This window comes from Ambystoma mexicanum, chromosome 2p, assembly GCF_040938575.1.
Source record: "Ambystoma mexicanum isolate Mex_15411 chromosome 2p, UKY_AmexF1_1, whole genome shotgun sequence".
Classification (NCBI taxonomy): domain Eukaryota; kingdom Metazoa; phylum Chordata; class Amphibia; order Caudata; family Ambystomatidae; genus Ambystoma; species Ambystoma mexicanum.
Genome location: NC_090923.1, coordinates 1399488404 through 1399560492, shown reverse-complemented (window position 1 = coordinate 1399560492; position 72089 = coordinate 1399488404). Strand labels below are relative to the sequence as shown.

The 72089-nt window shown below is 46.4% G+C and overlaps 1 long non-coding RNA gene across 1 annotated transcript; it reads left to right on the top strand.

The window, feature by feature from the left end:
• The first annotated feature begins 13406 nt into the window (after positions 1–13406).
• On the top strand, positions 13407–66532 carry LOC138567546 (uncharacterized). The gene is made up of 4 exons (XR_011302249.1): positions 13407–13884; positions 57104–58191; positions 58296–58386; positions 63923–66532. It is a non-coding gene; the product is annotated as an uncharacterized lncRNA (long non-coding RNA).
• Positions 66533–72089: the final 5557 nt, after the last annotated feature.

Genomic DNA, 72089 nt, shown 5'->3' with positions numbered 1-72089 from the left:
GTCCACCCCCAGGAACTGGATCCAAAAGCGATGGCCATGTCCTAGCCACCTGGATGACAGATCCCGGGGACTAGCGGGTGAAACACCTTCAGGTTTCTCCCACATCCCATTAATGAGGGTTTGTTCAAGCTCTGTCTGTCAACCTTTCTTGCAATGTCTCTTGGCTCTTGGCAATGCTTATTCCCAGTTTCCCCCAACTGACATCTCGTATCAGGAGAAGTGTACCATATATGCCCTTTGGTTATTTCTATAATGTCTTTGCTTGTGGCAATGCTGGCTACAGGTTCCCCCCAATCAATATCTCATAGCAGGAGAATTGTACCGTATTTGCCTTCTCTTTTCAGTTCTATTTGATCGGTATTCAAAAATGCATCCCAAGTACTCTTTAACGTGTTTGCACGTCCCAGGGCCCATTACTCGTCTAGGTTGACCCACTGGTTCACTGTGCGGCTGCTGTAAGGGGATTTTACTGGGCATGCTTCCCCTTCTTGGCAGAGTGTCATTTGTTTCCCCTGCGTCGGCTCCTGGGTCCTTCATCCAACAGAACCAGCGCAGTTCTGCAGGACTGCGTCTCCCCCAGTTAATTTCACTGGAGTTCCTCTTCTCCGATCCCAAACGCAGCCAGCCTGCTACCAGACAACGTTCATTGCTCTCTAAATGGCTCTTCTCGATGAGTATGCCTCTGCCTCCAGACTCACTTCCTGCTCCGTGCACTCTGCAGCCTTTCTGCTCTCTCCTTCGCCGCTCGCAGCTGCAGGTAATTTTCAGGTTTAAATGTCCCACACAGCTGACTAGGATCTTCACAATTAGACTGCAGGTTACACTTGATGTCATATTTCCTCCACATGGACTCCTTGCTCCTCTTCCTCGTCTCAGTACCCAAGGCTTTACGGCACTTGGAGTCCCAGGAAGTTTGAACTGATTCTAATATACATTGTTGAACAGTTGCATTTAATCACCATAAACATCAAAGGTTGGCTATATTCTAGGTTCACCATTAACACATGAAGACTGAATAGGGTTTTTGTTTCAACAAAGTAGTTTTCAGAGTTTTATAATTAGATGGTTCTGAATAATGACAACATGCCATTAAAAACTCTCGAATTAAGAGATCTTCCTAGCAAGAAAGAGAAGAATATCAGTTCCCTCCTGTTGGAGTCATCACTCTCCACTGACAGTCATCTCCTCCCATATGGTCCACCCTCAGAATACCACTCCCACAATCAGGATCAGGTAGCGGCTGCCTTCACCTAGCCACATGGGAGGAGACTTTAGGTTGTGGATCAGTCAGGACTCTGCATGATTCATCACACAGGTGAAATGCTGTAGTCACGGGAGGACTCTCCTTTTGATGTTACCATTCCTCCCACTCCAATTCATTTCTAAGTCACTTCTCATCACTGATCTCCTCTGACTATCACTTGCCTCCTCCCATCACTACTAGACTCCTCCGCCCACTATGACTACAGTCCTCCTCCCCGTATTAAGTGGCTTTATCAAAGTAAATTACTCTGTGGTAATTTACTTTGACAATATCACTTTGATTTTTGTTTTTTTTTTAATGGGGGGTCCTCACATACCTCTTCTACTACACTACCACCCCCAACCCCACCCCCACCCCCACCAACCCCAAAACTTCTTACCCCTAAAAATACATGCATTATTTACTCCCCCATAAAAATGATTTTGTCACATTAAATTACTAGAGTAATTTACCTCGATTAACTACGTAATATGGGAAGAGGACTGTAGTAGTAGTGGGAGGAGTCCAATAGTAGTGGGAGGAGGAAAGCGATAGTGGGAGGTGAGTAGTGACAATAATGGGAGCAAATGTGAATTGGAGTGGTAAAAATGGTAACATCAAAGGGTAGATATGATAGCTAAAAGGAGTGAAACTTCCAAGGAACGGTGGAGTGGTGGGAGGAGTAAGTGGAGGTGTCTGTTAGTGAGAATAGAAAAGAAGAGGTGGGCGCAATTGAACTCGCCTGACAGAGTAAGTGCAAGGTAGAATCCAAACGTGAGGAAGTAGAAGCCAGCTTATTAGGGAGACATCTCTAGTGTAAGACAAATTCACAGACAGTAGGAATTACCATTCGGTGGAACTAACCTGGGGTTATGGATCCCTGTGTTAGGGTGAGATTCCAAACGAGACTAGGGAAAAAAGGGAGCCCAGAGCACTCACATAGTAATAATAAAAACCCTTGAACCGTCCTTGGGTCTCAGCGTGATTTGGGTGCCATTTATGTCACTGGGGAGAAAGGCCACCAGGGTTAGGGAGGATTGTGTCGTTTTAGATGAGAGAGAGGGACGGCCCTAAAGCCCTAAAATGCCACTGAATAAAAACCCTTCAACCATCTCTGGGACTTGGAGTATTCTTTGAAGCATCTGTGACCCCCCCCCAGTCCAAATGTGGCGTCAGGTGCACCCAGCAAGAGCAACCAATCCCAACGCTATTCCAATTACCAAACACAGGTGTAGTTACTCACTAAGAGTCCAGTTCAGCTAGAGCACTATAAAAATCAGTGAGACCAATCAACCAGGATGGATTGGAGGGAGAGAAGGCTTGAGTTTGGTGGTGCCTGGAGATTGGATAGAGTTAGAGAAAGCAGCGGCTGCAGAGATGGAGAAGGCTGGAGAGGTTTGTGACAAACCAGAAGGTGTCTCACATGCTGATCTCCAGGGATTTGTCATCCATGTGGCTAGGAAATGGTCATCGCTGTTGAATTCAGTTCCTGGGGGTGGACCAGTGTGGGAGGATCAAATGGCTGAGGGATCCTCAGGGAGTAGGATAGGGGCACCCAATGTCGAGACGCGGTATCCCCTTTCCTTTATGACCTCTTACACATCCTACTATAAAGGATTTACTGTCTTCCCAACTCCCACCTTTTTCCCTCAAACACTGAGACAAGGAGGAGAGGGATTGGGAGTATGCAGATTACTGATGAAAAACATGCTCAGATACAGAAGAAAGACTCCTTCATATTGATAACAGACTACCCCAGTAATGAAGCCAGGCAAAGGCAGGCTTCCCTTTAAAACCATGAACACCTGAATGCCCAGGAAGTATAAAAGGCGGAGCAGGAGAGTACACTTTGAGCGAGTTGGAGATGCTGGAACATGCCGGAAAGCAGGAGAAGAACCTATCGAACTGCAGAGACCCTGGGAGACCTGGTGGAGAAGAAAACCGCCCAAACACTGGCCCTGCTACTTGAGAGACTACAGTGTAGAGGAGGGAGTAGTACTTCGAGAAGGAAGGACCAGGGGCAGCTGGGGTTGCCTAGCTGGACCATCAGCAAAACTCCTCCCCTGGGGCAAGCAGGCAAACTCAGGTCTTTGATGGGCAGAGGGAGAGACCCTGACCTCCAACAAACATCCCCTTTTAACTACTTCAGCTGCCAATGCCCAAAAATGCCATTTCCGGGAGCTGTGACGTGGGAGCAAAATTAGCCCAGTGCATTCTGGGACTAGAAATCCCAAAACCTTTTCTTGCTAATTGTGGATTTTGAAAGGAGGCTGCGTGGCATGAGGGAAAGCTTGGACCCGGATGAAGGAAGCTTTCATTTGTGAACTTTGGGAGCAAGGACAAAAGCATGAGGAAGCGGCTATCCTGAGACAGCAGTTTCAACCGAAGAGAAAGGCGGCGAAATCTGAGAGGACGACAAGGAGGGGATTACCCTTACCCTTTACAGCCCGAAAAAACAACTTTTTAAGAAGCCTCAAGGAAAAGAAACATAAGACAGGGAATTGCAACTGACAAACGGTGTAGCGTGTGTACACAGGGCCCTCCCACACTGATAGGCATGGCAGGCAGAAACGATTGTCACTGTGGTACCATACGTGACTCCGTCAACAAAACCACACAAACGAGTTCAGTATCGCCGGTGAGTTGGAGAAAATTGATAGCAGTTACAAGCGGCAACATTGTGTGAAGTAATAGAGCTTGAATATAATTGAACTTTATGAAACAAAGAATAGTACCAGATACAGAGTGGTCCAGCACTGCATGGGTGCTCACTCGAAGGTCTCAGTTTGGTACCCCCCCCCACCCCTGTTTGAGCAGGTGACAATTGTTGAACTGTAAAATTGAAGTGGTCCGGCAGCAGGTTGCGTGGAATCCTGCGCACACTTGAACGTCTTCGATTGTTTGTAAAGAGAAATTGGTCTGAGCCTGGAAGAGGGCGACTCATTGTAAAGATGGTCTGAGCCCGGCTGAGGGGGACTAATTGTAAAGAGAAGTGGGTTATTCTACCTCTAGTTGTGAACCCCCCAACGTTTTGCTGTTGTCTGACCATCCTAGCCTGACTTTTATCAGTAGAGCCCAGCCTTCTGCTACACTCCGCTGGGCTTTTTCTCATTTTGTTATGGGGAAACTGACATGCCCTTCAGACTGTCAGTACTGAGACTTTGTTTCCCTTTGTCTTTGACTTTGTTGTTATTCTTAGCAGCATTTTATCAATGGACAATGTACCTTCCAGTACAGTGCACTGGGGTCTCTTTTTCATTTTTAAGGCCGTAGACATCTTCGACGGATTCCTGGTGAAAGTACAAGTGTGCCCAGGACGGAGTTGGTGGCAGCAGTTAATTTTAAAGCATTTTGACTCTTTTCATTGGTCCAAAACGCATTTACTGCAGTTGGCCCAGGACAGTGGCCAGTGCGTAAAATGGCCATGCCACAAAATCCTTTGTTGCCTTCCCCAGGTCGAGCAGACCTGCGAAATCCTTATTTGTTGGTCATGCAGACCCCCGCGCTAACCGAAGCTTTCGCAGGCTTCTGCATGCCTTGTGTGTGTGCGCCCAGGATGTGGGCTGAAGCTGTCTAGTTCCAATACACATCATAGGTGCCAGGATGTCTGGTGTGCTGGGAGTGACTGGGACCACCGTGGTCCGTGATTGGTCCACGTCTGGGATGGTTGAATGTGAGCAGATCTCCTATTGGGTTCTCTTCGTTTTGGCGCAATGGAGATTCTGGATAAGAGAAGGCACTCTGAACCTATTCCAGGTCGATCTTCTAAGTTCACACCGAACTTAGTAAGGTAGGCAAGTATCCTGAACCATAGAAGCAGATCCGTGGAACCGCTGGTGACCCGCTAGAAGGTTTGGCATTCTGACCCCGCTGCTGTCCCGTCGGAGCACCTGTTTCTCATTGATCATAGAAAGCCTGCAAGGGTGCTTCCACCGTTTGGAGTAGTGGGACTAACTACTCTGGGAACCTCCTGCTTAACCTGCAAAGGAGCCTGCTCGGAAGTGTTCCTGGACCACCCAGTGAACTGAGCAGCTTGTATGGGACCGTTGCCCTGGAACGGCCGCGTCTCGAGTTTCGACTTGAGTCTTTCAGAACCGTAAGCTCTTGGTAGAATGCACTCTCCCGCCAAGGTTCGAACACCTAGCATTCCTAGGTCTGGAATTAGGAGAGTCCGCCTGAACACGAACATACGTGGTTCTCGTGTGACCCCACTGTGGTGATGAACTTCGTGGGTGGCTTGCTGCTGTGCCCCCCTGTGCCCTAAAACGAGCTGCAGTGGAGCTATCCCGATCCCTTCACCAGAAGCGGAGAAATCGCCATTGTCCCGCCACGGACTGAGGTCCCGGAACGCAGCCCCTGAAAGCTGGAGAGATGCGCAACTGCTGGATTCGAACCTGCAAATGAACTGGACTTGACTGGCGAGGTTTGGTCCAGAGTGCGCCACGGGTCGGTAAGTACTTGCAACTCTTCCCGCTGGACCCTGGCGCATCCATAGACTTTTATGCACAAGTGTCCCCCAAGGGCCACTCTCCTTTGTTAAGGTAGCCTGTGCTACCAAGCAATTCCTGATTCTTGGAAATCGCTCTGCCCTCTTGTGGAGACCCTCCTTGAATAGTGGGACTTTATTCTTCAGCACCTCAGCCACCTTCCTGAGCCACTACAGCCCCCTGAAGAAGACCTGTTTTGAACTTAACTGCATGATTGTGTGCTCCAGCACTGAATGAAATTTTGAGCGCAAGGCGCCACACTTCTTAGGGACTGGGCTGCCTATTAGTTAGGGTTTGAGTTGTTGAAGGTCTGCCTAAAGTATATTTGCTCTGTATAACCCCTTTCTGTTGCAGATAGTGGATCTATACTTGTCAAATATTACTTTAGGCCAATAGTTACTGTATATATGTTTCATGGATAGTGTTGTGTTCGTTTTGTTAATGTTGCTGTGGTTTCACTTTAATAAATGTATATGAATTTTTAATACATACACCTGACTGAGAGTAATTTGTGATTTTGTTTACTGTGTGTGCTCATTGTGGGCTTTGGATCACCCTCTCCCCTCCTGAGCCCTAGTATTGACCGTCGCCAATGCTACCTTGATTGGTCTGGCTTGTCCAGAAGGTTACCCTGTTCCAAGAAACTAGGCTGGCCTTCTGAACCTCTGCACACTAGGTCAGAGTTCATAAATCCATCATGACACTAATTGTAAAGAGAAGTTGGTCTGAGCCCGGAAGAGGGGGACTAATTGTAAAGAAAGTGTCTGAGCCCGGAAGAGGGGGATCTGGGGTGAACAACACCGAGAAGATTGTGGTAGCAAATGTGAACCTGACTGAGGGATGCCTGCGAACTAGGGTAAGGGAATAGTTTCTTACCTGTTACTCCATTTCTCCAGCATTGGTATCCTTCATGGATTCACATGCTTAGAATATTCCCCGTCGTCAGACTGGGACCCTCGGTACACATATATAGCCTTTTCCTATAGGAAAACTTCCGACACTTTTGTGTCCTATCTGCGTCCTTTTAGGACCCGCCTACGCATGCTCCGTAGGCCGTCCCAGTATAAGAGGCCCGCCCCCGCGGCTCCCCTTCAGATTTCGGCCCCTCCAAAGTAGGAAGGGTTAAACTTATCAAGCAAATACATTGCATTCCGGGGAGGCTGGCGGGCGCATGTGAATCCATGAAAGATACCAATGCTGGAGAAATGGAGTTACAGGTAAGAAACTATTCCCTTCTCCAGCATTGGATCTTTCATGGATTCACATGCTTAGAATAGATTGTATAGCAGTAACATCTGAAATGGCGGTGAGAATGTAATGTAATATACCCTCACCATAATACACAATGCATATATACAGAGGAATAAGTTAAGTCATATAACCATACCCACATAAAGTATACTGTCATCAAAAGGTAGAAAATCGACTCTCCACAGCGTGGAGCTTACCTTACTGAAACAGATGGCGCAGGACAGCTCTTCCCATCTGCACCTCGTCCGCATGCTGCCTGGCAAGGCAGTAGTGGCGGGTAAACGTGTGGGGCACTGACCATGCCCCAGCCTGGCATATGTCTGCCAGCGGAATTCCTGCCCATAATGCTGCTGAGGAGGACGTTGATCTTGTAGAATGGGCTCTAGGATGCCCTTGCAGCGGCCTTCCGGCCTTGGAGTGGCAAAACGCAATCGTCGATGAGACCCATCGAGCCAATCCTTGTTTAGAGATTGCTTTTCCCCTCGTCGACGGACCATATGCGATGAAGAGTTGACGAGTAGACCTGAGTTCCTGTGTACGCTCTAGGTAAAATTTCAGAGCCCTCTTAACGTCCAGGGTATGAAGAGCTTTTTCTGCCGCCGATGATGCGGTCGCGAAGAAAGTAGGGAGAACAATGGACGAGTGTTTGTGATACACTGTCGGAACTTTTGGGACAAACGTAGGATTAGTTGCCAGGACCACCTTGTCCTTAAAGAATCTCAAGTATGGCAGGTCTACGACCAGCGCTTGCAGTTCCGAGATTCTCCTAGCTGACGTGATGGCAATTAAGAATGCCAACTTCCACGATATGAATTTCATGTCCGACGTGGCCATGGGCTCAAAGGGTGGTTTCATTAAGCCTGCCAACACTGTGTTGAGACTCCAAGTTGGAGGGAAACGTTTCACCGAGGGAAAAGTTCGAAATAAACCCCTCATGAAGTGTTTCACCAGTCTGTCGCTGAATAGAGGAGACGACTGTCTCTTCCTCATGAACCTCGCGATTGCCGGCAGGTGCACCTTTATCGATGTGAAGGATAAACCACTTTCCGCCAAGAGAAGCAGGTAAGGTAGCACTTGTTCCGGCGTCACCGTCAACGGTTGTAGGCCTTGCTGTCCTCGACACCATTCACAGAACCTCCTCCACTTATAGGTGTAAGATTTGTTGGTAGAAGGGGCTCGAGCCGCTTGCAGAATTTTTTGGCAATCTTCCGAAACGTCTGAAGCACCGAACTCCAAAAAGTCAGGAGCCAGGCTGCAAGGTTGAGACTGTCCAGGCCGTGATGCCACACCGTGCCTTTGTCCCGGGATAGTAGGTTCGGGACTCTCGGAAACGCTATTGGATGTTCCAGCGACAGGTGAAGCAGGTCGGAGAACCACGGTTGCCACGGCCAATACGGTGCCACTAGAATTACCGGGCAACTGTATCTGCGTATCCACTGTACTGTCCTCCGTATGAGGGGGAACAGAGGAAAAGCATAAAGGAACATGTCCGTCCATGGAAAGGAGAATGCCTCCCCCATGGAACCCTCCTGAGGCCATCTGCTTGCGAATTGCTCGCATTTCTTGTTGTCCTTGGTTGCGAAAGCGTCCAGAGGGGGGTGACCCCATTTCTTGAACACTTTCATCAGCTGAACTGTGTCCATTTCCCATTCGTGTATTTGGGCCATTCTTCTGCTGAGGGAATCTGCTTGCGAATTCCTCACTCCCGGTAGATGGTGAGCCACGATGGAAATCCCGTGCTTCAATGCCCAATGCCATGTTTTCTGGGCCTCTATGGAAAGAGTTCTTGATCGCGTCCCTCCTTGTTTTCTCAAATAAAACATGGCCTTCGTATTGTCGGTCAGTACTCGTACTCGCGATCCCTTGATGTGTGGTAGGAATGCCTTCAAGGCCCATCGTACTGCTCTGAGCTCTAACACGTTTATGTGTAGGAGTGACTCCGTTGGAGACCAGCGACCTTGCGTTTGAAGAGTACCCATGTGAGCTCCCCATCCGGTTAGGGACGCATCCGTGAATATGGTTCGCTGAAACTCCGGTTCCTGTAGGGGTACACCGTTGTTCAGATTGTGGGAACTCTGCCACCACTGCAGGGTCCGAAGCAGCTTGTCGTCGTCGATGGTTATCTTGTCTGACCACGATCCTTGGGCCTGCGTCCATCGGTCCGCAAGGAATTCCTGGAGTGGCCTCATGAATAGGCGAGTTTGCCACCAGATGGATGCAGCATGCCATGGCCCCTAGGACCGAAACGTATTTCCTCACTGAGAGCCTGGTGGTTTGTCGTAGTCGGCTCGCCAGCTGATTGAGTTTTGAGGTTCTGTCGAGAGAGGACTTCACTAGCCCTAACTGGGTCTCGAACTGTGCTCCCAGGAACACCAACGTTCTCGATGGCCGCAGAGAGGATTTCTCGAAGTTTATGGCAAATCCCAGCTGTTGCAGAAGCTGCATGGTAGCTTGCAAACTTGTGTTCATCGACGCTGTTGAGGATCCCCTTACCAGCCAGTCGTCGAGGTATGGGTATACGTGGTGGCCTTGCTTCCTTAGCCATGCCGCTACTGGGGCCAGGCATTTTATGAACGTTCTGGGGGAGGTCTTGAGCCCAAAGGGAAGAACCGTGAACTGGTAGTGAGTCCGTCCTATTACAAATCTCAGGAATTTTCTGTGTTTCCGACACATTGGAAGGTGGAAGTACACGTCCTGTAAATCCAGGGACGCTAGAAAATCCCCTTCTTGAACGGCGCGGATTACTTCCTGCAGCGTGAGCATTTTGAATTTTAGGCTCTTTAAAGACTTGTTGAGATCGCGTAAGTCTAAAATGGGACGCCATTTGCCGTTCGGCTTTTTTACGACAAAGTATCTTGAGTAGACTCCTTGACCCCTGTGTGATGTTGGAACTAATTCTATCACGCCCTTTGCTAACATGAGTGTTACCTCTTGTTGCAGTATCCTCAGATGGGAATGAGCGGTGAACGCAGGTGGAATGTGCGGAGGGCTGTGCTTGAATTGTAGAGAGTGTCCGTTCCTTACAGTATCCAGTACCCATTGATCCGTCGTTATTCGTTCCCATTCGTCGACATATGCAGACACTCTTCCCCCCAGAACGGTGTGTTGACTGTCACTGTTGATCTTTATTTTGTTTGTCTCTCGGCGACGACGGATAGGATGGTCTCTTCCTGGACGTCTGGAAGTTCCGGCGTCGGTTTGCCGTTTGGGAAGCACGCCTGTATCCCTGGGAGGGGTAAGCCGACCTGCCAAAGGATCTGTCTCCAGACGCAGAGAATCTGGAATTACCTGAAGCCCCTCTAAAGGGACGAAAAGACTTGTAGCTTCGGCCGCTCTGGAGGACCCCCAATGAACGTGCCGTGTCCGAGTCCTCTTTCATTCCCTTTAGGGCCTCGTCTACCTTTTCTCCAAATAGAAGGTCTCCCTCAAAAGGCATATCTAATACTTTGTATTGTACCTCTGGTCTGAAGTAGGTACACTTGAGCCATGACTGTCGTCGTAATACGACCCCATTATTGACTTGCTTGAAGCCTGACTCAGCGAGGTCCACCGCGATGTTTATTGCGTGATTGGAAGCTTCCTCACCCTCTCGGACAAGTAACATCGCTGCCTTCCTATGCTCTTCCGGAAGATGATCCAGCAACGGCGCTAGCCTGTGCCACATTTCTCTGTCGTATCTGGCTACGATATCCAGAGAGTTTGCGGCCTTTACTGTGGTTGCTCCCACGGATAGCACTTTTTTGCCAAAGGCATCCTGGCTTCTTGCTTCGTTTTCAGGCGGAGTCGTGCACTTGTGCTGGGCCTTCGCCTTCCTCGCCGCTGCCGCCGACACCACCGATTCTGGCGTTGGTTGGGAGGATAAACACTTGGGGGTAGACTCTGGAGCCTTAAACTTTTTCTCGAGGCGTCCTTTCACTGCCGGCTCCGAAAAGGGGTGACGCATTGTCTGCAACCCCTCCTTCCACACGTGGTCTAGTATTGGTATTGAGAACACAGACCTCCTTCTCTTACCCATGTGGTCGAACAAAAAACAGTCCTTTTTCTGTTCTTCCTGGGACAAGCCAAATTCCTTACACGCCTTCTCCATCATAGAATGGAATGATGCAATGTCGTCCGGAGGGGACGGGTGAGCTGGGCTTCTTGGAGTTTCTAACTCCACCTCTGACTCCCAGGTTGGATCCCTGGAGGGGGATGATGAGATATCCGACATGGCTCCCCTGTCAGACTCCGAATCTGGCAGCTCATCTTCCTCTTGGGGTGCCAGTGCTGAGATTGGCGTGCGTAAGTGCGTCGGTGGGCGGGACGGGCCCGGCTCGTCGACGGGTGACTGAGGCAGGTTTACCTGAGGTAGTCTCTGGTCCAATGACTGTGCCAAAGACTGAAGCGTGGAAAGAATTTCCAACGACAAAACAGATTGATGATTGAGAAGAGGGGCAGATACCGGTATACCGGATCCCCTCGTCGACGACTTGTCAACCACTCGTAGCCCGAGGTCCGCCAGGCCGGCTATTCTCCCGCTCTCGTCCTCCCCCGAGGACAGCGACACAGCCTGTTCTTGCAATAAGGTATCCGGGGGGATCGGATCAAAAACCTCAGGCCTCCAGGCTTCCTGTAGAACCCCCGTTGACGAGGCCACCGTTGCAGTCGTTGTCGGTGGGACGGTGGATACCACATGCGTCAGTGGCAGGGTGGAGGCCGATGATTGGACCGCCGTCGACGACGGTGACTTAGCAGGTGGTTTAGGCGGTCCCGCCTTTTCCCCACTTGGCCTGCCTTTACTCGACTCTCGACTCGAGGTCGATCTATGGTGATCGCCCGAGGAGGATTTTGGCATTTCCTTGTCATACTTTTTTGATGAAGATGACGATTTTTTCGACGAGGATTCTTTAGCTGAATGACTCCGAGATGACTCTTTTTCCATCGGTCGAGATTTCTTCGCCGGTGGTTCCGATGAGGCAGCGCAGTGTGATGTTTTCGCCGATTGTGTGGAGCCTACCTCTGAAGGGGGGTATGCCCCCGCTCCATCATTCAGCCATGCCACCAGCCGTCGATTACGGTCTTTGAGGGTCTTTTGAGAAAACCCTTTGCATATGTCGCAGTCATCAGCCGAATGATGAGGGTGGAGGCAGTATATACAATCCATATGTCCGTCCCCCTCGTAAACTTTTTTCCTGACATGGAGGAAAAATTTCCTCGAACTCCAACTCCAGTACACAACCTTGTACAAAATAGTAAGACGACGCGAGGAGATCCCACTACTTTGGAGACGGTTGAAATCTGAAGGGGAGCCGCGGGGGCGGGCCTCTTATACTGGGACGGCCTACGGAGCATGCGTAGGCGGGTCCTAAAAGGACGCAGATAGGACACAAAAGTGTCGAATGTTTTCCTATAGGAAAAGGCTATATATGTGTACCGAGGGTCCCAGTCTGACGACGGGGAATATTCTAAGCATGTGAATCCATGAAAGATCCAATGCTGGAGAAATAGTAATACACCTGAAAAGATTGTTGTAGCAAAGGTGAACCTAACTGAGGGATGCTTACAAAGTGAAGTTGGTCTGAACCTGACGGAAGGAGGCTAACGGTGGAAGAAGGATCAGAGCCCTGCTGAGGAGGATCCTGGGTGAAGAGTAAATCACCCAAAGAAAACACTGAGAAATGAACTTTTCTTTATTTGTTTATGGGACATCAGGCCTTCTAAGTCAAGAGACTTTTGCACTAAAGAGACTTGGGCACATAAGGCCCTGCTGCTGGTGATAGGAAATGTGAACTTGTGCCGAAGGAGCTGTGGAGTGTCCAGTGCTCAAGTGTCCCGCCTTGTCCTGTCATAAAAACATGGGGAAGAGAGGCCCCGGCCTACATATCCTGACTTATCATTTTGTGAACACTTCTTTCTTTTTGTGAACATTATCTCACACTATTTTGTACCATAGCGGTAAGGATTGGCAATCGTTTTTTTAGCATAGAAACCTAAACTTTCGAATACAAATTTTGAGAATACTTTATTTCGAAAAGTCATTTTTTCGAATAGCCGTTTTTTTTAAGGATTCGATTATCATATCTAAATTAAGGTTTATGTTGAAAAAAAATCCAGGTAGGCTTGTTTATTGCTAACAAATTTCTTATTTATTTTTTAAAATGTATTTATTTTAAATGCTTAAATATAACAATTTATTAACATTTTATAAATGATTTAATATTTAATTATACATTTATTTTAATAACTAATATTTGCAATTTCTAATTTAAAGCTAAACTATTCTAAATGTAACTGTGTTCTTTTTTTTCACAGGTAGATGGCGCCATTGTGTCATTTGCGTATTATTATTGCTTTTCTGTATTTGTATGTTAAGGTAGTCCAACGAACAATGTGTACGTAATGCGTGCATGGATGCCATTTTGTAAGTTCTTTTCTTTGCGTCGGTCAGTTCTGCTGGAGCTCTCCATTTTTTGCATCTGTTTTTTTCTTCGGATCACTTTTTTTTCTTCTGGGATTGGAACTTGGATTTGTTTTTGTATTTTTTCTCATTGGATTTCGCTTTCTTTCTTGGATTTCAGATGCTGCATCGTGGATTGGATCACGTTTTTTTACTTTGCTGGTTTCTTGATTTTTTTTTCCCTCAGATTTTGGATTCTGCTTCGTGGAGTGGAGTATTTGTTTTTCATTTTGCTGGTTTGTGGATTGTTTTTTTCTTGTATTTTGGATTCCGCATCGTGGATTGGATTATGTTCTTTTAGTTTTTTTACTTGGCTGGATTTTAGTTGTTTTTCAGTGGTTGTATTCTACTTATTGGAGCGGATTCTGTATTTTGGATTCCTTGGATTGGATAATTATGGCACAACTGGACTTTTTTGGCGACTTCTTGGAGCGGATTCTGTATTCTGGTGAAACTGGACTTTTTTGGTGAGTATTTACGTTTTTTAACATTTTAGGTTATATGCCAGTGCTTCTAAATAGCTAATAGCATCCATTGGTTCAAATCTGTTTACTATAGTTAGTACACATTCCTCATAATCTCTGTACTTTTTCTTTTTTCTATGGGTATGTTCCAGTGAAATGGTTTGAGCTATTTTAAATTCTTGGGCTGATTGTTCCATCTTTAGGTGCTTTAGAAAATGCCAGAGATTTGGGTTGCTTATGTGAAATTGTTTATTTATTCTGTTGTGCCACCCATGTAGCATGTTGTTGGTTCTTGCTCTTTCTTCTTTGACTGCTAGGTAGCAGTTCCATATCGAAAATGCATATTTTGCCTTTCTCCTTGCTCCATTTCGTGTTAGTTGCCCTACCTAGGTGCTCTCGATGTAGTCCTGTAAGTCAGTAAAGTGTTCTTCATTTATTTTGTAGTAGTCTGTGTCAATTAATTTTTCGTAATATTCAATCACCTGTTCCTCCTTTACAAATGCCAATGCAAATAATTGTTTAATGCTGTGTTGGAATTCGCTGTTTTCGATGTATTTGTTTTGGAGGCCCAGTTTTTGAATTTTTCGCCAAATGGTCTCCCTAAAGTGGAAAAAACATCCTTGGATGTTTGTGTCGGCGTATATTGATTTAAATGCTTTGAGTTGTCCTTGTTCGAAGCCCATTACTACTGTTGTAGGCTTTTTATCCGGAATTGCTTCCTTGCGTTTCCCAAATATACATCTGCATAATTGTTCCATTCTATTTGGCATTAATATATATACTAGCGGTATAAGTGTCTGGTTTATGGTGCCCTGCACACTATAAAACTGTTGAAACGGGTGAGGACATGCTTTAAACGTTGCGTCGCCATGCCATACTTTGAATTTCCAAGGTGTGATAAGTTATCCTCTGTTGTATATATTAGTATCTTTTCTTTTTTTGTTTCTATTGTTGTGAAGTGAAACTGTTCACCCTTTAAAAAATTGCTGGAATTTCTATTTCCTCATATGTTCGGTTTTCTTTCAGCTGTTTTTTCTGTTTATGCTACGCTAGATTTGTTTGGTTTCCGGCATCTGCGCCGCAACATGTAATGGGATTTTTTCCAATTTTTCGGCCTGTTACCGATCCACTTGCCCCATTCGGGTTTTTATCAGCAGTTTTTAAAATTTCATTTAGAGTCTTTTTTATTAGTATAGCCGTTCTGTCATGCATATGATTATGCTCCCCGCTGCTTTTTATGTTCTCCCCTTCAGTAAATGCTCTTCCCGTACACTTTTTCTTGTGGTATTCTGTACACTTCCAGTATGTTTTTTCTTTACGTACCATTTCGCGACTGTATGTGTAGCCTCCATATATTAACTGGTTTCCTCCCATCTGCGACTTGACATACTCAATCGTGTCACTCATTTCATATCTGAAATATTGAAATTGATGGTTAATTTTCATCGCATGTACTACTTATAGGTTACGCATTTCATTTGTCATTCTTTTTTTGTCATTACTCATTACTATTACCTGTATTTTTCTGTCACGCAGTATTACTTTCTTCTTAGTAGGTGTCTTCGTTCTCCGTTTCTGTCACACACTGTCAGTTTGTTTTCAACTGTCAGCTGTGTGTCACTGTTTACATAAGGCTCTTTACTCGTGCTCTGTTGTTCGTGTTTTAACCCTTACTTGACCAGTATTTTAAGTATTATGTGGTTTTGGTAGTCTGAATATTTTGTGTGTTTGTGGAGGGGGGTTTGAGGGTTGGAGGAGTTGGTAGGGGAGTTTGGGGGGACACCACCCTCCATAATGTGCACATGTTTCGGGAAGATTAACAATCTCATTTTGTACCAAGACTAATTACTTACTATGTACAAAGCTTTTGTTTTGACGGAATCACGTTTTACATTCTTTCTATGTGTTGTCGAAGTTTTTACTTTAGATGCTTTTTTTTCAAAACTTTTGTTTGTCGACGGTTTATTTTCGATACTATCACTATAAACCCAAGGACAGTATTCTGGGACGTCCTTTAGGGGTTGCCAGGTGTCGCAATTGCGACCCCTGTGGTCTACCTTGCTACCCCTAAAAGGAATGTTGCTTCTGGAGTGGCTGGCTTTCTTGTTCAGTCGTCAACAGTTTGTTTTGAAGCGAGGTTGGCACACTGTTTCTCTGTCTAATCTTGCTGCTACGATCCTTGAGGACCGCAGTAAAGTGCTCCAGTGTACACTTGAGACTGTCTTGCAGACATTTACATCTGTGGCCGATGCTCTTGCTCCCACAAGCGCTCCCTGGTGAAGACCCATCAGTCTGAAGCTTGGTTCACTGCTGAACTAAAAGATCTCAGACTTCGCTGTAGGCAGGCGGAAAGGATATGGAGGATGGCATACCTGTTGACCAACCGTGCCTTATACCGGCTCAGTACTCTCGATTATCATAAAGCCATTATAGTTGCTAAATAGACTTACTTTAGCACTAAAATTGAACAGGCCATAAATCAACCCAGAGCTTTGTTTTTGGTTGTTCAGTCTCTATCAGTGCAGGCTAAGTTCCAGCCTGCTATTCTTCCATCTCAGGATCTCTGTGACTCCTTGTCCGTGTTCTTTGAGGAAAAGATAATTACCATCCGCAAAGCTAATGATAGGGTTCGATCCTAAGAGGAGCAACCTATAACTTCTCCTTGTCCCACCTGCCCTGTACCCGTTCTGACCGCACAGTGATCTTGTTTTCCAGTGTTTTCTTATAGGGAAGTGCTGGCAGCTCTTAACAATCTCACGTCAGCGTCACCTAGGGATTCCATCTCGCTCTCTGTGTTAAAGGATATTTCTGACGCTATTGTTCCGAGACTCACTGAGGCTGTTAATGATTCCTTCTCTTCTGGAGTCATTCCAGATAATCTTAAACATACCCTGGTTATCCCATTGCTGAAGAAGCCTGGTCTGGATCCCGCAGTTCTATCACATTTTCAGTCTATTTCCCAGCTTCCTTGCCTCATGAAGTTATTGGAATTCATGATGTCCCCTCTTCTCCGTGCTTTCTTGGAGTCATCGGGTTTCTTTGACCCATTACAGTCAGGCTTTTGCCACGGTGGGGCGGGGGGCCTGAAGTCAGTGCTTGTCTCTGTTATAGATGACCTGGCTTGTTTGGTTGGTTAGGGTGGGAGCCCTGATTTTGCTTGATTTATCAGGGGCGTTGACACCGTTGGCCACCCAACCCCGATCACCCATATGTCCTCTGCTGGTCTCTCTGGCCAATTCCTGGCCCGGTTTTCACCTTTTCTGATGGGGCGCTCCCAGACAGTGTCTCTTTTCTCTTTTATGTCTCAGACTATTTCTTTGCCCTGTGGGGTCCCTCAGGGCTCCTCACTGTCTCCGACGATATTCAATCTTTATATCCAACCGCTTTTGAGTATAATCCATGCCTTCAGCTTTTTATGTTATTCCTGTGCCGATGATAATCAAATTATTGTGCGGTTGGATTTAACCCAACCTGAGATGGCGGGTAGATTGAAGAAGTGTCTTCGGGCCATTGTGACTGGATGGCCTCCAGTTGGCTTAAGTTGAACGGAGACAAAACCGAGGTGTTGGTTGGTTGTTACAGCGCTGCCCTCTCTGTTTTAGACCCCTGATTTCTGGACTGAGAGTCTTGGCCCGTTTCCCCTGCCGGTCTCTTCCGTGAAAGATCTGGGTATAAAAATCGCTGCTTCTCTGTCTATGGCCAAGTTTCCTCAGTCTGCCAGAAAGCTTATTTCAAACCTTGGACTCTTCTGTCAACTGGTGCAGAATCAAAGGCTTAAATATCACTAACCTGGGCAGACTGCGATTCGCAACGGAGGCATCTGGCAGAGATAGAGGAATCCCCCCGTGGGAGTCCTGCTCTCTCTCTCTCCCCGGATTGAATATCAGCGAGGAGGGAGGCAGAATCCCCAGGGGAAACCCTCCTGGGGAATAAAACCCTGAGTCGCGATGGCTCTTCGGGAACGGATGGTAGCAGCTTGGACGGGTCCCTCTAGGCGAGCTGGAGCGCGAAGAGGATTGGATACCTTTCCGGGAAAACAAGATAGAACAGGTAAGTGCCAGGTAGGAAGGACTGAGAGAAAAGGAGAGTACTAAGGTTTGGAAGTGACACGTACGTGATGTTCAGAATGTGATCCTCAACGGGATGAGGACGTTCTTGGGTGTGTCTGGATGACCGAGAGTCTGATTACTAGGATTAGAACTGTGGTGCTGAGCGAACGGAAAAGTAGAGGAATAAATGTTAAATATGGCAGGATAGAGTGTGCTGGAGAGGACGCTAAGTTTAAGTGAACTTACTGACAAGGGCGGAACTCCCATCTCCAAACTAATGGTGGAGGCAGGATACGGCCTGAGAGTGCGCCTGCGGGTATGGGAGGCAGAAAGAAAGGTGGAAGTTAGATATCAGAGGAGAATGTGAGTTAGCAATATCAGAAGGAGGAAATCCTAGCGGCGAACTTACGAGCGTCGGTATGAACAGTAGCGACACGTATGCTAGCAACACTTCCTTCCTTATCAGGAGTCACGTGAACAGACGCAGGAACGTCAGATGTGCGTGGAACAACTAGACCGCGGTCATCCTTACAAAGAACCGCCGATTTGGTAGCCTGCATTATCACGTTATGTGCCATTCTTCCTAGTCTGCTGCTTTGCCACCATGACCAACGATGATAATGTGTAACATCTTCGCAAAGTTCTTCCTTGCATTCCTCTTAAAATTCATGCACCAGTGGTTTCTTCCCTGGTTATCAGCAATATTGACTATTGCAACGCTCTGTATCTTGTTCTTCCACGATATCTGCTTCAGCACCTCCAGCTATTGCAGAATGCAGCAGCCAGGACTGTTCTTCACCCTCTTTTTGACGCTCAGATGACTCCGTTTTTGCGTCAACTTCACTGGCTTCCCATGGAGCAGCATATTAAATTCAAATCGCTATGCTTAGTGCATAAGGCTGTCCACAAACTAGGAGCCGAGTTTCTTCAGGCAGAGTTCAGTATTCATAAACCTGCCAGGCCACTTCGCTCGCAAGCACTGAAGACCATCCAGCCACCGAGGGTCAGGCTTGTTCGAGTGGGCAGCCATGCTTTTTCAGTGGCGACAGCAAAAGCCTGGAATCTTCTTTCTTCGCATAATATTGAGACTCACTTGCCATTTCGTCGGTCATTGAATACCTTTCTCTACTAGTCCTCCTGGTTTTGGCTGACCTCACTTCTTAGCTTAGCGCCAAGATGCCCTCAGGCCTATGTTGCGCTCTACAAATGAGTCTAAGATAAGATTAGATCTTTAGGAACTTTCAGCAGTGACCCTAAATGAGAAAGAATAGGAATACCAAATCATTTGTGTTTCTGGAATTCTATACAATAATTGCTTGACTCATTAAAGGCTTATTTCAGGCACACTTGAGGGGGTGAGTCAGTGATTTAGTCTGTTCTTAAACACGTCAACTAAGTCTTTCATCATTCTGAGGTTGATAAATGAGTACCAACACAGGTTGGGTGGTATTGTATGCATATTTGTTCTATATAAAGTGCTTATGCATAAGTGCTATATGATAACACATCATTATCATTTGGCCATGGAGGTCTGCTTGCATTCACAGTAATTTGGTAATCGTATCCATATTTTTCATAGTGTACTCAGGAACAATGCTATGTGATTCCACTTCCTGTTTTGTCAAGGGGTGAAAGGTTGTGTTTCATCACTTTCCATGATATCACTTTGGGGTGGGGGTCAAATGTCATCACTTCTTGTGATGTCATCAGAGGTCAAAGGTTGTGTGATGTCACTTCCGCTACCCCTGGCATTTTGGTGAAATGATGTCCCTGACAGTATTATTATTATTCGATGGTCGTAACTTGCTCCCATCTTAGACTTAGGTTTAGATTAGGCGTTTACCTCACCCATTTTGCAGTTGAATAAAGACCCTTGAACTTTGATCACTTGTGTCTGTCTTACTTTAATACCATGCCCTCCTTACAGGTGGTAGCAGGGGAAGGTGAGGAGGGGTAATATCTTGAAGGAGGAGGTGGCAACAGCAAGAGAAGGTGTGGTAATCTGGGGGAATTGGAAAGATCAAAGAGCCAGGAAGAGGTGATAATATCGGGGGAAGAGAGAATTGGTACAAAAAAGGAGGAGGTGGTACCATACCACCAGGTGGTGACAGTGCAACCGAGTAGGAGGAAATAGTGACATCAGTTGGCAAAGGTGGTAGGCAACATCAAGTGGCAAAGTCAACACAGATGGAGTGAGTGGAAACCCAAACGTGATACAGTCAGGAGGAGAAGATAGTGGTTTGGAAGTAGTAAAATCGGGAAGTGTGGTGCAGAAGAGGTGGTAAAATTGAGAGACAAGACAGTTGGGATCAGCTAAGGAGATATAGAGGTTCCAGGACAGGAGTAGGTATGACCACCAGGAGGTGAAAGTTATACTCAAAGAAAGAATGAGAGCAGTCCTATATAATCAAACGGTCGATATAGAATCTGGTATGCCTGTTCAGCCCTAGGCAGCACCAGAGGTTGGGAGGAGGAATAAAAGTGGGACAGGGAGACTTCCAGAAGTTAAGAGATCAGGAACAGAGGAAGCAAGAGGGACCTTGGTTAGGGAACTAACCAAGAGACACCTCTGCAGCTCTCCCTTATGGGTATTTTCACTGACCTGGCTGCTGGCAAGACTATGAGAACAAATTAGTCTTGGGGTATGGGACTCAGGAAAACACTGACATGTACCCCTGACTGGGTATGTGTCAGAAATACACCAAGAAAGAAGGTATGTGTCATGCCTGCGCCATGGGCGCACACATTGACAACCATCATGCACTATTTGTTATTCATTTATCTTCAGAATACTCTTGGAACAACCCCTATTCACACTTTGGTCCTTAATTCCCATTTGCGTGACTTTGGTGCTTTCTTATTTAACTCAACTAACTACATGTACCACAATGCACCTTGCTACAGCTACCAATTCCTGGCCATTCCCATTCGTCAGCATTGGAACCACAATCTCCAGAAGCCCTAGGGATCAGTGCTGCTTCCACCATCTCAGGACCAGAGAGGGAGGAGGCAGATTGTATTCAGGTGTGCTGCTCCAGGTGCTGCCAATTAGCCTGCCTCAGTACAGGGCAGGGCGGTATTTAAGCAGCTGCCTGCAGGAGCTCAGTCTCTTGCATCAAGAGTCTCCCAGACCCTGTTTTGCTTTTGATCCAGTGCCCTTTCCGGGCTCCCTGCCTTGCAGCCTGCTTCCCTCCGCTGCCTACAGCCTTTGTCCTCTGGGCTCCTTGCCTTGCAGCCTGCTTCACTCCACTGCCTACAGCCCTTGTCCTCTGGGCTCCCTGCCTTGCAGCCTGCTTCCCTCCGCTGCCTACAGCCCTTGTCCTCTGGGCTCCCTGCCTTGCAGTCTGCTTCCCTCCGCTGCCTACAGCCCTTGTCCTCTGGGCTCCCTGCCTTGCAGCCTGCTTCACTTTGCTGCCTACTGCCCTTGTCCTCTGGGCTCCCTGTCTTGCAACCTGCTTCACTCCGCTGCCTACAGCCCTTGTCCTTTGGGCTCCCTACCTTGCAGCCTGCTTCACTCCGCTGCCACAGCCCTTGTCCTCTGGGCTCCCTGCTTTACAGCCTACTACACTCCTTTGCCTTTGGCCCTTGTCCTCTGGGCTCCCTGTCTTGCAGCCCTGCTCCTTTGGGCTCGATCCTTGCTGCCCTGCTCCTCTGGGCTCTGTCTGCCGCCTACTACCTCTCTCTGCCCTGTTCCTCTGGGCTCCCTGCCTTGCAGCCTATTACAGTCTTCCGCAGTCCACAACAGTTTACCTGCACCTTGTGCCATCCGTTACTACAGCCCTGCTTCCCTGTTTGCAGACCCCTGTTTCCTGGCTGCTGCTCCCTTGCTCTCTTCCTTGTTTGCTACCCCCTGTTCTAGATCCCTGTCCTTCTCTTCCTTGAGTCCTCTGTCCTTCCCTTAGGTTACCCATTTCAGTTATACTGCCTTTCTTTCATTTCCTTCTGCTAGATTGCTCATTGACTTCCTTTTCTCTGGATATTTCTGTTCTCGTCTTCTCTTGTGTTTATGTAGATCCCTTTGTACAGAGTATGACTGTTGGTTTCCGGCAGGCAACCTCTGCCCCTTCCCTTGTCTCGTTTTCAGTGTAACAGACACCCACAGCTGTTCTTCCCAGCTATGAGCATACAGCGTGGGCCTCTGTAATAGCAATCTGTGCAGAAGGCTGGAGTTTCCTAAGGTCTGTGGAACACTCTTTCCCATTTCTGCATACACCCCAAGAGGGAATCCAGTTTGTTTGTAACTTTGTATTTCGTGCTACAGTTGCCTACTCTTCTTTCTTGTTGAGCTTCCTACTGTGTGTGTGCTTATCTGTCACCTTACATCAGCACAGCCACCTAAACCCTACCTGGGGCCCTGTGCCACTCTTGACAGAGTGCTATCCCTGACAGTCTGTTGTAACAGATGTATTTAATTTAAACAATCCACGTTTCCCTAACTTCCTAAAGTTGAGGTTTTAAACTAAATAATATATCATTCATTGTGTCATGAGAGGACAAAGGCAGTGAATATTGCAAGAGAAATGTGCACAAGATCACACAGTGAATAGCTGTGAGTCAAACCGCATGCACTCAGGAACCAAGACACATGTACACTAAAACCCAGGATGTGCAAGTAGAGCGTGATAAGAATACAAATATATGAAAAGGGATGTGGGGTAAGCACGTAGAAGCTACTTATGATTACAAAGAAAGTCAGCAAGTTCCTCGCTCACAATTGCTGTTACAGGTACTGTTAGCGCTAAGCCCACATACACGACAAGCAATGACATGATTTGTGAGCTAACACCCATGTTGACATTGTATATGTTAACTTAAAGACAATACTCAGGAGGACGAGAAATACCAACTGAAATGTCAGCAAAGCCCACAAACCCTGTTGATCAAACAGGGACCCAGAAAGGCTATAATAGCAAAGGGGGATAATTTAACACATCAGACTCCTCACAAAGGACAAGTAGGAATAGTGATTACAAAATAGTGAGGAAAACATAGGAATTCTCACAAGAGCTGGGAACAACAGCACACCACACCTAACAATCAATAGGGAACAAAGGGAGAAGTGAAAGGTAAAACCTGGAACAGACACCAGGAGAAATTAAGGAACAGGAGCAGGGAAAATGAAATTAAAAGAGCAAAACCTCCCCCCTCCCCACCCAGGAAAGGAAAGGCAAACTGGGAAAAAAACACGAAATGCGGAGTAACTAATGGATCAAGGTATCACAACAGAATAGCGCAAAGTCAAAGGAATAAAGAACACAGACAAACTGGGCTGCACAGAAAAAGGAAGTGTTAGGGAGAATTCTCTGTAAAGGCTAATTTCTCAAACTTAGTGAGTCCCCCAGCAGCTTTGCTGGATTTTTGGGGTTTATTTTTTTCTCCTGCTAAGAGTGAGACTCTTTTCCTCCCACTCTTAGACATGAGTTGAGGTGTTCCTTTGACTTTGTATGTGTTTTATGGGCTATGGGGTCCTTTACCCATAGGGCTTCATGTGTTTTTGGTATGTGGGTTACACAGCACCCTCCGTGCCGTAACCCAGGGGTGTCGTAGCGACCCCCAAACATAGACTCCATACCCTGGGACTGACTACTGTCTCCCAGGGCATGTAAAGTCACCATTGGCTTTACTAGTCTCAAATTGTGAACAGAACCAGTACAAACCATCCTATTGTGGACGTACTGGTCGGGGCAATTCAATTGCCCCGCGGTCTGTTGTTCGAGGAGGCATGTCCAGTCCCCCCCGACCGAGTTTTGGCTGGTGGCAGTGGATACTACTTTTTATATTCGACCGCGAATATAGTCCTATGGGATTTTCGCATTGTTCGAGGCTACCACTTTTTAAAATAGCCTCGAACATACCGTCGGTTTATTAAATTAATATTAATTCACTGGTTGGTAATTTTTGCCGAAACTTGGTTACAAAATGGCGTTTGTGTTCGCTTCTGTGACTCCAACCCAAGTCGAGCCCTTTGTTCCACTTTTTGGCAGGCTTCCCCACAGAAGCCTCCAAAAGTGGTGCCACTCTGTCTGGGTACCACAGGAGGTGTGGGAGGGGGTTTAGGCACCCTGGACTGAGTTGATTCGGCAACTCAAGTCGCACTCTTGTGTGATTGGCCCAAGTGGTGAGCCGCCCGGCTCACCACTTAGCATGTTTGATTGACAGCTAGGCTGAATGAATGAAGGTTTTCTGCATAAAAGCAGGGCTTTGGGGACTGGAACTTCAGAAGTCGCCGCAGGACCTAAAGACTCCGTGGAGGGAGAAGCCGAGCCGACCTGCAACGACGACACCACCGGTGGAGCCCTGCGGAACCGTCTCACCACATTTCCCGACGACAGAGGAGATCTCCAGCCCGGAGAGTCTTCTTCCTTTGACTGGTGGGGATAACCAGTTTGCCCGTCTTTTCGCCTTCCTGGACCATCTCGTGGCCGCCTTGCCCGTGCCAAGCACCCCGGCAACCGGAATACCACAGATCACCACTACCGTGAAGAAAAGGGTGGTACCTTGTAACCGGGAAACTCCACGGCTGGTTTCTTCCCTGGCAGCTCAACGACCTTGTTACACTTCGGGCTTCCCCGCGGGCCTCCTTGCAGAATACGATTTCTTTACAAGCTCCTCTGTGGACCAGATACAGGTTGCCATGGCGCATGTACAAACTACGACGGACTCCAGGTCACCTGACACGTCCTGTACGTGGAAGACGTACGGCAAGACACGCCCCCTTACGGCTATAAAACAACCGTCTTTCAAGGGGCTTGTTGCGGCTAATTAGCGTTACAAGCTACAAGCGGTTACGTCCGTTACTTCTTCGTGTCTTCTCCACACGATTCCTCATCTGATTTCCTGGTTTTGACCCTTGCCTGACTACTGGATTGGCTTGCCTCCTCCTTTATTCCTGTCGTGCTCGTCTGGTTTTTTGACTCGGAACGTTATTGGATCCGACTCCCTTCTGTCTCTTGCGGTACTTCATTCCAGGTTGCCGCTTCTGCACACGTAACCAAAGCAGAGGACTTGCTGTCAACTATCCGGAACTTTTCTACACCTACTCTGGATGCATGTGTGCTCAGGTACATACTTAATTGGCAAATCCCGTCTCTGCTACTATTCTCTCTCCACGACTTTGTTTGGATATTTGTCTTCTGTTGGATTCTGGGACATTGAGTGACTATATTGTGAATTTGTCTTCAAGTGCATATAAACGCTCTGCTGAAACTGCACCAACCCGGCACTAGTGCGACCCTCGTGCCGTTCGGGGCTACTTCCCTATACTAAAATTCCTGTTTGTTATTTTCTCCTTTCGTTGTCTTCTGTTTCCTGGATTCCTTTCCTCAAAATATCCTTATTCAGGTTAGTTGTTACCAGTTAGATATATAAGTTGGGACTGATACTTTCAAAGGCTCTTTATAATATTCCCACTCATTGTGTTATATTTCTTGTAGATCCACCCCAGGGAAGCTCCACTCCAATACTTACCTAGGTAGTTTCCCATTAAATTCAACTGTTCTGATTACTTGCTTTAACTTCAACACTGTCTAATATCTTTGTATTCCTTTGCAGCATTGGTATTGGCGGTGTGTGTTCTCCCTGCTCTTTTATTCAATTGACACCTCTGTCTGTCCCAACTGAAACAGCAGAGAGGTACATTGTAGAAAAGAGCCCCTCTTTGAGGAAGCCTGAGTCTTGTACTCAGGGGAGCTGGGATGTAAGGCTGAATATCGATTTTTGTACCACCATCATCTCCAAGGTCACGCCTCCACATCTTCGGCCTCTTTCGGAGTGGTGAGTAACAGACCTTCAGCTTTCCTCCACGTCGAGACCTCCTCTTCCTCTGGATGAAACACCGACTTGCACCCGCTGCCAGGAACAACTGCCCCCGCTGGAGCATTCTTCCCACTTTCAGGTACTGTGTCCCGCCTGGCTTCCCTTGCGACAGATCGTTCGGGGTGACAGTAAATCCTCGACTTTCTAACCTGGGCTAGCCTGGTTTTCCTGACTTAATCTCAATCTTTTGTGAACTTTCTACAAAGAATCTTTGGGCATAGCCCCACTGTGTGATCCTGGACACATTTCGATTGCTCTCTCTAAGAGTGGGCCTGGCATTTGAACTTCCTTGCTCCCCAGTAGACTTTGCCTAAGCTGCCTCACTGTGGTTCTTTGAAAAGTATTGAAATGTGTGTGCTTTCATAACTCCGCCTTTTTCCCTCCCTTTTTAATAACTTATTAGAGTGCCATCTTATGTTAAGCGCTCACCTCTGTCTGAAAATAAGTGGTGTTTCTCATTAAGACTTGTCTAATATGTAATTAGGGTTGTATATATATAATAGTGACTGTGTGTTGAATTTATTTACCTCTCTTTGTGCTAGTGTAATTTACAAGTGTGTCTTTAAATAAATAATTATATACTTTTACACCAAAGTTCTGGTCAGTGTTTGCTTGTGCTACTGTGTCTCTGTACCTATTGTGTATACTCTATATACTGCCTAACTCATCTTGAGAGAAGTCTGACTGCTCAGCCACAGCTACCAGGTAAACCTGGGTGGTACAGACTGCTACCAATTGGGTTTACTGCTAACCCCCTGTAGTCCTAAATCTTTTGCAGTGGTCCCTAAGGGAACTGCACAGGTTTCTGCGTAACAGGAAGGCACTGGGAAGTGCTGACTGCAAAACAGAGGAAGACAGAAAGGGAATCCAGGAAGCAGAAAATACTAAAAAGCACACTAAATTCAAAATAAAATTCAGGGAAAGGGAACAAGAAAATAGAAACTAGGAACTAGAAACTAAGCTAAGAACCAGGAACAAGGGACCAGCCACAAACAGGAACACTGCATCAATGACCAGCGCTGGACAGAAGCAAACAGAGGCTTATAAAGATGGCTAACGAGCACACGCCTCAGGTGTGCTGATTGCTGCACCTGCCAGTCGCAGGTGCTGCTTATCCTCCATCCAACCTTGTCCTGAAAGGGTGGAGATGAAGCAGTGGGCCAGGCATTCTGGGAAGCATAGTCTTTAGATTAAAGCGGCATACAGGCTGCCAAAAACCTGGAATGGATCCGGAAGGGAAGTAACATGGGAAATAAGGATTTAGCGCTCCCAATTCACCACAGTGCTGTCGCATGAGGTCCGGAAGGGAAGTCCAGTAGGGAATAAACCCCAAATCAGGCCCCCAACAGGCAGGAACGGGAGCAAGTGGAGCGAATCATGACACATAAGCTTCGCCTTACTCAGGAAGTGTATTCTTATAAGTGGTTGTACTCAAGGCAACACTTGTTCAACAACATCAAAGGTGACAAAGTCTCTGCCCCGACCATACAACCATTTCAGCCTGATAAACCTAGCATAATCACTGCCGATGATAGAGCATCATATGGCAAGGGAGCCACTGTGATGCAGAAAACCAGATATTGGGGCTCATTACGACCCAGGCGGTAAGGGGTTAACGGCGCCGTAAAAGGTGGTGGCGCCGTTAACCCCTTACCGCCTAATTGCGAGGTCCCTTTGCGGGTCCCCACCTTAACGGCTGGTTTTACCAGCCGTGAAGGAAGGAACCCGCAAAGGGACTTTCAAGGTAATTACAGTACCGCAATTTGCGGTACCGTAATTACCGCCTTCCCCATTCCCATTGAGCCCTATGGGGGCAAATATGGGAATGGGAAAGGGCCAATGGTGTATGGGGAATCACCACCCCGCCAACTTTGGAATGGGGCAGTAATTCCGCCATCCACCATGGCGCAATCGGTAAAATACCGGCGTCAACCATGGAGCTAATAGCACCATGGTTAACGCCTGGGTCGTAATGACCCCTATTGTGGTGGTCGCATTTGCCTCTAACTCATTTTCAGACTCGAAAAAGAACAATTCCGTAATAGGGAGATGCTACTATGTGCCTGAGCCACTGAATACTTTTGAATTATTTTGGGGCAGAAAATGTTGCCATGTACAAGTCACAAGCCCCTGGTAAGTATCCATACCTCAGGCACAACAAGGAAGATTACCTCCTTCCTGTCCAGGCCCGCAGCCAAGTTCATGTTCAAAATATAATATTTGCTGGGCGGAAACAAACATGCAGAGTGCCTCTCACATGTATCCCTACCAATGGTGTGCAGCATGGAGTAGACCAAACCAATAGTTCAGGACTAAGTCATCTGGTTGCGTCACAGAACTTGAATACAAAGAAAACATGTACAAAGACGTCAATCTGTAACTGATTATTTCCTACACAAACATATGATGACCCTCAGAAAGGCATCTTCAGCAAGGTATTTAGGTCTAATCAGCCCTACGGATAAGGTTGTAAATGCCACTTTTACTCCCCCAAAATAGGCAAAAATTGGAAACAGACATTTATGCCCCTGCTTTCACCCAGGCAACTCCATGTTAATGCACGTAATACCACAGGAAGAAACTACTATTACTACTGCCTGATCAAAAGAAATAAAATGGCATCTTTTAATGTGCATCAATAACTAGGTGCCAAGAAATGATTACAAAAACATTTCAGTTTTTCTGATACAATATTTGTGCTCGCTTATAAAATACTCAATTAAGAATTAGACCTACATTTTTACTCCCTGAAAAAATCATTTCACTCCCAACTTTCAACAATAGATAGTAAAATACCCCCTCTTCCAAACAGTATCTGGAACAATCGGACTAATGCAAGGTGGCATCTCACAAACTGATTTCTCGAGCATTGTTAATAAAGACTTGTCTTAACTTAGTTCATTAAAGCCCCTTGTACATCGCTTTTCCTAAGAACCAAATGCCTAAGAAAAACTGGTGGCCCGCTATGGACAGAGATATGGAATGCCATGACTGCCCGCTCTGCCTGCAAGAAGGAGAAAAATATCTCTGCATGAGCACCCCACGGATGACACCCGTTGAATCAATTTAATTGGCTCCCTTGAATACATGCCTCCGGGACAACACTACACGTTTGTATTAACAGACTACACATCCAAGGGACAGAAGAACAAGTTACTTTCTTCCCTGGTAACGTTCTTTCGATGGGATGTTCTTCCGACGTATTCCACATCTTTGACAGTAATTACCACAGCTGTGTAGCTTCGGAAAACATTTTCGGCGTAGGCGTCCTGTGTGGATGACGTCGATACGCTCCCTCGAGGACCTTCTCCAACGGTCGAAGTCACCGGATGTTACAAGTAGGACGCACGACGCCCGTAGCCTCAGTTGTAGTTTTTTCACCCAGAATGTGTGGCACCAATCTTCTGCCAGTATGACTACAGAAAGCCTTGCGGAAACGTAAGCTGCAATCGCATAAGAAATTCTGTAGAGGGGCAGGTAGGAAGGGTACGTTGTGGAATACGTTGTAGGAACATCCCATCGAAAGAACGTTACCAGGTAAGAAAGTAACTTGTTCTTCGAGGGGATTGTGTCCTCTGACGTATTCCACATCTTTGACAGACTCCCAAAGCAGTACCAACGTAAGGAGGTGGGAAAAGAATTTAGAACATTTAGAATGGCCAATCAAATTGCAGAATGGAGGACTGCCTTGCCAAAGGCCAAATCTTGCCCATGGATAGAGTCCAGGGAATAATGTTTCACAAACGTATGGACAGAGGCCCATGTGGCCGCTTCGCAAATATTGCGAATCGGAACACCCCTCTGTAGTGCAGTAGAGGCAGCCATACCCCTAGTAGAATGGGCATGTAAACCTACAGGAGGGTCCTTCCCTGCCAAAAGATAACATTAAGAGATCATCAAAATTATCCATCTAGACAAGGTCTGCTTAGAAATAGCCTGACCTAAACGCCTTCCAGCGTAACCAATAAAGAGCTGATCGTCCACTCTGACCCGGGACATCTGTGAGAGATAGAAACTCAAAGCTCTCCTAGGATCCAACCTATGGAGCCTCTCCTCTTTCTTACCAGGATGTGGAGGAGGATAGAATGCCGGAAGAATTACCTTCTGGCTCAGATGGAATTCCGACACAACCTTCGGAAGAAAGGAAGGCCGTACCCTCAGGACAACCCTGTCCTTATGGAACACAGTGAGGGGTGGTTTGGCGGAAAGTGCCTGCAACTCACTCACTCTGCGTGCGGAAGTAACCGCAACTAAAAACACAAGTTTTAAAGGACAACAGTCTCAATGGACAAGAATGTAAGGGCTCAAACGGAGCTCCCATTAGGAACTTCAAAACCAAATTCAAATCTCATCCCACCACCTGGAAAGGTGACGGCGGAAACACATGACTTAGCCCTTTTAGAAACTGAAATATCAAAAGGATTTTAAAATAAGAACATTCCTCAGACGATAGCTTAAATATAGACAGCGCCGCCAGGTACCCCTTAATGGTACCAATTTGCAGGCCCTTTTGGGCTAAAGAAAGCAAAAAAGACAAAACCAAAGGAATAGAACATTGGAAAGGATCCACATTCTGTACCCTGCACCAGTCGCAGAACTTCCTCCAACGGCAACAGCACAGGGATTTCGTTGCAGGCCTTCTGGACAAAAGCGACACCTCCATTACGTCTTCAGGGAGGTCCCAATCCTTATATCTCAGCCTTTCAGATACCAAGCATGAAGGCTGAGAGACTTGACCTCTGGATGGAGAATTCAACCCCCCTCCCGTGAGAGCAGATCGTCTCGGTAGGGAAGACGACATGGAGGGCAGATGGACATGTCTAGAAGGTCTGGGTACCACGCTCTCCTGGCCCATGTCGGAGCAATGAGGATCATCCGGGAACCGAACCTCTGCAACCTCCGCAACACCTGCGGTATGACAGGGACTGGAGGGAACGCGTACAGCAATAGGTAGGACCACTCCACTACGAACGCGTCCCCTAAGGCTCCTCTTGAAGGAAATTCCCGCGAGCAGAATCTCTCGCACTTCCGGTTGACACTGGAGGCAAAGAGATCCACTTGTGGGGTTCCCCAAAGGACGAAGATCTCCAGAAGAACTTCCTGAGCCAGCTCCCACTCGAGAGAGACCGTGCTCTGCCTGCTCAGAGGGTCCGCTGCCGCGTTTTCGTCTCCAGCCAGATAAACTGCCGAGATCGAAATTTCCTGCTGGATGGCCCAGAACCAGAGCTGCATCGCCTCCCTGCACAGTGGGAGTGACCCTGCCCCCCCCTTTTTGTTGAGGTAGTGCATGGCCACTGTATTGTCCGTCATAATCAGGAAATTCTTACCCCGCACAGACGGCCTAAAAGCCTTCAGGGCTAGCCTGACAGCCCGCATCTCTAACAGATTGATGTGGAGTCTGGACTCCAACGGAGACCAATGACCGCTGGCTGTCAGCTCGTTGGCATGAGCTCCCCAACCCGTGAGGGAAGCGTCCATCACGATCGTCACCTCCAGCCATGGCTGCCAAAACGGAGCCCCTTTGAACAGATTTCCTTCTACGGCCCACCACAGAAGGTCCTGGGCGACCGAGGGTGGAATCTGAACGGGGTCCGACATCCTGCCGGAGAACTGCGACCACTGCATCTTGAGTGCCCACTACAGAGATCCCATCCGCAGACTGGCCTCTGCCACCAGTAAAATGCAGGATGCCATGAGGCCGAGCAACCTCAAGAACTTGAATGCCGGGAGACTCTGGGCACGTTGAAATTTGTCCACCATCTGCAGAATGTGATGAGCCCTCACATGGGGAGGCAAACACTGCCCCAGGGATTTGTCGAGCACTGCTCCGATGTACTGGAGCCGCTGTGTAGGTGTCAAATGGGAGTTCTTTAAATTGAGGGAGAAGCCCAGCTTGTGAAGGGAGTGGCAGGTGACGGACAGATGATCCAGGGCTTGCTCGGGAGAGTGTGCCCTGATCAACCAATCGTCCAGGTAGGGGAAGATGTAAATCCCCCCTTTCCTGAGATACGCTGCCACCACCACCACCATCAGCTTGGTGAAGACCCTTGGGGCAGAGGTCAATCCGAATGGCAGGACCCAAAACTGAAAATGCGAGCCGCCAACCGCAAACCTCAGGTACTTCCTGTGCTTTGGATGAATCGGCACATGAAAGTAAGCATCCTTGAGGTCGAGAGACACCAACCAGTCCTGAAGTTGAAGGGCCTGGAGGATCTGAGAAAGAGTAACCATCTTGAACTTGTCCTTCCTGAGGAGCTTGTTCAAACCACGCAAGTCCATGATGGATCTCAACCCCCCGTCCTTTTTCGGGATAAAAAAACATGGGGACTACCTGTCACAACCCCCAAACCAACAACACTTGCTGCCATCAATTCTAGGTCTCTTGCACACACAGTTGCCCCAAAGCGCCCCCATAGGGTTCACCATATCTTTAGACCTCAAAACTATTCCATCAAGAGAGTGAAGAATGAGCCCGGTTGGACCCAGGCATGGGGTTTATGGCACCAACTACAAGATTGGCCATCCAACATTGTGGGAAAACAAGCCCGAAAGTCATGGAAAGCTGCTATTTAGTCTCCGGGTGTGGCAAGGTGTGGCTGCTATATAAGCCACACCCAGATTTCCTTTCACGCTTAGCGTTTTACTGCCAGCAGGCAGCAGCACGCTCGCTGTGATCAGCTCAAAGGACCCAGCCAGCCTTCGTCTAAGAAGAGCCTCCCTACACTCTCCAGAGGGATTAATCTCCTGTTGCCATCATCGGGTCCGCGGCCCCTCCGCAACTTATCCATGTCAGTGCATGCTTTGAACATTGAACAGCTGATCTGGTCCGCGGCCCCGCAGTGACACGCCCGCTCCAGCTCTGGCTCTCCGCTTCAGTCGAGCGGTCCGCGCCCCCGCAGTGACGCGCCCGCTCCAGCTCCGGCTCTCCACTTCAGTCGAGCGGTCCACGGCCACGCAGTGACAGGCCCGCTCCTGCTCCGGCTTATCTCACCAGCTGATCGGGCCCGCGGCCACTCCTCGTCATGGCTCCTCAGGCCCGGCTCTTCCATCAGCAGTCTTGTTCATCGGGTGGCACGGCCCGTTCGCAGGTAATCAGTCACGTTGGAATTCTTCCCATCACACTCTCCGTGCCTGACATAGCCCTGCACAGAAAAGTGAAAGCGGACTTGACATTCACAACAGCCCAAGGCAAATGGACACAAACAAGATAAAAATGCACCAACAAAGACAGTCTGGGCAAGGCAACAAGCAAGCAGACCACAGAGTAGCAGTGAAAAAGCACTACAGAACTCAAAGCCACAGCGGGTCTGGGCAGGATTGCACACCAGTGAAGAAACTGGAGGACTGATTACACACCAGAGAAGCAACTGGTGGACTGAACCCTTGATTACACACCAGTGAAGTAACTGGTGGACTGAACATTGCGCCCCTGCTACGGATACAAGCAGGATGGAGAGGTAATCTTCCTATCTCACAAGGTGAGCACACATACACGCAAAAGGAGAAAGAGGTTACAGTCAGAGGGGAAGCAGGGTGGGTTCCAGCTATCGCCAAGCTGAGGTTCCTGATGCTCCCGCAGAGCCCAGGTGAGCGTGACACTACCATCCCTTGTTCCTCTCCGCTACAGGCACCAGTTCGATGGCGCCTTTCTCCAGCAGGGATAGGATTTCCTGCGTAAGGAGCGGATCCGGACTCTTCAAAGAGAGATTCCCCGGTGGATTGTCGTGAGGCCTCTGCCGGAAAGGAAGACAGTAGTATTGGGCTATGATCTCCAGAACCCGCACATCTAAAGTAATGGCCCGCCATTCTACAAGATGCTGCGCCAGCCTTCCCCCAACAGGTGAACCATGGGCCATGGCCTCATGACTGAGCGGAAGCGGCTGCCGCAGTGCCTGAAGGCAAGGAGGCAACTGCCCGAGAGGCTTTGGCACCCCGGGTACCTTGCTTTCCACCTCTGGTACTCCTACGTTGGCCCCTTTGACTGGCAGCTCCCCTCGATCTACTAAAGGAAGAGTAGAATTGAAAGGAACTTCCCCTCCATTGCTGTCCCCTAGGCCGAAAAGGCAGAGGTTGACGCACTGCAGCGCTCAAAGACTTTGCTGCAGCTTTGGAGGTCTGCAACCTCTCAAGGCTCTAGTCAGCCTTGCTGCCAAAAAGATGTATACCATCAAAGGGCATGTTGAGAAGCCGGGACTGTACATCAGGAGCAACCCCGACTTCTGCAACCACGCAAACCTGTGCATCATCGTGCTCGCCACCATGGACCGGCTGACACGGTCTGCCACGTCCAGACCCGACTGAACGGTCTCACACATGGCATCCTTGCCATCCTGAACGAGGGCGAGAAAACCATCCCGTTCCGCCCCTTTGGGAATGTGTTCAATCGCTAACGACACACAATTCCACAGAGTGTGCGTGAATCTTACAAGGGCACAAACAGAGTTGGCTGCTTTTAAAGCCATAACCCCAGAAGAAAATGCCTTCTTTGCCCAGCCATCAAAGCGATTGTCGACCGTATCAGGAGGTATTGTAGGGTATGCAGCCTGCTTTGCTGGGGACGTAGCCGCCTGCACCACCAAACTCTCTGGAGTAGGGTGCGTAGACAAGTAGCAGGGGTCATCACTGGCTGGGCGGTATTTGTTCGGCAAAGTCTTGTTCATTGCCAGGAGACTCTCCGGAGCAGTCCAAGCCGCCGCCACCCTTCTTTGTAAGGCCATTTGAAATGGTAACACCGGGTCAGTGGGTGGACCTTGGTCCAAAATATCTGTCAGGTCATCCTGCAGAAAATCCACAGGTGGAGCCGACCAACCCAGATATTCCGTCACCCTCGACATGAGGTGCCTGTACGATGAGTCAGCATGCGTACCAGGCTCAGGCTTGCCAAACTCAACCTCCGGGGAGGTATCAAGACCACAGGCCTCATGCAAAAACTGACGCAGGTCTTCCAGCTGGCTATGTCCTGACAACAAGTCATCAGGAACCTCAGGTGGCACCTCTTCCTCAGACCCTTCCTCAACCTCTGAAATGTACTCCAAGGGTTGGAACAAATCCACTCTGGGAGGAGGAACAGAGTATGGGTTGAGTATAGGCCGCACAGACTTGAGGAGCGCCTTCCTAGGAGCTTCCACAGCTCTCCGGGGTACCTCGGGCAAAAATTCCTCAAAAGGAGTCGAGGGCACTGATGGGAGTGGTGTTGACGTCGACTTCGACAGTGGCTTCGAGGCCGGAGCCCCGAGCGTGTCCTTTGATGGCTTCGGTGCCGATGGCTTCCTCGGAGCCAGAGCCTCGAGAAATTCCCTCGACGGACATGGCCTCACAGACTCCAACGGTCTCGATGTGTCGAGGACCGGGACCTGGAACGGGCACGGTGGCGATCCTCCTTGTCTGACCGGGGCCTCAAAGGTTCTCAGTGATCGTGCCGACCGCCCGAGCCCAAAGGCGTGCGAGCGGTGGCTCTAAAGCGTTCCTCGCCGGCTTCTCTCAAAGGCGCGGACAGAACGGTGCCCTGCGACTCAAAAATCGCCATCATCTCCTTGCGGAAGGCATCCCATTCCGCCAAAGATGAATGCTTGGTGGGACAAGCAACCTGCCATCTGGCGGATTCCTCAGACGAGGACGGGGAAGGTGACCGATGACGGCGCTTCCGTGCATGCCTCAAAGATGCCGAGGAATGGCAGGACCCACTCCTGGAACAAGACCCCCTGGACTTACGCTGACGCGGAGAGTCGCCCCTCGAATCATCGGTCAAAAGTCCAGCTGACTTTGACTTACAGGGTTTGGAAACCCTATCCGCCGACAGCTTCTTCTTCCGCTCCCGCAAGGCATTCGACGTCATAGACTGGCATTCGTCGCAGTCATCCGTGGCGTGGCTTTCAACGAGGCAGCAGAGGCAGACGTTGTGCGGGTCCGTCAGAGACATCTTGGAACCGCAGTCCCAACACTTCTTGAAGCCCGACTTCGGGGTAGCAGAAGACAAAGACATACTATCATTTAACACAACGATATTCGAAGAACCGATTCACAAGAGAGAACCGAGGCGCGCCGAGATTTCGAAGCGAACATGTTCGATGAAAACACAGAACTGAGGCTACGAGAGTCGTGCGTCCTACTTGTAACATCCGGTGACGTCAACCATTGGAGGAGGTCCTTGAGGGAGTGTATCGACGTCATCGACGCAGGACGCCTACGCTGAAAAAGTTTTCCGAAGCAGCACAGCTGTGGTAATTACTGTCAAAGATGTGGAATACGTCGGACACAATCCCCTCGAAGCTCATGTCCTCCAGACCCTCACCACTGTAAAGACTATAATCATATTCTCGACTGCTACCATCCACCACTGCGGCAAGACCGGCTCTGCCTTCCACCCTTCTTGGTGACTTCAATCTTTATCTTACATCTACCCATTCCTATTTACCCTTCCTATCTCACATCAACTCATTCCATCTACATCTAAGTCCCTGCCCTCCATCTCATATCTCTGATTATTCAATCAATCGTATCTCCTCTTCATTTAGATTCGATCTTATTCTCCTGTCTCTGCTTACCCTGCTCTGACCATTCTCTCCTTTCCTTTTTTCCCTTTATCCCCTGTACCACCGCTCAGTTGTTCTTCACCAGTCTAATTCTTCTGCCGTGACCTAAGGTCCTTTGACGCTTCTTCGTTTCTTACTTCTCATACTCCCTCCATTCCACACCCACTCTTGCTGCCTCTACTCTCCAATCGACCATCCCATCAATTTTTCTTCCCCAACATTCTTTCCCATCTCGGAAACTACCTCGATCTTAGTTATCCCTGCTCTTCATTCTGTCAGATCTTCTCTCTATAAAGCTGAATGTAGATGGAAAAAATCCCATTCTGCTCCCGATCATTGTACCCTTTCAACCCTGCATTACTCATATAACACTCTTCTACTTAGCACTAAAAATGCTACTTCTTTACTCTCACTCTTTCCCTCTCGCACCACCCTTAGAGACTTTTTCAACTACTCAATAGCATTCATCACATTGGCTCACCAATCCCACTCTCTCGTCATCTCTTTCTGCCATTGATTTTGGTAACTACTTCACCAACAAAGACTCTTCTCTTTGTTCTTCTCTTTCATCCTCTCCATTACCCTCACCAGCCCCAGTCTCTCCCCTCCTCCCCTTCCTCCCAGCTAGCCTCTTTTACCACTCTCTCTGATCTTTATACTGCATCATTTCTTGCACTCACCCAACTGGCTCTATCCTCTGGACTCTATTTCCTCTTCTTTGATTCTATTTACCCTCATCTCCTTCCATATCCCGCCTGTCTATTCCATCTCTCTCTATCCACTGCCTCTTTTCTGTCATCCTTTAAAGCTATAATCATCCCTATGCCTAAAAAACCTTTTCTAGACTCATCGGCCTATTCACATTTCTAGCCTATTTCTATTCTTCCTTTTCTTAACAAACAAACCTCTAGAAATAATAGTCTATACCCAAATCTCTAGATTTCTCAGCCTGCATTCTCTCATCCCCACTCTACAATCTGTCATTAGTACGGCTCACTCAAGGGAGACTGCCCTACTTCCTGTCTCCAGTTAACGTTTCATGGTACATCATAACAAGCTATCGCCCATACTTATTTTCCTGAATTAGTCGGCTGCATTCGACCCAGATGATCATCCTACCCTTCTGTCCTCCCTCTCCTCTATTGGTATTCCTGGTACTGACATGAAAACAAGCCTAATTTAAGACAGATTTTCACACCCCATGCAGCCTGTAGCCAGTGAAACAATGAAAAATGTAGATGACAGATGTTTTCACATCTAATGCAGGCCTGCAGCCATTGATAGCCAAAGAATGGTTGTCAAACATACAGCACATGTTTTACACAGAAGGCTAGTGTGCACGCTTGCTGGAAGAATATTTCAAGGCCTGCAGGCTTGGGGAAGAGTGCAGAGCAGAGGAGTCCTGAGCAAAGCAGTGGCAGGAAAGAGACAGCTGTGCCCAGTTAAGCAGAACTCACAAACCATTCTGCTCTAAACGTGAATGAAGGGTGGGGACCTGCTGCGTGCATTTAGACTGATGGTGTGTAGTATAGTGTAGCATAGCTTCCTGAGACTTAAAGGTTACACATGCTTTTAAACTAAAACCACCACTTGTTCTATTATTTATCTATTCAAACATGCTCTTTGCCAACATGGCAATCTTGTTCATAGGTGTGATGTTATGTTATATTATATCTGCTTTTGCTTTAGCTTGTTTAATGAGAATGAGAGCCCCCAGAAGATAGGGGGCATATTAAACACATTAACATGATAACTCCTGTGTCAAGTGTATAATTGAGAGTAAGGTGTCAGAGTGGTATCTCTTTGAGTCCAAGAACTTTACAATTCTTGACTGTATTTGTTTAATCATGTTGGTAAGCACAAAAACCTAAGCAGGCCTGTCTTTTAGCACTGAGACACAGCCTAGGGTGAATGTCGACATGAAACAACTGATGATCAAGGGTCTATTTTCACAGCCTCAAACAAGGTGGAGATAAGAGGCTCATGGTCAGGCCTAACTCGTAGGCAATTAAGTCAGGTGGCACCCGCACAGATGGGACGTCTTAGAGATGACCATAGCATTGCTAATAATAAAATAACCTCATGCTCCTGTCACGATAAATAAATATTTTTTCTAAAAAGCTTTTTAATTAAAAGAGGTTAGGTGGGTACAGAAGATGGCCCATCAGGAAATCAATATTCCCATCCATTGTAGGACGCGCTGTTCGAGTTACTTAGAGCATCTCACTGTCAGGGAGTTAATACGAACTTCACAGTGGCGATAGGCCATCTAGGTGGGTTACCCGCCGAATCGCTCTTTACTTACTTAAATACCCCAGCTAACAAGGTAAACAAAGTGTATGCAACTCTCCTGATAAGGGGAGATTTAAACACCATCCAATATCGTCCCTACCAATTTCCTGAATGGGCTTTAACACATACAAATCATATCAACTGGTTTGGAAGTAATCTAGTTTATCCACAAACAAATGATATACATGGACCGTTAGCCACACCCAACCTGTCACTAGAATTTGTAGTCCTGTTTCATCCAAACCAGTCCTGTTTCATCCAAACCGCAGAGGCCCCTTTTTACAAACAGACTATCAGCTACTAGCCATACATTTTGACACTATGTGTAACCTTGCATTGCAATATGCTGCCACAAGGACAGATGTATGCAGGAGGAGTGCAGCTACAGACATTGAGAATTATATTAGGGTCTTGCCCTTCCAGAAATAAGGACATACACAAGTGGTATTCAGAGAAGCTAGGACAGCTGCAAGCCGCCTATCCCCAGGTTACACCACAGTATACATAGGGCACTAGCCATGTTCCTTCCCTCTGGCTGCACACCAGCTTTAGCAAGCTGTGACAACTGGATCTCAATTTACAGCTGGCTTCATTTACAGCTGATAGGCACACCGTCTATCACATTGTTGGCAGTAATATTGGCAGACATTATGGGAACACAGGGCGTTGATGCTGCCATGAACTTAGGCTTGTCCATAGCATCCAATACTTATCAAATGGTTGCATAATTCTACCCTAATTGAAAGGAGAGTCTGCAAGGTTAGAAGTTCATAGAAAATTGTCCAGTTAAATGAACAAGAAAAAAGCAAGCAATTTGGGGATATAGTGACATCCACTTATCAATCGCTAGGCAGGGATCACCTAGGCAGGAGACCTGCAGAGGCACAGAAGAAGGCGAACAAGGCTAGTAAGCCAGACAAGGAGACACACCAGGAAGGGAAATTCTCAAAAAGAAGGGGATCGTTTGGAGGTAAAAAATGTGGTAGAACATTTTCATCAATAGAGGAAGAAAAATACCCAAAGCATGAGCCAAAGAATGGGAAAGCTACAGGAGACAGGGATGCCCCGCAGTGACAAGGCACTCACAGGGGTAGACAATCTTGGGGTGAACCTAGGGGGCAGTCCCATTTTAGACCAACAGACTATGATTTTAGAGACAGAAAACACATGAAAAGGCCGCAAAAGTATGGCACTGATGAGGGTTCCTCTCATTCCTCACAGGCAAAGACGCCAGACCATTCTAAAACTGAGAAGGACGTGAAAGTTGAGAAAAAACATACAGCAGCCCTACAAGTTTCACAGAATGCAGAGCCCACGCACTCAGCGAGTCACTCACAAGAATACCTCATTGTGAGGTTACCTTCTTAGGGTTCACTCTTATGAATGAGGGCAGAGACTTGTCAGTAGATTGTCTAATTTTGCCAAGCTAATTGTATGCTTTGATAAAAAACGAATTTCAAAGCAGCCCATGGGTTGCCAGAGCACACTCACATTCTGCACCATGTGTATTCATTAATGACTCAAACTGGTCCTTTGCAAGACAGAAATACAGAAAAAGACTTAGAAATAAACCTGTGGGTGGGAGATGATACTTTCACATGCACAGTTTGCAATCTAGGGGAGACTACACCAATTGCATAGATTGTTACTTGCATAGCGTGCCTATGCAAAGGCATTACATACTAGACGGATTCAATGGTCGGCATCGCAACATGTATCACAACCTCGGGATACTGGCGGCTGTGTAAGAGGTGGAAACATGGCCGCCATCTAAAGGTGCCACAACGTTTCTTCCCTAGACGTAGTTAACGGTCTAGACCTTTTCAACATGGCCGCCGCCAAGTGTATTTAACATCCTACACTCAGCGGTTCGGCGCGTTGCAACTTTGATCTCTCTTGTTGCGCTGCGCTCCGTAACCTTTCTTAGCGGTGGTCTGCTCGAGCCCCTGTTTTTTTTCCTTCCCACTCGCCATTCCCTTGTTTCCTGCTTCCTTGACTCCTCCCTGGATCTTTCTGGTTATTCTGTCTGGGACAGCCTCCTTCGCCCCCCTTCATTTTTGTTTCCCTCGAGAATCTGGTTTCATTCTCTCAGCTTGAAATTGTGCTACAGTCAGCTGTCCACTTGTCGCCTTGGTCTTCATCCGGTGTGGACTCATCTCACTCAACCTACGATCCTGAAGGGGTTTTTGTGCCGCAAGGCTTTTCCCCGTACTCCGTTGTTGGCTGTCGCGGAGGGGAGTCACTGTTGATTCCGGACTCATGAGTCACAGTGGCATCCTTTCGAGGCAGACCTTACCTTCTTAAGAAGAAGAAGCCACAAGCCAGACACACCCGAAGGAAGAAACTGGACTACTCTTCCACGTCAGGTGAGGAGGAAGGGGAACTAGGAGATATCCTGTGTTTGAGTGAAAAGAAAGATTTAACTGACAAGCCCAATATTGTATTTTGGCAGCCCGTTAGCCTTGATAACATGCCCCAGATGTAAAGTATCATTCTAAAACAGAATTGCAAAGAATGAGTGGATTGACTTGGACAATGGATACTGAGCCAGACACCTCACTGCCTGACATGCCATTGTTAGATTTTGTCCAAATAAATTACTGTGATGGCTCTGCCATACCAGCTGTTGGAACACATTCCAAATGTGCTGCTGCATGTACAGCAGTGGTAGGACATTTTACATATGAAGAAGCATTTATACATACTGATATTGCAAAAAGCATCTGGAAGACATGCCTGCCCAGACTGCTGAATTGCATGGATTGCTGCTTGCATTGCGCCAAGCAGACTCAGGGAAGCCCACTATTGTAGTCTCAGATTCAGGTTACATTGTCAGGGCTTATAACACTGATTTGCATTGGTGAATTCAAAATGACTATAGAGACATTAGGCATAAAACTATTGCTTCCAGGCAACTCTGGAAACAAGTTTGTGACCTTAAACAGACTTACCCTTTGCTATGGGTGATGCACACAAGAGCACATACTAAAGGGCACATTTATAGCACAGGCAATGCATTGGCAGATAAATATGCCAAAGAGCACACAGTGAGAAAAACGATAGAAGCCATAACTCGCTCAGCAACTGCAATGGATAAGGAAATAAAAGAAGCTTGTTTAGGTATTATGCCTAGGCCAAAAGGGTTTCAAAGTAATTACATTTATGCCATGAGAATAATAAAGCAGCAGTCACAATTCCTATGAAAAAAGGGGATCCTATTCAAACATTAATCCCTAATAGAGCAGACAGGAAAAAGCTGATTGCAGCCACACATACTGGACTTGCATCTACCCCTTTTGGGGTTACTGAAACTACACAGCTACTCCTTGACCGGTACTGGTGGCCAGGACTAAGGCAACAGGTTAAAGTATACACAGCAAACTGTGACACATGGCTGAAGAAAACTGTGTACCACAGCAAAAAACCTTAAGATTCTCCTTTATCTTATTATTTATTTATTGGGATTTAGCTGCAAATGCAACTTTACAAATATCTTTACAATACAATGTATTTCATTTGCTAAAAATAAAATCCACACTTCAATTATTTTTTAATTTACATCAAAATCTGGACAAATCTTAAACTGCAGTAAACAAAATCAATATCAGATTCATTAATCAGCCCTCTTTTTAAAGTGCCTATATAATATTTCTGACCAATAAAAAGAGAGGTCCCATGTTTGCTCCGTCTAATTCAGATATATTTTCAGAGTTTTTTTTATTTCTAATCTTATCAGATATCTAATAATTGCTAAATGTAACAATATATGTTGAGCAAGACAAATTATAGCCCACATGTCATCTTTGATTGAGTGTAATATACTCTTTAAAATATCTCATGAAAAATTCCCTTCTCAATTTTTTTAATGATTCGCATTCAACCATAATATGCCTAAGAGTCTCTGTTTCTTTGTTTTTCCTACGAAATCTGCAATTATGATTTATTTTTTTATTCACATTCCAATTAGCTTTCACTTCTCTTGTTGGCACCAAATTAAACCTAAATCTCATAATCTCTATCCGATATTGTATGTTTGGGTGTTTTTGTATATAGTTTAGAATAAAAAAAATTGCAAATATCCTTTTTTAAAACATTTATATCGCTCACGTTCGTCTCTTGTTTTTATCCAGTCAAACATCCAGTGTTTCTCATTTGCTCTTTCTGGATTATTTCTTAGCAATGTTTCGCTGATACCTGCTTCTGCCATCATTTTTCTACAGTTGTTGTTCCAGATATTTATCATATCTGTGTCGTTATCAGAAAACATCTCAGATATTGTACCAATCACTGTACGATCATATTTTTCTTTCGACTTACATTTTTTGTACAATAACAGTGAGCTCCAATTCGCAACTGCTCGAAGAGATATGTGTCCCAACTCCTGTCTAACTATTGGCATAGGAAACCTTTTTGGTAGATTCAGAACTGTCTCCAAATATACTATCACAAGTCTCTCCCCTTCTCATCTGTTTTTGTTGTTTGCTTGAGACATTCTTTGATGACTTCTTTCGCACGGTCCGGGACTTGTATAAACCTGTGTGCTGGTCTTCGGATTCCAGCGTGAGGATGACAATCCAACTCCAGGGTACGTTCAGATGTCCAGGACAGAGACCAGGAAGGAACAATGTCGAGCTCGGAGACACGGAACGCCGTGACCCGAGCGCGGGCGAAAATCCAGGAAGTTTGAAGTTAAGTTTTGAGGAAAGGAAGGAAGGAAGGAAGGAAGGGGGGGTTCAAGAAACCGGGAAATAGGATACAGAAGATAGCCCTGAGCGAACTCCGGTAACACACGTCCAACTACAGCAAGCAGTACCGTTGAGATGCGCAGAGCCGCAGGGGCGTGTCTGTTTAGTAGTATGCAGAGCGTGGAGCGCAAGGACCAGCAAGCAGCGTTCCGTATCAGGCAGACATGTTGAAAGAATTACTGCATTCAATCCCCTATGGGTCAGGGACCACGAAGTCCAGAAAGGACGAAGGCGACGGTTCATGAGAGTATGCCTCCTCTGAAGCCCAGGTCCTCCGGGTTTGCCTGGATGGATAAGAAGGTATCTTCGAATCAGCCTGGGGGCATTCATGTTTGACACGGTTTCCAAAGTGCGCTCACTGGGAGGATAACCTTTCCACTCGACCAAATATTGTAATTGACCACGTCGGTACCTAGAGTCATAGATTCTGGAGACCTCATATTCGAGTTGGTCATTGACAATCACTGCGGTAGATCTTGGAGCAGTTTGAGAGGGCTGAACATATGGTTTTAACAGAGAGGTGTGGAAGACTGGATGGATCCTTCTCCATGATTCTGGTAGTCGGAGTCAAAAGGCCACTGGATTGACGATTTCTTTTATAGAAAAGGGCCCGTAATACCTGGGAGCCAATTTATTTGGTCGTAGGTGACGGGGAAGGAGTTTCGAAGATAACCAGACTTTATCGCCTACTGAATAGGAAGGCCCAGGTCTTCTTTTGGATTCAGCATTATGTTTAACGTTTCTTCGAGCCTTTTCTAGGTGTTCCTTTGCTTCCTTGTGCACATTAATTAGTGTTTCAATCCAGGAATCAACTGCAAGATCTCGGCTAGGGTGTGGAAGAATGGACGGTAGGAATGAAGGATGAAATCCTTGACTACAGAAGAAAGGACTGGTTTTGATAGCTGAATGATTTGAATTGTTGTATGCGAATTCGGCCACAGGTATTAAGAGTGACCAATCATCCTGGACCTTGGTGGCAAAGCAACGAAGATACTGTTCCAGGGTTTGGTTTACTCGTTCAGTGGCTCCATTGGTCTATGGGTGATAACCCGAAGACAAAGCATGTTGGATTCCCAGTATACGACATAACTGTTTCCAGAACTGGGATATGTACTGGGGACCTCAGTCAGAAATGATCTTGGAAGGTAGCCCATGAAGCCGCAATATGTGTTCCAGGAAAATTCCAGCAAGTTCAAATGAGGATGGCAGTTTGTATAAAGGTGTAAAATGAGCCATATGAGTGAACAAATCAATGGTAACCATAATAGTTGTGTAGCCCCTGGAAGAGGGTAGTTCCACGATAAAATCCGTGGCAATGATTTCCCAGGGTCTTGTTGGTATTGCTGGTTGGAGCAGGAGACCTGCTGGTCTTTTGTTATCATGTTTGTTCTGATTGTAGACTGCACATGTCTGGATATGGATCTTGATATCATCCTTCATCTTTGGCCACCAAAACTGTCGCCACAATGTCCTGAATGGAAAGTATCATGGCATAGGCTTGTGATCTTTTGTCTCAGCCCAGGAGTGGGAATGACCAAGCGATTGTCCTTGAACAGGTATCCGTCCTTTGTTTTGAGATTCCATCGACTGTTTCTCTTAAACTCCTTCCAAGGTTCAGAGGACTGGGTTTGAATTCGAATATCCTCCAGGAGGGTAATTGCTTGGGCAACAAATATTGTGTGGGGAAACATCTTAGGAAAGGTCTGATCTTCAAGGGATTCATAATCAGGACGTCTGGATAAGGCATCGGCAATGATATTATGTGTTCCAGGGACATGATGGATTTGAAATAGGTATTGGGCAAAAAAGAAGGCCCAACGGGCTTGACGACTGTTTCTACATTCTAGGGATTGCAGGACTTGAAGATTCTGATGGTCCGTGCGGACTTGTACCAGGTGTTTGGCTCCCAAAAGAAGATGACGCCAATCAGTGAAGGCTTGACGGATGGCTAGCAATTCCTTTTCCAGGACATAATAATGAGTTTCACTGGGGTCAAGGTGCGAGAGAGATAGGCGATGGGGTGTTCTAACTTGTCGCCAAGTTCCTGTTTAAGGACTGCCCCAATGGCCTAGTTGGAGGCATCAGTTTCCACAAGAAAAGGTCGATCAATGTCGGGTTGAGCTAGGATGGGAGCTTGTGTGAACTCAAACTTCAACCGCAGGAACGCCGAATCTTGGGCTGAGGACCACCGAAAGGGGGTATCTTTCATTAACAAAGTAACAATAGGATGCACAATCTCAGAAAATGCTGGTATACATTTCCGGTAGAAGTTAGCAAGCCCTAGGAAGGATTGAATTTGTTTTACAGTGGTTGGAACAGGCCAGGATAGAATAGAATCAACCTTTGAGGGGTCCATTCCAATTCCTTTTGGGCTAAGAACAAATCCGAGATAGTGAACAGTTGATACATGGAAAAGACACTTCTCTGGTTTAGCCAGGAGCTTATGTTCACGTAGACGTTGCAAGACTGTCTTTACGTGCTCTTCATGTTTCAGGTGGTCCTTGGAGTATATCAGTATGTCGTCCAGTTATACAATGACAAAGAGGTACAGCATATCAGAAAATACCCGATCCATAAAACGTTGGAAGATTGCTGGGGCATTAGCAAGTCCAAAGGGCATAACCAAGTATTCAAAGTGGCCAAAGGGTGTTCTAAAGTCTGTTTTCCATTCATCTCCTTCCTTCATACGAATAAGATGGCAGGCACCCCTGAGATCTAATCTTGTGAAGACGACTGCACCTCTGACTGCTTCCAGGATGTCCGAGATGAGAGGCAATGGGTAACACTCCTTGAGAGTACACTGGTTAAGGCCACGGTAATCTAGGCATGGTCTAAGCTCCTTGGAATCCTTCTTGGGGACGAAAAATAGAGAAGCGCCCGCTGGGGACTTGGATGGTCGTATAGTTTCATTTTCCAAGTTGGTGTCCAGGTATTCCCGTAGGGCCCTCTTTTTCGGTTCTGACAAAATAAACATTCTCCCGAAAGGGATTACTGCTGAAGGTTCAGTATCGATGGCACAATCCTCAGGTCTGTGTGGTGGAAGAGCTTTAACAATGGCTGTCGAGAATACATCTATGTAAGTCTGATAGGCCCTGGGAATCCGGATGATGTTAGAAACAGTGACTGGACTTTGCTGAGTTTCTTGAGAGTCTTCAGAGGACCTTGGTAAGGAATCTAGGGATAAGCAGTGGGACATACAATGCTCAGAACCAAGAAACAAGTAGCCTGCTGCCCAATTGATGTAGGGGTTATGCTTCTGTAACCAAGACATGCCTAGAACCATTGGATAGTGGGCCGATCTTATAATGTCAAATGTAATCCTCTCTTGATGGTGGTTTATGGAAAGTAGGATCTCTTTAGTTCGGAGGGTTATGGGTCCCGAAGACAGGGATCTCCCATCAATAGCTTCTACAGGTTGCATTGTCTCTAGAGTTTCATGTGGTATGTTGTGAGAAGTGACCCAATCATGATCTATGAATATGCCCACGGCTCGGCAATCCACTTATGCCAGGATGGGGTAGGATTCTTTCTTGGAAGGCGATAGGAATGCCTGTAGAATCACAAGATTATTCTGTCCAGGAGAGTTCAAGGAAGGAATTGATGTGGAGCAGACATCTCTCTCCCGAAACTGTGCCCCATCTAGGATCGGGAGCTGGCGTTTCCCGAACGCCGTGGAGGAGCAATAGGGCACTCCCTCACGAGATGTTTATCGGAGGCGCAATACATGCATAGGCCAGTGTGAATCCGGCGCATTCTTTCTTGTGGGGTAATGGGTCCACGGAAGGCCCCCAGTTGCATGGGTTCTGGATCCGAGGTTGGAGAAGCTGTGGGCTCTGGTCTGATTGAGTGGTCTGTGGCAGTTTTTTGGAAGGTTGACTTAGACTTCTTTTTTTCCGCCTTTCTTTCCTGGATTCGAAAGTCGATTTGCAAGGAAAGGTCCATAAGAGCCTGGAAGGAGTTTGGGCGAGCTACCCTGGCTAACTCGTCCTTTATTTCTTCATTCTGGCCTCTTCGGAAGAGGGTGAAGCTGGCTTCTTGAGACCAATCAGCTTCCTTCATAAGTTGTTTAAATCGGGTCACATAGGTAAGCATATCCTGGGATCCTTGTTGAAATTCAAGTAAACGTTCTTGAGTGCTGCAAACCTGCTCTGGGCGATCAAACATGGCTTTTAGAGCTTCCACAAACCCGTCATAATTATCCAGGAGGGCGTTGCCCAAATTGACTAGAGGGGTTGCCTAGGTCAAGGCATTACCAGTGAGGTGTGAGATCATGAAGCCCAACTTTGCTCTAGGAGTGGAAAAGTAGTAGGGCTTGAAGGTGAAGTGTACCAAACATGAATCAAGGAAGGCACGGAGGGTCTTTGAAGAACCATATTTGTCCACTCCTCCTCCCAATAACACGCTTTCCTTAGTTGCAGAGTTACGTGACAAGACTAGCTGCTTTAACGCAGCATTCTCAGCCTTAAGGTTCTAGACTTCTGTGGTTAGTTCCTGCATGCCTCGCATGAGGTCTTGAACCGCTGCTTCGATCTCTGTTTCTGTATCGTTTAGGCGTCTCAATCTGTCACAAGTCTCTCCCCTTCTCACCTGTTTTTGTTGTTTGCTTGAGACCTTCTTTTGCACGGTCCAGGACTTGTATAAACCCATGTGCTGGTCTTCGGATTCCAGCGTGAGGATGACAATCCAACTCCAGGATACGTTCAGATGTCCAGGACGGAGACCAGGAAGGAAAAATGTCCAAGCTCAGAGACACGGAACGCCGTGACTCGAGCGCAGGCAAAAATCCAGGAAGTTCAAAGGTAAGTTTTGAGGAAAGGAAGGAAGGGGGGGTTCAAGGAACCGGGAAACAGGATACAGAAGAAAACCCTGAGCGAACTCCGGTAACACACGTCCAACTACAGCAAGCGGTATCGTTGAGACGCGCAGAGCCGCGGGAGCATTTCTGTTTAGTAGTGCGCAGAGCGTGGAGCGCAAGGACCGGCAAGCAGCGTTCCGTATCAGGCGGCCATGTTGGAAGGATTACTGCATTCAATCCCCTATGGGTCAGGGACCACAAAGTCCAGAAAGGACGAAGGCGGCAGTTCATGACATATACACCTTCCAAATATGGCCAGTTCAGTTGATCAGTATCAAACGTTCTAGAGGCTCTGTGTGTAACAGTAGGGATCACTCTATGTCTGTAATACATAGCAGGTTTGCTGGAAGATTAGTTAGGTTTGCTGTATTAGTTTAGCTTGAGAACAGAGTACATGCATGTTGTGTTTTATCTCATCATTATATGGTAGTTCACTTTTAATATCATTGATGTTTACTCCCAAATATTTATAGTGTTTTACTACCTTTACAGTATTTCCATCTATGCACCAACGATTTTCTAGTTTTGTTTTTAGATATTTTGCTGTTTGCAATTATGAGAATATTGGATTTATTTGCATTAATTTGTAGATTGTTGTCCTTTGTATGCTTTTCCAACGCACCTAACGTTCTACTTAAACCAACAGGCGTTTGATCTAATATGATCAAATCATCAGCATAGAATAAATATCTCTGTCAGGATTCGACCATGGAAACTCTGGCATGCTTGGAAACACGCTGCTGTTTACCCCATTCAAGCGGTCTAGTCCTCACCTAACATGGCCGCTGTGACTATAAGACTAAGCCCCGCCCTCCAACCGGTGCGTTGTATTTGCTCATTGATACTATACGCTCCGCAGCTATCCTAGTGTTACCAGCTCTCCTTAGCCCTTCTAAAGTGCTTTTCTACAGCCGTCTGTAGCTACCCCCTGCCCGGCTCTCTGCCGTATCCTTCCTTAAGTTTCCTGCTTCCTTTTTTCTTGTTCAGCGCCACTCGCTACTTTTCACCCTCTTGCTTCGCTGTGATTTCCTTACCGGCGGCTTCGCCATTTCCTACTTTCGGTTCCGCTCCTCCGATCCCGTGTTCTTCAACGGCTCTCCGTTTCTTCGTTCTGTTAGCTTCGTGGGATCTATCTATCTCTGGTAAGTGGTTCCTAATCTATTCTTCCTTACTTTCTGTGCTCTGTTCCTCCTGCGGTACTTCGTACCGTCTCTGCTGTTTTTCTAAACACCTCTCCTTCTTGTACTTCGCGGCTGACTCTCGGCCGTCATTTCCAAGTGTTCAGACCTAGCTCTTGGATTCAGCCTACAGTATACTCTTCAGACCCTTCGAACACTTCAAGGCCTGCACCTCAGAGTTCATTGGCTTAACATCCTGGACATACTCTTTTGTCCTTTTGTGGACAATCATTGACAGCCAGACCTTACCAACATTGGAACGAGACAACAGGGTTTTTTGACGCCATCCGGCTTTTTCCCTGAACTTGGGGTTTGGCTCCCTGGAATCCCCCTCAGACAGGTCCCAATCTCTGTCAAGGTGGCCTCTGAGGGAGCCAGACCCTATCTCCACGATAGAAAATCGAAGGATAAGACACCAAGGGAGGATTCAAGATCAAAGAAGAAGTCACCTTCCTCTTCCAAGGACAACGAATCAGAAGGTTCAGGTGAGGAGCAGGGGTTGGACAGGGCTAGTTCTGACAATCTCACCGCTCTTCGGTTTAGCTTCGGGGGAAAGGCTCTCGCTGCATCTGGGTACTTACTAACATTGGATATATCAAAATTACAAAGGGTGGATGCTAACAATCATCCCTGTTTTAATCCAATGTTGGTTTTTATGGAATGTGTTAACAGTACTTCACTGTTTAATTTGATCTGTACCGATGTGTCCGTGTATAACTGCTGTATTAAATACAGTAGATATGCCGGGCATCATGCTAGTTTAAGTTTGCTCTATAATATTGGTCTCAATACCGTGTCAAATGCTTGTTTGTAATCTATAAAGGCTACATACAACAGTCTTTTCTTATTTAGAGCTTCGAATTTCAGTGGCTGTAATATTAATATATTGGGAGCTGTGCCCATGCCGGATATAAAGCCTGACTGTTAGGTGTCTACTAAGTTGTTTACCTTGAGCCATTTATTTAGTGTCAACAATATCATCTAAGAGTTAATTTTCCCCAGCTGAGTCCATCAAGGCCAGGGGTCCATAGTTAACAGGATTTAAACGGTCACCCTTTTTAAAAACCGGAAAAATAATAGACTGCTTCCATGAATATGGTACTGTCCCTGTGTTATGTACTTTTTGATATATTTTCTGCAAAATGAGCACCCATGTTTTTGGGAACCGTTTCATGGTTGCATTAGATATGCAGTCCGGCCCCGGCGACCTCAAGGTACTTAATTTTCAGATTATATCTTCTATGTCCTGTATCTCAATCACTAATTTCTTTTCTGCTGCATCATATATAATGGGAAATGGCTCAAAATGTCGCCCTCACAATTGCGACGGCCGAAATGCTTGACTTTCTTTTTTTTTCAACACCCCCTTTACACCACATATATATGTGGGGGGTGTGATACTATAATAATATGGGGGGACGCAGGGGGTCTCCCCCCTGTATATCTATGTGGTGTAATGGGGGTTTAATAAAAAAAAAAAAAAAAATAAGTCAGCATTTTCGGATGCTCTAATTATGTGTGGTCGCAATGATCACATAGATCCTATATAATTAATGTTTCTTGCACCATGGTTTTATTGTTGAATAGTTTGGTAAAATAATCTACCCAACCTTGTTCCCAGATGGCATTTAGGGTATGAGGTGTTATGTCTGTTTTAGCTCAATTTTTTAACAGAGCCCATATTTGGGCACTTGACTTATTAGCAATGACACATAGCATAGTCTCATTTTCTTTTTGTACTTTGGCAATACGATGTTGTTTAAGAAAATATCTATATTTAGTTTTTATGGTGGCACATTGGCTATCATAGTCTTTACAATTCTTAGATTTGATGTTTCTTAAAGCTTTTCTTTTTTCCAGTTTCTTTTTCCTAATTATAGGGTCATAGAGTTTTGTATTTTTTTCTCTCAGGAAACAATATTTATTTGATATAGTTTTAAACTGTATTGTATTGTATTTGTATTTATTATGTTTATATAGAGCTTTACTACAAAATGCTGCACAATTTTAACAAATGGATACATATAACATTATAACAGTAGAAGCAATTTACAATTATGAATCAGACCAACAAAACAGTAAGTAGAGCAATTAAACTGAAGGGAAGAGGGAGGGGAGGGTAGGGCAGTAGAACTGAGAGGGAGGAGGGAGGGGTGAGGAGGTGAAGGAGGAGGGAAATAGAAGGGGGGTATAAAGGCGAGAATTGGGTGGGAGGAGGAAGGGGAGGGAGATGATCATGGGGAAAAGATAAAGGAAGGAGGGGGAGCAAGAAGGGGGAAGGGTTTCATGGCGGGGGATGGAGAAGGAGAGATTTAAGGGAGGTGCGGAAGGAGGAGAAGGTAGGTATAGAGCAGATTGAGAGAGGTGAGGAGTTCCAGTAGAGGGGGGCTAGGAGCTGGAAGGAGCGGAAACGGGAGGGCGCACAAGGGGATGGAGGCACAGTGAGAAGGAAGTGGTCAGCAGAACGAAGGGAACAGAAGGGAGTGTAGAAAGAGAGGAGGGAGGAGAGATAAGGGGGAGCAAAACCATGGAGAGATTTAAAGACTAAGCAGAGGAAATTAAATTTAAGTTGAGAGTGAAAGGGAAGCCAGCCAAGGAAAGCACAAATGGAGTCGCAGGAGGTAAGGAGACAGAGGGTACGTACGGCAGAATGGTAGATAGATTGGAGGGGGGTGAGATGAGAAGTAGGTAGTCCAAAGAGTAAGGAGGAGCAGTTGAAGAGGCGAGAGAAGATAAGGGAGAAGATTAAAAGTTTAGTAGCATGGAAAGTGAGAGAGGGGCGGACTTTGCGAATATTAAAGAGGTGGTAGCGACAGGCACAAGGGGTGAGAGAGATATGATGTGAAAAGGAGAGAGAGGAGTCAAAGTGAATGCCTAAGTTTCGAGCGTGGGCAGAGATAGGGAAATTAGAGGGAGGTAAGTGAGTGAAAGGTGGTAGAGAGGGAGGGGGAAGAGAGTTGGAGGGGAAGAATAAGACTTCAGTCTTATCAGTATTGAGGGAAAGAAAGCAGGACGACATCCAGTTTTTAATGGCAGTAAGACAGGAAGAGAGTTTAAGGTGGAGGTCAGTAGAGAAGGAAGAGAAGGAAAGGAAGAGCTGAGTGTCATCACCCTAGAAATGGTGAGAAATAGCGAATGAGGAGATAACAGGGGCAAGGAGGGACGTGTAGAGTGAGAAAAGGAAAGGACCAAGCACCGAGCATTGGGGTACGCCATATTCCAGAGGCTGGGATGGTGAGGAACGGCCGCCCCAGGATACAGTGAAAGAGCGGGGAGGAGAAGTAAGAGGATAGCCAGTTAAGAACCGAGCCTTTGAATCCAAAGGAAGAAAGAGTGTTGAGAAGAAGGGGGTGATCGACAGTGTCGAAGGCAGCAGAGAGGTCAAGAAGAATAAGGATAGAGGATTGCTTAGAGTGTCGAGCAGAGAGGAGGGAGTTAAGGATGTAGGTGAGGGCCGTTTCAGGAGAGTGTTTAGGACGGAAGCCAGATTGAGAGGGGGGTAGGAGAGAAAGATTGGTGACAAAGGTTGAGAGCTACGAATAGGCAAGGCATTCGAGTAGCTTAGAGAGGAATGGGAGAAGAGAGATAGGATGGAAGTTAGAGGTGAGAAGGGGATCAGCAGAAGGTTTTCTCAAAATCAGTATGATAGTGGCATGCTTGAAAGCGGAGGGGAAGGTAGCTGAGGAAAGGCAGGTGTTGAAGAAGGAAGTTAAGTAGGGAATAAGAAGAGGGTAGATCTCAGGGATAAGAAGGGATGGGAGAGGGTCAGTTGGAGCAGACGAGGGGTTGGCTTTGGAGTGGAGGATGGACACGTCAGAGGGGAAGACAGGGGAGAAGTCAGACATGCAGTTTGATTGGGAGTAGGGGGAGGGGGAAGGGGGGGGAGTGAGAAGAGCAATTGATTTTTTGCCGAAGGGCAAGAATCTTGGAGGAGAAGAAGTTTACAAAGTCAGAGGGAGAAAGGGTGGAAGAGACTGAAGGATCAGGGGTAGGAGGGGAGAGAAGACGAGCAAGAGTTTGGAAGATGCGGCGAGGGTGAGAGGCTTGGGAATGGAGAAGGTTAGAGTAGTAGGAACGTTTATCCGAGGAGAGACAAGAGTCATAAAGAGAGTGGTAAGAGAAATATGAGGTTTAATTGGAAAGCGCCAGAGATTTGAGCCACAGTCTCTCGAGACGTCAGAGGAGAGGACGCACGGAGAGAAGTTGAGGAGAGAGCCATGGTTTAGAGGGACTCCGGGTTGGATGGAAGAAGGAAAGGGGGTAAAGTAGATCAAGAGAGAAGGAGCTAGAAAAGGAAAGAGTGGAAAGTGCACCATTGGCCAAAAGTGAAGAGAAATCTTGGAGAGAGGGGAGAGAAGAAGAGCAAGTGTCGAGAAAAAGGGAGGGATCAGAGTTGCGAAGGTAGCGTCGGGAAAAGATGGAAGGGGAGGGCATTGGAGAAGAAGGATGGGTAAGGGAAGTAAGGGAGGAGGAGAGTAAAGCATGATCGGAGAGATGGATAGGTAGTGTAGAGACGGTAGAAGAGGGGTAGGAAGAGTTGAAGATAAGGTCAAGAGTGCAGCCAGAGGAATGAGTAGGAGAGGAAGGAAGAGGGGAAAGGAGGTAGGAGTCAAGGATGGAGAAAAGGGGTGAGGAATGAGGGGGAAAAGGGTAGTGAAGATTAAAGTCGCTGAGTACAGTTAGAGGAGAGGGGGAGGGAGAGATAAGTGAAAGGAGGTGATCGAGGTTGTCGTAGAAGGAAGAAAGAGGGCCAGGCGGCCGATAGATGATTAGAAAGGAGATGGGGTGAGGAGAAGAAAAGGATTTGTAAAGGAATTCGAAGGAAGGGAAAGAAGGAAGGGATGGTGAGGAGGTAGAGGAGAGGTATTTGGGGTGGAAGAGGAGGCCAATACCTCCGCCACGACCAGTAGAGCGAGAGATATGAGAGAAGGATGAAGAGGAAGTGGTTAGGGAAGCAGGGATAGTAGTGTTGTGAGGGGGGATCCAGGTTTCAGTTAGACATAGGAAATGAAGGTTGAGACAAAAGAACATGTCCAAAACTGCAGCGGTCTTATTGCAGAGGGATCTGGCGTTCCAGAGAGCAATGTTCATGAGGCTGGAGGGTTGAGCAGTGGGGGGTAGAGAAGATTAGGAGGGTGAGAGAGGGTAGGTGTGGAACGAGAAGAGTGGGGGAGGGGATTGAAGAGGGGAATGGACATGGGGAGGAGGGAGAAGGAGAGTAGGAGAGGAAGGGGATAATGGGGAGAGGGAATGGGGGGGAGAAGAGTAATGAGGATGTGAGAAAGAGTTTTGGCAGAATGCATAACAGAGGGGATGAGAGTGGTATGATGAAGGAATAAAGTGGAAAAGAAGGGGAGGTGAGAGTAGAGGAAGAAGGAAGGAGGAGAGAGAGAAGGTGTAAAGGGAAGAAGTCAAACAGGAGGAGGGAAAGAAACTAGGAACAGAGCAGCAAGGAGTAGCAGAGCAAGAGAAACTGCTGAAGCACATCTAAATATTGTATCTGGCTGGTGGTTGTCAATTTATTCAACAGTCTAGCTAATGTGTCCACGGTCCATTTAATTCTATTCAGGCCCTAGCTTAAGCTTAATTGGGATTTGTAGGAGTTCCGCATCATATTCCTAGAAATGTTGCATGTCATAACTAAAATATTGTGATCGCTTAATTCAGTCGGCACAATATTGAAATAAGACACAGCCGACACAGCCTCCAGGGATTCTTTGGATAAGAAGTCGTAGTCTAGTATGGCTTCCATTGTTTGCCTCTTCGTTGTGGCTCAAGGGGCACATCTCCTTGGACACATCCATTTAACATGCTCATGTTCCTGTCCCGCATAAGTCTAACCCATTTATCAGCTCGATTTGATAATAGCTTTTTCCCGCTGGTCACACAGTGTATGTTTAAATCACCTGCAATTAGAATTGTTGAAATGGTTGTATCCAAATCTATATCATCTGACAATTTACTAACTGTTTTTAAAAATGTCTCATCTGAGCTGCTTGCAGGGTTCCAATAGGAATTGATAATGGCCATTGAATATGGTGGGTTTTTAGTTTCGTATTTAAGGAGTTATAATCCTGGGTGTGGGGTTTTCCACTGAGTCAGGTTTCCTGCGGAAGTCATTTTTAATGCACCTACTAGCCCCATAGAGGATCTGCTTTTGGGCCTCTTGATGGCTGGCACCCAGCAAATCTGGCGGTTCGGCCATACGGGTTCGGAGGACAACCATGTCTCCCGTAGTAGGATTAGGTCATAGCTGTCCAATAAGTTGTAGTTTTCCGATTACATCAAGTGCGTGTGGCCTCTAGTATTCCAAATTGCAATCTTAAATGTGGTTTCAGTATTGTTACATGTTAGCTACTCATTTATCTTTTGTTTAGTCTCTTTCATGGATTTGTACAACCATGTCCATCTAGCTGGTTGGTCATCAGGTCTTTTAGATTTCTCTTCTTTGTAATATACCTCTCTTTCCAGTTGACCAATGGGTCCATGACAGATAATCAGCAGCGATTCGATTTCATATCTAGTGTGCATTTGATGATCCCTACTGTCATTGCTTAAATATCTACTGTTCTTTTTACTCTCCTTTTGTATTGATTTTTTGATTTATATCCCAAATCCCTTTTTATTTATTTAGTCCCTCTCTGAGATGGCACATAAATGTACGCAGTGTCTAGCCTTGTCGTTCTATCAATGGTTACAGAATCTACATCTTGCGATCTAATTGCATCTAAAGGCTGGATGGTAGGAAATACTGCAAGTAGTGTGGACTTATTTGGATACGGGTCTCCTCTTCTCCTGTCTGTCATCTGTGTAATAAATTGGTAATTTGCCTGGATCCCTGCATCTTGATTATCTGTCTCATCTATATGACGTTTATCTCTCATGGGCTCTCTGACAGCAGTCTCTAATGTCACTCTCTTATTTTCTCTCTTCATATCAGAGGATTTTCCCTTCGAGTCTCGTGTCCTGTCATGATTCACCAACAGGGATCTTCTCTGTTCCAATGTAAGGAACTGGGCAACAGAGTTCCCAATATTTGAATTGACCAATTCAATGCATTGGTTAATATTGATCTCATGTTGGATATGTTCTGTTTCAGTAGGTTCAGTGGTTATGGAGTGTGTGGTGAGATTCATTAACACATTGCTGTTCTAATCTTGTTCTATTTCAATTGACAAGGTCTTTTCATTTTCTACTGCTGGAAATGTGTCAGGTTCTACTTCATCTACATTTCCATGTAATCTACTGGCTAACACTTTGGCCTCATCACAAGTTTGGCTGTAGCCCTTAAATGCGGTGGTAACGGTATTACCGCCGCATTTAAGGGCTGGGCCTATCACGAGTTGGGCGCTAAATCGGCTGTTTTACCTCCAGCTTTTTTCTGGAGGTGAAAATCCCTGTTTTTGGCTGTATTACAGCCGGCTGTATTAGCCTGCAGTATTAGCACCGTAAATTCCCCATTGGATCCAATGGACCCATTCAGGAATGGGGATTTACTGTTAAGGCCCAACTCGTGATCCGGTGGTAATACCACCGGACCGGTCGGTGTTAGGGCTATTACAGTCGGCGGTATTACAGCCGGGAATACAGCCGAACTCGTAATGAGGCTCTTTGTGTCCTTCAATGCTCTTTTTAGGTTTAGGCATAGATAGGGCTTTTATACATTTCCGTTTGCCTGTTGTTTTATTAATATTTTTAAGGGCTGGCTGTTTTTTCATTTTTTTGTTTTGTTTATTTCTTGCTCTTTTTTCCCCAGTTTTTTCTCGACGGAACAAGTGATATGTCTGCTTGTGTCATGATTCATGCCCCTGGTCATCATGGCCAAACCAACCTTTCGGCTGGGGCCAGGCTACAGGCTTCCATGGTGGCCTCAAGGGCCACAAAACAACATCAGGGACACTCTTGGAGCCAGTCCTGGCCAGGCTCATACTGTTATGTGAAGGACAACATTTGGATTGGGACTTCAGTTAACATGGAGGCACTCAAATAGCTCAGTTCCAGAGAACTGAGCTATGCGGTCTAGTGTTTCGGGTGTGGCCGGGCCTGGGACTACTTTACCTGGAACTACTTTACTTGGGCTATATAAGCCACACCCAAACAGCAGCACAAGCTTCGCGTTATTCTGCAGTTAGCAGCGTAACGCTCACCGTGTCCAGTTCTGATCGCCAGTGTTTCTTGCATCCTGCCACGTGCTGAATGCTGTATCTGGAAGAAGAAGAACACCATTATTTAGCGCTTACCTGTAAGTAGCAGCCTGGCTTTGGTCTTGAATCTTCCATCTTCAAACTACCACCAGCTGCTCACCTGAATACACGCGATCCAGCGATTCTTCATCACTACGCCGCATCCATCTTTAGAACTCTGCAGCAACCTGAAAGAGACAAGAGAGACATTATTAGTGAGCACTTGCTCACGGCCACGCAAGGACAACGAAAACCACTTACCATGTGCAGTCTCTCTTTGATCTCGGAACATCACAGCGGCCCGGAACATCATAATGGCCTGAAAAGGAAGCGGTGCAGGCACAGCTTAGCAAAAAGAAAAGTTAAGAAGGCGCTGCGCACCGTGCATTCACTTACCTTGCTGGGATTCTCATTCTATACAGCACGGCAATGCCAAAACTCTCCATCTCATCTGAGAGAATGAAACTAGAGACATTAATAACAACAAAAAGACTGTACAACGGTAGTACCTATCTCATCAAGCAAATCGGAGTCACAGCAGGCCTCGACCCAAACACGGGGCAACGCACCAGTGAAGCAACTAGGTCGCAGAACGTCCACACCTCCAACACGCCCCTGCACAGAGACGCAGGACGGAGAGCACACCATACCTAATATTAAGGTGAGGAGAGAGACTAGACTTAAGACAGGAATTTCAGGCAGAGGGAGGTGGAAATCAATCCAAGAGAGACGTTAAGCCTTATATCCAGTTCTCCTGTATTGCAGGCGCTCTCCATGTTCAACAGATTATCAAGGGAGAGGGTTCGAGAGTGCTAATCTTCCAGCCAGGGCTGAGTGGCGTACCCGTGGATATCAGGTGAGCGTAACGGCTTGTTCCTTTGTAGATTATCTGTTTAATTTAAATTACACTTGTTTCAATTTCGTTATCAGATATGGAGATCAATGCCTCCTCCAGGATGCCTTCAGGCCTCTGTAAAGGTACGCATATGTCAGAGGGCTCAACAACCTGAATGTCATCCGATATGACATCTTCTGTCATAGGGAAACTATTCAAATTGCTGTCAACCTCTATCAGACCCAACCCTGATTCTCTTTTGGATTTGATAATTTCTCTATTCGATTCACAGATGTATTTCACTGAAGTCAATTAATTTATCATGTCTCTTTTCATATCTACTACTTTTAAGTTGATCTCATTCAGTTCAGAAAACATTTGTTCAAAGTTAGCATGAAATGTAGTCAAAGTGGCCACATTCTGTTCTGTTTTGTTATCAAGATGTTCATATATTTTAGTTAGACTATAGAGGCCAGTGTTCTTGGCCGCAAGAGTAATTTTGTGTGATGGAATAACTAAATTCTTAAACCCAAAGGAGGGTCTGGGGGTGGGACTGATGTATGACCGCTCAGTAGACATAGTAGAATTCAACACTTGAGTGGAGGGTCTCGAGGTGAATGTCGGCGACCCAGAGAGGTTTGTATCGTTCATCCAAAATCGGTATCTCTTGCATTGAGTTATCAATATTCATTTGTGTTTCAGGTACAATAATGTCTTAAAACACAGGTAAGCCATGACCATTAATATGCTGAACCACGCCTTTCTCAATTTCTTTACTGTTGCTAACAATTGAGGGCATTTTACTCATACAAGACTTTATTCTGTGAGCTATGTCTTTTTCCAAAGCCTATCTCTCCGAACATACTTCAAGTATATTGCTAACTGACTCACACAGGTCAGTCAGCATGGACATGCTGGCTGGCGTGGGCTTGTCATTAGTATTTTTTCCCTCATTTGCAACACAATGGTTGCACGTGGGCAGATTATAACAAATAACATTATCTGCCAATTCCTGAATCTCTCCGTCAAGCGTTCTTTCTGTAGTTCTTAGTTCACCGCCAACCACGGATTGGGAATAGTGCCTGTGTATAGCCAAGTTTTCCTGGGCCTGAATCTCTATTTGTATGATGGGGTTCGTAATGGGGAAACAACCTGTCTTTGAGGGGAAGTCACGTTGGATGGCAGTGAAGTTTGCGTGCTTGCAGCAATCAAGCATACTTGTGTATTAAATGCCAGAATGTCTTCTTCTGTTACGTGCGAGGTTTGCTTTACAAAAGAGACGTTCTCTTTTTCCAGATGAGGGAGTGTATTTGTTTTGGGCAATAACGATAAAGTGGCTATATTTCTTCCAGTGGGAGACCACATTTGTCGAAAATCTGCTCCAGCTGATTTGAATCGAGTCGCAATCTTGGTTTTACTATTTGCCTTAGTTGATATGCGCCAGGCAGGTGCTGATTTGGCCTTCGCAGACGAGGCTGAAATAGAATGGGCTGGGAGCACGAACGCCGTAGCCCTTTCAGGCAGGTCTGTTTTCAGTGTGTACATGTGTCCCGGTCTAAAGTGGCTATCTTTCTTCCAGTCGGAGACCACATTTGTCGAAAATCTGCTCCAGCTGATTTGGACTGAGTCGCTATCTTCGTTTTACTATTTGCCTTAGTTGATATGCGCCAGGCAGGTGCTGATTTGGCCTTCGCAGATGAGGCTGAAATAGAATGGGCTGAGAGCACGAACGCTGTAGCTCTTTCAGGCATGTCTGTTTTCAGTGTGTACATGTGTCCCGGTCTGAGGCAGAGTGCACAAACTGCGCACGCACAAGGAGTTCTTATCACCACCGAACTCCAAGTATAAACACGAATAACCCAGCTGAACAGCCGAACAGTCACCACTCGCAGGAACCACTCGCACAGGAAGCGCGCAACCACAAACTTTTATGGAATTCTGCTAGCGGTAGGAGGAGCTCTTTCCAATTGCTTGTATTATTCAGTGAAAAAAAAAAGTCAGTTCCATAGTGAGGTGGAGTCTCCAGCCGAACAGTCATCACTCGGAGGAACCACTCGCCTTTAAGATGCTCCTTTAAGAAAGGCAACCTCGCCTTTTGAGATTCAATATCTGGATCATGTAGGCCCACTACCAGCAATAAATAAGTACAAATATATTCTATTAATAGCACTAGGTTTACCTGGATGATTCCTCAAAAGAGAGCAGACTGCAAATCAGTCATATAGGCACTCCAGGGTGTAGTAGCCATGACAGCAACTCAAAAAGCTCCATGCTAATAATGGTCCAGCTTTCGCAGGGCGGGCCCTGAGAAAGGCATTAGAGGCTTGGGGATCAGAAATGCACTTTTCTAAACCCGTCTCATCCAGAGATGGAATGGGCTCATAGGAAGGGCAAACCACTCAATAATGTTGTGCCTGACTAAATGCATCCTTTAAGCGGGGGGTAACTGGGTAGACCATGTGCATCTACTTAGCAGAAGTTTAAATAATTTACCACGCCCGTCTCTATGCAACGGTAGGCCTCTGCTTGAACTCTTGTTTGGGATAAAAATGTTCATGCCTGCTCTGCACACTCTCCCCTGCCCCCTCTCTAGACAGGAGCAACTGCTGGCGACAAAACTGCTGAGGGAATACCTCCAGGTGGAAGCTGCTGAGGCTAGTCCTGAGACCACTCTCAGAGCAGGAGATTGGGTCCTGGAGAAGATCCATGATAAGACTCTGTTTGGCCCGTCTTACAGACCAGCAGTACAAGTAATCAGAGTGAAAGGTTCCAGAACTGATGTCCTGCCCACAATAACACCCAAGAGAGGTACCAGAAAGGTTTCTGTTGATCACCTGAAACCTGCTCCAGATGGTTACCATGATGTGCCTATGCAATCCTCCACTTCCAGTTGAGAAGCACAGAGAAGAAAAAGAGATGGAGATCCGACAAATGATGATGATTGGCATTCAAGATGAGGAAAAATATGCCACTCTTGACTACAACTCCACAATTCAGGGTAGTACTGCAGGTCTGCCAGTTTGGAAACAGAAAGCCTTTCTAGTTGCTAAAGTAATGAAAGAATTCTTTTGGACAGACTCTCTGAAACGGTGTTACATAATACTGGTAGTACATTTCCTTCTACTGTAGCAGAGCCTCACTGTGTTTCCCATCTAACTGACTTTGGGGCATATTCTTTTAGAAAGGTTTCCACTCCACCTGCACGCAAAGAAGTTGTTCTAAAGCCCTAATTCTTCACACATGTTAGAGAAAAGAGAGCTCCACAAGCCAGGAACTCCAGCCTCAATACAAATGTTTTCTCTAACCATGGGACATGTGTGGATGCCATTGTTTAAGACATTCAATGGCCCAGCTAAGCAGCTGCAAGTTCACACTTTTTCTGTGATTGGTGAGTCCAGATTGTTTGCACCCAGTAATCCTGTGTCCAGAACATATAGAAAACTGTTAAGAACTAGGCTCCAGACATTTGTGCAAAATGCGTTGGTTGATGTTTTTGATGATATTGAGGATCTTCGTGAGATGGGGTTCCATGTGTGTTATGTGCGATATTAAAATGATTTTTTACTTGTCAAGTGTGAGCCCATCCTGTGGCCCAAATACACTCTCTGGGAACACTGTGCAGTACCTTTTCAAACTGATAGTCCTGAATTCTAAGCACAGTTCCCATACATTTCACTAAGACCATACCAAGCAGGGCATTACATGTTTGAAAATCAGTATAAATTCCCTCGAGAGACACATGATGCGCAACACATGTATGTTGGCGATTCAGTTGTTTTTGACAGAGAATACTTTTCAAACATGACTGAACAAACATGGTGTGAAACTGTCCCTCTGTGGTCTACTTGGAGTCAACAGATATGGCAAATCAAAGGTGTTCACACATTAGACATGGCATGTAGATTCCCATATTTGCCAGCTCACTTGCAGTAATAGGAACTTGAGCCTCTACCCTGAATGGAAGAGGGAAGAAGGTGAGTTCTGGAGTGCATCCTATAGAGAAGAAAAAGAACGCATTGGCACCAAGCATTATACTTATGCATCAGGGAGACCTGTATTATGGGAGGTTCAAGCAAATTAATGCAGTAAAAGAAAAACAAGAACCAGTGTGGGCCCTTATAGGGCTTGGAATTCCCATAACACTTCCCTGACACAAGCTATACCCCTAGGTAAATTGTGCCAAGGAATGCTTTCACAGTATCACCTGAGTGAAGTGATATAATCTATAGATAACTTCATAAAAGAAGAAAATTGGACAGCTATTCATGCAGTCAGCTACTGGTCTGAGGCACACACAAAGTGGACATGTCAGGAGAGCAGCTACCTGCACTATCTCTGACCCTAGAGTACCTTGTGAGGTGGGGCAAGCGTCTATAAGAGGTAGAACGTACACTTGGTCACAAGCATTAATGCAAATCCTGCAGACTGAAAGTGAGGCAGTGCGGCTAGGAATTCATACATCAGATACTAATGATGTAGCGCTAGAGCAGGACTTCTATGTGCTAAGAGATGTCATTACAGATGTAGTGTGATTGGTTCAAAATGACTTGTCCATGATTAGAACTGACCAAGAAGCCGCAGTATGTCTTTCTGTGGTAACAGATTTTCTGGACACTCTTAGCAGAGGAGTCCCAGATTGGAATGTAAATTCATGGCCAGAACAAATAAATACACTTAGCTTGTCCAAGGTTGCAGTATGCCAGGCGATGTCAGGCTCTATGTTCGTGTTGCTTAGTGTACTTACAAAGAGTTTTGCAGCATCATCTACCTGGGCACCAGGCTTGACTAACTGGATTTTGCATGGCCTGTTAAATATTCCCCTTCAGATGACACCTTCCATGGTATATCAGGAACTGCATTCCTGGGGTAATGTGCACTTGATTAATGATACTTGGAACAGGGAAGACTATGTTGTGCCGTATTCACATGCATGTGTGTCAACTTCAAGTCCCGGAATGCCACTGTACTCATTACATGAATGCAGAGGGTCTACGTGCATAGGTTGCATGCATGCTGCACCAGTAAATTCCTGAGACAGAAACACTAAATGCATGACAGTAACACTAAATGCACACTTCATGTTGCACCAATTGCATTGTTTCACAGTCAAGTACACAGTTTATCTAATGGCTCATATTTGGTGCAATTCAATGTGTCCTGTTGTCATGTTTCAATGGGGGTTCCAACCTTGGTTACTTTGAGTACACAAGTTAAGTGCTTTGGGTTTATTCTGAATCCACCTAGGCCATCCCAATTAAGATTCCTACAGTGGCCAAGTTCCAAACTAAGACAATTAGAATATCCAAAATTGAGCTTGCATATGGCACGACTGCAAACCATGAGTTTACAAGTGTGCAGGAGTGAAGAGTCTTATCTTGAAGCACACTCTGCAGTGGTCAAACAGATTGCATCTCGTGGTTACCATGTTGGACACAAAAGCTCTTCGAAAAGGGCTGACCACACTTGACACGTTTGTTAAAACACTGACTTTTTTGCCAAGTGCTTGGGGTTGTGGACTGCTGCTAATATTTGGAACCTGTCTTTTGTGTTGCTGTAGAAACTGAATCATGAATGTTCGCAACATGAAGAGCCTTGAAGCAACTCGTTTTCGGTTCCGATCTGTGCTATACACACTCCTTGGGTACCAGCAATGTGCTCAATTTCAAAAACATTTAATTTTCTCATTGATCAGGAAGAAGTTGATGGTATCAGCTACTGCCAGATGCATGGTGTGTGCCAAGGAATCACTTCTTGCCAAGAACGTCGGGGTCAAAGTCTCATCATCCAGGCTTGCATTGTGGCATACCAGTCCATGCACAGAGACGTGTGGCATCCAGAGATTCTTCCCTCAAGTGTTCTACTGTGATTTCATTGAAACCCCCCGGAAGCCCCGCCTCGTCATGGGAGCATACCAAGGAAAAGGAAACTGCTCAAATAACAACAAAAGCGATGACTATGTCCAGATGTCTCCAGTGAGACGAACACACCATCAAAGGAAACAGCTGGGCCCCCAGTCGCAAAGCCTGATTCAAGCCAGACACAAGATGAAACATGCCTACTCTCAAACCCTGAATCCCAGGGAGCTTACACAGGCAAGACAAGTGATGGGTACCTCTGGTTCAAGGATGCATGGCATAAGGAGCTAATGCCCATGTCTTTGCAAAAATCTGACAAGCACATTTTGTTTCCTTCACCACTTTGTGTGTCCCGGGGGGCAGCTCAGCGGCAACGTGTTCACCTTGGAAGCAAGACGGCACAAAGCAACACAGGTTCGATCCCCAGGTCCGCACTTAGAAACCTCTGGGTTTTTAAGCGTGTTATAAATACACAGCTAAGACAAAAATAAATTCTGTAACAGCGCCTCGATGCCCGCGGGCTGTGTGAGCGCTTTAAAAAAATATATAAATAAACTTTGCTTCCTAACGCACAACAAAAGAAAGTTAGCAGCAAACCCTGAATTCAGAAAGCCTGAACTTCTGCTAAATTCGCCACTGCTGGCATCACACTCAGGATCCACATAACTGAAAATATACCGCATTACAGCTCAAGGTACAAGGTTTGTGCACACAGCATATGTACATATTGGATGATCTGCACTTGCAAGTCACTGTGGGTGACAAAGGCACCCACATATTGATCTACTTCACAGAGCACCAATTTAAACTGTGGACGGTTTACATGGGTGTTTACACGCTCAGGATCACACAGTCTAGAGTGCATTGGGTCAGTCAGGAGCCAAGTTATGCTGGTTGGTAATTGCTAATGGATTCTCAAAGGGTCCCTTGTTTTACCTTGAAACTATTGCCAGGAAGGAGTTTGAATTAACCTAAATACCTCACATTAAATACATGCATTCATTAATGCATCCTTAACTAGGCCAGTTGCAATATATTGGATTTATCCATAGTACCTCACTATTAAATACATGTATTCATTTATGCTTGTCGTGGCCATAACCGTGAACTGTTTTTGAAGTGTGATGCAGTTGTTAATTAATACTCACCAGTGCTAGGATGTGTATGCTTTATTTTTGCCACCAATACAGGCGGCCTGTTTTTGCAAATGTAGCTCCTACAAGGTTTAATGACGACATCACAGTGCTACAAATTGTTGATCTATGACAAACTGTCTTCAGGGGGGTGACATGAAAACAAGACTAATTTAAGACAGCTTTTCACATACCATGCGGGCTGTAGCCAGTGAAACAATGACAAATGTAGATGACAGCTGTTTTCACATCTCATGCAGGCCTGCAGCCATTGATAGCCGACAAATGGTCGTCAAACATACAGCACATGTTTTACACAGAAGGCTAGTGTGCATGCTTGCATGAATATTTCTTGTCCTAACCAAAGTCCAGGAAGTGGTGCTTTCCTGTTCTGGCAGATGAACAAACCACAAACGGCAGAGAGCTGCCTGTTTCAGTAGGTGCGAGCGTTGACTTCACACCATTGAGTGGTATATTTGATAAGGATTCAAGGTCAGGAAATAGGCAGACACGAATAGAAGTGTGGTGCACGTCCGCAAGGCTAAGAAGTAACGTAACAAGTGACAGAACTGTTTCTTCGCAAAGCCAAGGACCATAAAATACAGTGGAGTTGTACATAGGACAGCGTACTCAACGAGCATAGTGACACGCTCAGCTCTCAGCTGTACTCTTCCACATAGCGGATATGACTAACACACACATGGCAGGGAAACCATGTTCCTTCATGCATATAAGGCACAAGCAAAATGGGGAAGGGAAGCAGACTTGCCTGTCTATCGAGGCCTGCGGGGCTGGGGAAGAGTGCAGAGCAGAGGAATGCAGAACAGAGGAGTCCTGAGAAGAGCAGCAGCAGGAAAGAGATTGCCAGGCCCAGTTACGCAGAACTCACAAACCTCAGAAGACTCTGTTTCATGTGAAGCACGTTCTGCTTTAAATGTGAGTGAAGGATGGGGACTTGCTGAGTGCATTTAAACTGATGTATTATAGTGTAGCATAGCTTCCTGAGACATAAAGGTTACACATGCTGTTAAAGTAAAACCACCACTTGTTTCTATTATTTATCTATTCAAACATGCGCTTTTCCCACAAGGCAATCTTGTTCATAGGTGTGATGTTATATTATAACTGCTTTTGCTTTAGCTTGTGTAATGAGAATGAGAGAAGATAGGGGGCATATTAAACATATTAACATGATAACTCCTGTGTCAAGTGTATAATTCAGAGTAATGTGTCAGAGTGGTATCTCTTTGAGTCCAATAACTTTAAAATCCTGGCTGTATATGTTTAATCATGTTGGTAAGCACACACACCTAGGCAGGCCTGTCTTTTAGCACTGAGACACAGCCTCGGGTGAATGTCGACATGAAATGACTGATGATCACGTGTCTATTTTCACAGCCTCAAACAAGGTGGAGATAAGAGGGTCATGGTCACGCCTAACTCGTAGGCAATTAAATCAGTATAATCCTGCAATGGTTTGGCTCCTATCTCTCTGATCACTCCTATTTGGTTTCCTGGGCTGTCAATTGTTCTTCTCATCACCGTTTATTCTATGGCATACTACAAGGCTCTGTTCTTGGACCTCTACTGTTTTCACTTTACATTATCCCTCCTTTGATTCAATCATATGGACTATCTTGCCATTTCTATGCGAGTGATTCATAGATTTTCTTCTTTCTCCTCCTTCTCTGACTCCCTTGAATTCACTGTTTCTTCATCTCTCACAGCCATCCACACCTAAATTAATTCTTACTTTGTCTTTACTTTACTTTATTATATTTATAATCATGCTGGTAAGCACACAAACCTAGGGAGGCCTGTCTTTTAGCACTGAGACACAGCCTCGGGTGAATGTCGACATGAAATGACTGATGATCACGTGTCTATTTTCACAGCCTCAAACAAGGGGGAGATAAGAGGGTCATGGTCACGCCTAACTCGTAGGCACTCCTATTTGGTTTCCTGGGTTGTCAATTGTTCTTCTCATCACCGTTTATTCTATGGCATACTACAAGGCTCTGTTCTTGGACCTCTACTGTTTTCACTTTACATTATCCCTCCTTTGATTCAATCATATGGACTATCTTGCCATTTCTATGCGAGTGATTCATAGATTTTCTTCTCTTTCTCCGCCTTCTCTGACTCCCTTGAATTCACTGTTTCTTCGTCTCTCACAGCCATCCACACCTAAATTAATTCTTACTTTGTCTTTACTTTACTTTATTATATTTATAACGTGCACCACTGACCCGGAAGCTTAAGGGCGCCCAACATAACAAACATACAGAGATAGGACTGGAACGAAGCCGAGTCCTGGGTAGTTCCAAGGCATTCATGAGGTGCTGATTGGTCATAGGGCAGTGCAGTTGTCGTATCTATCTCTACCTTAACCCCTTTTGAGGTCTGCTGGGTCCCACACAGCGGGTACACAAGCTGGAGGAACACTGGTAGCTGTGAAGCAATCAGCTGAGGTAATGGGAGCAGCGGCAGAGTCTTGTCTGTGGCACGGGTGGCCAGCTGGAACAGCGGCAGGTCTAGCCCACCGGACCACCATGGTCCACCAGAGGAGCATGCTGCGTCTCCACGGTTACACCTGGGGACATGAAGGGGGGTATAGTGCTGAAAACAGCACGGAGGACACAGACATTGAGGCACACACCTTGCCCCTCTCCGGAGCTCAGAGTGTGGCCTCCTCCTACAGAGACACCAACCCCACCCACCTCTCACTGCAGACAACCCACTACCCACCAGGGGAAAGCCTTTACCCAGGGAACAGGCCAAAGAAAGAGACACAAGGAAATGATAGCCATGAAGGGGGAGGAGGGCGGAGAAGTGAAAAGGCTGGACGGGATGCCCAGGCAGCCAGAGGGGGAGGGCCTGGAACTCCTGCCCAATACTAAAAACAATACTAAAAAGGAAGAGATGGGTTGGGAGAGGACAACCAATGAGAGGGGGAGGTGGTACTATAAGAGGGAGGAGGTTCATTATTCCGAGTCTGTGGGTTATTCTGATTGATTACAGAAGCAGGTGACAGAAACAGAGGTGGAGGAAGTAGGACTATTGGCATACTGACCAGACAAGCAGAAAGTAACTATGTTGGAGAGGTCTGAAGCCAAGACATGACCAGAGGTAATTTGCAGGACCCTAAAAGAGCCAAGAGGACAATGTTGTAATTGCCAAGGTGTGTTACCTGAATGAAAAAGGCTATACGAACACTACCAACTCATCTTTTGTGAGTATTATTGCCTGGGTAGCCTCACACCGCCTGAAAACTGATATTCTTTTTGTTCCTTCCTCTACTCCCTCCTGTGCTCTGCCCGGCCTTTGTTTCCCCTGTTCTTCTTCCCTTCTCCTACTGAGCTCGCAACCATGGTGTTACTTTCATCCCTTCTCTCTCTTTCTCCTCTCACATTTCTAACACTGCCCAAATCTGTCGCTTTTGGCTTCATACCCTCTGTCACGTGTTCCCTTTACTCTCATTTCAAGCAACAAACCTCCTTATCTACTCACTCATTCTTGGTAGGTTTGCTTTTGTTCTGCTGGCCTTCTTGGTCCCCCTTCCTCTCAACTCACTCAGACTACAACTCTGCTATCCAACTACTTTTTCTTCTACCTCCTCGTTCCTCGATCTCAGCTTCCCTTCCCTCCTATCTATTTCTTTTCTACCTTTTGACTTGCGTCTTTCCCATTGCCTCTGCATTGTGCAAGGAGCTCATGGTGGCAACAGTAAAGACAGACACAAGTGATCAGAGTTGAAGGTTGTTTATTGAAAAATCTTTGCAGGGTGGAAAAACACCTAAACTGAACATAAATCTAAGATGGGAGCAAGCGTCGACCGTCAAATGAAAATAAGGCAGTTCTAGTGGCGTTGTGTCAAAAATAAAAAGGGCCTATGCTAAGAAACCTATTGTCAAACCTTACAACTACTACTAAAAGGGTCTGGGATGGTTTTCAAGAAAAGAAAGAAGTGTTCTCGATTAATATGTCAGGATGTGGTAGCATGGGTGTCCCTTCCCCACGTTTTGAGCATGGGGTAAGGTGGGATCTTGGAGCACAGCACACACTCGAGTCTCCCCTGCAAGAGTCGAAAGTTCTGTTCCAGTTCATCAGGAGCCTCGATGGCCAAGTCTTGTTTCACTTGAAAGTCTCTTTCCTTCGAGGGCCTGATGTATTCAAACAACAAAACAAAATGTTTCTTCAACAAATAAAAGTTTGTTTACTGCTTTCACTTAGGGTGAGGATTCTTCACCCCTGGATCCCCCTCTTCCGGGGCGCTAACCCCTCTTTACTCTCAGCCTCCCTGCACCGGGTCCACTATGGCTTTTCCTTCCTTCAAAAATCTTAATGTCTTTTTTTAACAGTTCTGGTGGACATCCCTCTGCCAGGTTTACGTTTGTCAACACACTGTTTCTTGGGACTTTAGACTTGCCCCCTTCTCGTAAGAATCCCTCTGTCGGGTTAAATCTTGCCAACTTCACATTCACAATTATTTGCAGGATTTCCTTTCCTTGCTTTCTCACAGTTCTTAGGTCAAAGGCTTTCGACTGTATAGCTTGACGGCCCTCCTATGGCCTTCTGGTACCTATAGTTTCATTCAAACAGGGATCGACCAGAGTCTGTCGAGTTAGCAACTACGTGGTGCCGGTTCCCTCTGCAGCTGGTTTCCCCTCGACACTTTTACAGTTCTTTGTACTTAGGTCAACTTGACACTTTGTGTCTTTCATTTACCACAGCCCGGCTCTTATCGGCTCTCCCCTCGACTCACCGCCTGTGATGAACGGCTTGGCTTTCCTTTTAACTGGAATCAAGGCCGGTACCACAGTAGCATGAGTTTCCCTCTCTCCCATTTATCAGCGTCAACACCCTCTGTGTACCTTTGACATCTGCTGCAACACACTTGGGCTATTGTCCTCGGTCTTACGATTCGCTCTGTGGAGGTTTCGTGGGTCTGGGTCGAAAAGTGCAAGGTCATGTCCCTCCTTGTCAGGCTCTCGATATTCGCTGCCTTTCTCCTTCTCTTGAACTGCTGGACCTAGATAGCTGTCTCGTCGTGTGGTCAGCCGTGCTTGTTCTGTGCTCTCTTGCTCCAACTTTTATCCCTGTGGGGAAGGGAAAGGGCCATCAGGTGTTTGTGATTCTGATTAATTGCCTGGCTTTGCCTCACGATTGTATTGTGACATGTCAGGTAAACGGCTCTGGTGTTAGTGCGTTCTATGGTGTGTCGTGCGAAAGTGTTTGCGTCGGAAAAGGGGGGGGCAGTGCTTTTAAATGTCCTATGTGGTAGGATGGGAAAAGGTGTTGAAAGAAGGGGGATACCACGTCTCACCCATCGGTGTCCCACTTGCACTCCCCGACGAACCCCCCATCCAGGTGATCCTTCCTCACTGGTCCACCCCCAGGAACTGGATCCAATAGAGATGGCCGTGTCCTGGCCACCTTGTGTAGTGCGGAATGAGCCAGAAAACATGGCGCTGATGCACGGCCATCTTGCATATTCACTTCCATTTACCGCAATGAAATAGTAATGAAAGCCTACGTTTTCGTGGACTCAGCAAGTAAACATGTATTTCTGCGGCGAAGACAAGATCACATATTTATGTCAGATAACCAAGCCGGGGAGAAAAGTTGTTGTATTGTCCACTGAAGGACAAGCCAGAAAGAGAGCCGGAGCCCTCTGCAGGTGCAGTGATAAGGCGCAATGGGAACGAAAGCAAGGAGAGAAGCTGTTTTTTTTCTGCTTCTAACTGGAATATTCCACTCTTTTGTGCCTCAGGCTTATTGTCTGCTCTTCAGCCGAGGGCAGATGGTAAACCATGAGAGGCGGGGATCGAAAGTAGCCCCATAGAGAGAAGAGGTTTTACTCTTGGAAAAGAAGTTAGAATTTGGACCTAGGGTGATGCAGTCTCCCTCAGAAGGAGGAGCTCCGCTCCAGATCCCGTTAGAACGATCAATCTCTTTTCTTACCTGCTGTGGGGCTAAGCAGTGTCTTAGTGGCCGAGATGAAGGTGTCTTCTGCAACAATACTAACGGTGATGAGTTTTCTCTTTGTCTATGTATAACTGATTGTGGGCCTCATTACGAGGTAGGAGGTAGCCATGGAGCTAGTAGCTCCATGGCTGCCTCCAAAACCCTTCCGACTCAGCCCTGGTGAATGGAGCAATTACCGGTCCATTCCGAGGTCGGAAGGACCGGTAATTCCCCATTCAAAAGGGCCATTCCCATTTGAGCCCCGATAGGGCTCAATGGGAATGGGGAAGGCGCTAATAACGGTACCGCACATTGCAGTACCGTTATTAGCTCTAGAGTCCCTTTGCGGGTCCCGTCCTTAACGCCTGCAAAAACCAGGCGTTAAGGAAGGACCCGCAAAGGGAACTCGTAGTAGGGAGGTAAGGGATTACCGGCACCGGTGCCCTTACTGGTGCCGGTAATCCCTTACCTCCCACCTCGTAATGAGGCCCTATGTGTTTATTCTTCTTTCTGGATATTATGTATGAATATAGGGTCTTTAACTGGCCATTTATAATATAACTATAACCAACGTTTTATGCGTTATTTTCACCTATCTGAGTCCAATAAGTGATTTTGCAAGGGTCCGGAGAGCGTGAGCATGCTTTCTACCCACGTGGCCAAGATAAAGCAAAACACCTGGATGACAGATCCCCGGGGACTAGCTAGGGAGACACCTTCAGTTTTCTCACAATTGTCTTTAAATGCCCCATCTTTCTGCTCGTCTCCT